The 70440-nt window shown below is 47.3% G+C and overlaps 3 protein-coding genes and 2 pseudogenes across 5 annotated transcripts; 3 read left to right on the top strand and 2 right to left on the bottom strand.

Moving 5' to 3' along the window:
• The first annotated feature begins 11355 nt into the window (after positions 1 to 11355).
• Positions 11356 to 39163, top strand: LOC136331816 (zinc finger protein 135-like). The gene is given in 8 exon segments (XM_066270857.1): positions 11356 to 11547; positions 13889 to 13973; positions 14115 to 14188; positions 14190 to 14230; positions 15204 to 15299; positions 17080 to 17271; positions 17274 to 18773; positions 36807 to 39163. Coding segments are annotated over 7 exon segments (2715 nt in total). The 5' UTR covers positions 11356 to 11547; positions 13889 to 13940; the 3' UTR covers positions 37586 to 39163.
• Positions 24400 to 32902, top strand: LOC136331814 (zinc finger protein 135-like). The gene is made up of 5 exons (XM_066270854.1): positions 24400 to 24519; positions 26659 to 26731; positions 31276 to 31402; positions 32530 to 32625; positions 32762 to 32902. The coding sequence occupies exons 2-5, from the start codon at positions 26699 to 26701 to the stop codon at positions 32782 to 32784; spliced, it is 279 nt and encodes a 92-aa protein (XP_066126951.1). The 5' UTR covers positions 24400 to 24519; positions 26659 to 26698; the 3' UTR covers positions 32785 to 32902.
• Positions 39164 to 45523: 6360 nt separating the features above from the next.
• On the top strand, positions 45524 to 46091 carry LOC136331809 (NADH dehydrogenase [ubiquinone] 1 alpha subcomplex subunit 11 pseudogene; annotated as a pseudogene).
• Positions 46092 to 47097: 1006 nt separating this feature from the next.
• On the bottom strand, positions 47098 to 61077 carry ZNF329 (zinc finger protein 329). 3 transcript variants are annotated; one of them, XM_066270808.1, is made up of 4 exons: positions 61028 to 61057; positions 59885 to 59990; positions 53784 to 53922; positions 47098 to 48722 (listed from the first exon to the last, which is right to left on the bottom strand). In XM_066270808.1, the coding sequence occupies exons 3-4, from the start codon at positions 53866 to 53868 to the stop codon at positions 47098 to 47100; spliced, it is 1710 nt and encodes a 569-aa protein (XP_066126905.1). In that variant the 5' UTR covers positions 53869 to 53922; positions 59885 to 59990; positions 61028 to 61057. The 3 variants fall into 3 exon arrangements, with proteins under 3 accessions (XP_066126905.1, XP_066126906.1, XP_066126907.1); XM_066270809.1 differs by lacking the exon at positions 53784 to 53922 and having other exon boundaries at positions 61028 to 61059; XM_066270810.1 differs by lacking the exons at positions 53784 to 53922; positions 59885 to 59990 and having other exon boundaries at positions 61028 to 61077.
• Positions 60786 to 68136, bottom strand: LOC136330097 (HAUS augmin-like complex subunit 2; annotated as a pseudogene).
• Between the last annotated feature and the right edge of the window lie 2304 nt (positions 68137 to 70440).

Genomic DNA, 70440 nt, shown 5'->3' with positions numbered 1-70440 from the left:
AATACACCTTTTTCATTTTTATCTGCAGCTCTTTGATTATTGACAAGATGCATATACACAGTTTCATATATTTACTGTCCATTTGTACTTTTTTCAGGAACTGCCTGTTCATACACATGGACAAGTGAGCAGCCTTGCCTTGGTCCTCCCTGAATGAAATAGAGCTGGCTCTAGCTCAGGGATTGATAAAGCTCTTCTGGTAAAAAAAAAAAGGGGGGGGGCAGGCTGTATAGGCCATTCAATCTCTAACAAGTACTATACTCTACCTTATTAAACAGCTATGGACAATATACAACTGAATAGGTATGTACTATGTCCTAGTAAATCTTTATTTACAGAAACACAGAGATTGAATTTGACCTGTAGGCCCTAGTCTGCCAACCTCAGCTCTAGGGTCACCATTCAGCCCAATATCTTCATGTTATAAAAATACTATTGCTGCCTGACGAGGCTGTAGCACAGTGAATAGAGTGCTGGCCTGGGACACAGAGGACCGAGGATTGAAACTCCTAGGTCATTGGCTTGAGAGTGGGCTCATCCAGTTTCAGAATAGAGTTGCTGGCTCGAGTGTGGGATCACGGACATGACACCATGGTTGCTGCCTTGAGCCCAAAGGTCATTGACTTGAGCAAGGGGTCACTGGCTTGGCTGGAGCACCCCACACCATTCAAGGCACATATTAAAAAGCAACCCATGACCACCTAAAGAGCCATAATGAGCCTGACCAGGCAGTGGCACAGTGGATAGAGCTGGGATGCGGAAGACCCAGGATCGAGACCACAAGGTCGCCAGCTTGAGCGCGGGCGCTGAGCAAAGCTCACCAGCTTGGACCCAAGGTCGCTGGCTCGAGCAAGGGGTCACTTGGTCTGCTGAAGGCCCATGGTCAAGGCACAGATAAGAAAGCAATCAATGAACAACTAAGGTGTCACAACAAAAAACTGATGATTGATGCTTCTCATCTCTCTCCATTCCTGTTTGTCTGTCCCTATCTGTCCCTCTCTCTGACTCTGTCTGTAAAACACACACACACACACACAAACGCCACAATGAAGAGCTGATGCTTCTCATCTCTGTTCCTATCTGTCCCTCTCTCTGTCTCTCTCACTTAAAAAAAAAAATACTATTGCCCTGGCCAGGTAGCTCAGTTGGTTAGAGAAGTGGTCCCCAACCCCCAGGCCGCAGACCAGTACCAGTTTGTGGGCCATTTGGTACCGGTCCACAGAGAAAGAATAAATAACTTACATTACTTCCGTTTTATTTATATTTAAGTCTGAACGATGTTTTATTTTTTTTTAAATGACTAGGCCCTGGCCGGTTGGCTCAGCGGTAGAGCGTCGGCCTAGCGTGCGGAGGACCCGGGTTCAATTCCCGGCCAGGGCATATAGGAGAGGCGCCCATTTGCTTCTCCACCCCTCCGCCGCGCCTTCCTCTCTGTCTCTCTCTTCCCCTCCCGCAGCCGGGGCTCCATTGGAGCAGAGATGGCCCAGGCGCTGGGGATGGCTCTGTGGCCTCTGCCCCAGGCGCTAGAGTGGCTCTGGTCGCAACATGGCGACACCCAGGAGGGTCGCAACATGGCGACGCCCAGGATGGGCAGAGCGTCGCCCCCTGGTGGGCATGCCGGGTGGATCCCGGTCGGGCGCGTGCAGGAGTCTGTCTGGCTGTCACTCCCTGTTTCCAGCTTCAGAAAAATGCAAAAAATAAAAAAAATAAATAAATGACTAGATTCCCTCTGTTACATCCATCTAACTCTCACTCTTGACGCTTGTCTAGGTCATGTGATATATTTATCCATCCCACCTTAAAGGCCGGTCTGTGAAAATATTTTCTGACATTGAACCGGTCCATGGCCCAAAAAAGGTTGGGGACCACTGGGTTAGAGCATCATCCCAATATGCCTGGTCAGAGCACATACAAAAATTAACAAATGAATGCATAAACAAGTGGAACAACAAATCAATGTTTCCCTTTATCTCTAAAATCAATAAATTAAAAAAATTTCTTTTAACACTTTTTAACCCTAGAGAGGTAGTTCAGTTGGTTAGAGCATTGTCCAAAATGCCAAAATTGCAGGCTGGATCCCCAGTCAGGGCACATACAGGAATCAACCAAAGGATGCATAAATAAGTGGAACAACAAATTGATGTTTCTCTTTCTTTTCCCCTTTCTAAAAAAAATTTTAAAACTTTTTTTTAATTAAAAAAATGCTTTTTAACATGGGCCCTGGCCGGTTGGCTCAGCATTAAGAGCGTCAGCCTGGCCTGTGGATGTCTCAGGTTCAATTCCTGCCCAGGGCACACAGGAGAAGTGACCATCTACTTCTCCACCCTTTCCTCTCTCCCTTTTATCTGTCTTCCTCTCCTGTAGCCATTGCTCAGTTGAAGCAAATCGGCCCTGGTCGCAGAGGATGGCTCCATGGCCTCACCTCAGGCGCTAAAATAGCTCAGTTTCCAAGCAGTGTAGCAAAGGCTCCAGATATGCAAAGCATCGCCCCCTAATGGGCTTGCCAGGTAGATCCTGGTCAGGGCACATGTGAGAGTTTGTCTTTGTGCCACCCCGTTTCTCACTTAAGACAAAAAATAAAATAAAAATAATATAAATTTTAAAAATGCTTTCTTCCTGTTACCAGGATTTTTTCCTAAAATAGTAAATATTAAATTTTATCACCTTCCTCATGAATCATTGAAATAACTGGTTTTTGTCCACTGGTTTCATATTCCCTAATAGGAAGAACCCCAATTTTTGGAGTGAATGTTCCTAAATCCAAGAGTACTAGCTTTTTTAAAAAAAAAATTATTAATTTTTAGAGAGAGGAAAGAGAGGGAGAGAGAGGAGAAGCAGGAAGCATCAACTCATAGTAGCTGCTTTTCATATGTGCCTTGACCAGGCAAGCCCCGGGTCTCGAACCAGCAACCTCAGTATTCTGGGTCGATGCTTTATCCGCTATGCACCATAGGCCAGGCCAAGAGTACTAGCTTTATAGTCTGTCCTGCCATTATCTGATCTGAAACTTTTACATTAATATACCTGAGATACTGGTTTTTCTTTCTTTGAAATTTGAAAGTCTGGTATCACAAAAGAAGTAAATCTTCAGCTTTCTGCATGTTCTGGAACAGTTGTACATCAAAGACTATTTCTTTTTTGTGTGTGACAGAGGGAGACAAAGAGAGTGACAGAGACAGGAAGGGAGAGAGATGAGAAACATCATTTCTTCATTGCGGCACCTTAGTTGTTCATTGATTGCTTTCTCATATATGCCTTGACTGGGGGGCTACAGCAGACTGAGTGACCCCTTGCTCAAGCCAGTGACCTTGGGCTCAAACTGGTGAGCCTTGCTCAAACCAGATGAGCCCGTGCTCAACCTGGCGACCTCGGGGTTTTGAGCCTGGGTCCACCGCATCCCAGTCCGATGCTCTATCCACAGCACCACCGCCTGGTAGGCGAGCTTCTAGTTCTTGAAGGTAGAAATAATTCATTGGTAAAATAGCTTGTGCTTAGAACTTTATTGTAGAGTAATTCTGAGAACTTTTTCAACCTAATCCAGAGTCTTTAGTCTACAGTATTTAGGTTTTCTGTGTCTTCCTCAGTCAGGATATACTTACATAGAAAACTGTTTTTAGCTAAGTTTCCAAGTGTACACAAAAATGTACACACCTTTTGATATTGTTTTGTTTATTTTTTTATTCCCAATGTAACAAATCTGTATGTCATTAGTTTTTCTCAGAGTTACCATTAACCACGTGTCTTCTGTTATTATATCCTTCCTTCTGCTTTGATTAGAAATAATTTTTTGCCCTGGCCAGTTGGCTCAGCGGTAGAGCATTGGCCCAAAATGTGGATGTCCCAGGTTCAATTCCTAATCAGGGCACACAGGAGAAGTGACCATCTGCTTGTCTTCCCTTCCTCACCCCCCTTCTCTCTCTTCCGCTCCTGCAGCCATGGCTCGACTGGTTCGAACATCAGCCCCAGGCACTGAGGATGGCTCACTGAAGCCTCTGTCTCAGGTGCTAAAAATAGCTCAGTTGTGAGCATGATCCCAGATGGGCAGAGTATCGGGCCCATAGGATGTTGCCGGGTGGATACTGCTCGGGGGCCCATGCAGGAGTCTGTTTATCTCCCCTCCTATTACTTGGAAAAAAAGAAAAAAATGATTTTTTTTCTAACTTATAATGTCAACCACTAAAATTAATTTCCATTTCTTGTTTTTGCTACCTTAGTGCACCCATTTATAAAGATTTAGACTGATAAGTATATATTTTGCCTCATCTTTTTTATTGTAAAATTATAGCAATTTTGAGAGAAATGTAAAAGAAAGTCACACAATATTCCAAGACTCTTATTACCTTCTTTCATGGAAGGGGCAGGAGAAAGAGAGAAAAGGAGGGAGAGAGAAGCATCAACTCATTGTTTCACTTAGTTGTTCCATTTATTGCTTCTCACACATTCTCTGACCAGAATCGAACCCATGAATGCTTTATTCACCAAGCCACTTGGCTAAGGTCTAGATATTTTCCATATTTTTCTCTTTTTTTTTTTTTGTATTTTTCTGAAGCTGGAAACGGGGAGAGACAGTCAGACAGACTCCCGCATGCGCTGGACCGAGATCCACCTGGCACGCCCACCAAGGGGCGATGCTCTGCCCACCAGGGGGCAATGCTCTGCCCCTCCGGGGTGTCACTCTGTTGCGACCAGAGCCACTTCAGCGCCTGGGGTAGAGGCCAAGGAGCCATCCCCAGCCCCGGGGCCATCTCTGCTCCAATGGAGCCTCGCTGAGGGAGGGGAAGAGAGAGACAGAGAGGAAGGAGGGGGAGGGGTGGAGAAGCAGATGGGCACTTCTCCTGTGTGCCCTGGCCAGGAATCGAACCCGGGACCTCTGCACGCCAGGCCGACGCTCTACCACTGAGCCAACCAGCCAGGGCCAGATATTTTCCATATTTTTCCATAGTGTTCATAGTTACAGTTGATAGTGATAATTTCCTGAAACAAATTTGGAGCAGCCTAACTTTCTAGCATTGGTAGAACAATGAAAAAAGTAGTGGCACATGGTTTTTTGAAATAGTACACTGTCCCCACCAGTTCCTTAATCAAATGTCATCAACCATGCCTGACCAGTGGTGGTGCAGTAGACAGACTGTCAACCTGAGCGTGGGTTCATCTGACCTGAGTGCAGGCTCAACAGCTTGAGCTCATGGTCGCCATCTTGAGTGTGGGATCATCAACATGATCCCAAGGTCACTGGCTTTAGGCCAAGGTCGTAGGCTTGAGCAAGGGGTCACTGGCTTGGCTTGAGCCCCCTAGTCAAGGCACATACAAGAAACAATCAATGAAAAACTAAAGTGAAGCAACTACAAGTTGATGTTTCTCTTTCTCTCCCTGCCTTCCTCTCTTTCCCCAAATCAATAAAAAAAAATTTTTTTTAATATCATCAACCTATTCTCATGTCTCAGCAACAGCATTTCTTACACTGGCTGATCATATTAACTGGTATTGAAGGAAGTTTTGATCTTACTATTTCTCATTGGCAATTTCCCTATGTATCAAATGCCACCCAGGCTCAGCCTTTCTCTCTGGGAATGGGTCAAAATGACAAAATCAAAACATAATTATAAAGCATTTATATATTAAAATAAAATATATAGTTTTTCCCCTTCTGATATGAGGGGGGGTTTTTTGGTGCCTAATAAAGTTAGAACCTGATCAAAAGCTTTCTCACACTAATGACATTTATATGGTTTCTCTCCAGTGTGTGTTAGGTTGAATGAAAGATATGAAAACTGAGTTTTTCCTATATTCACTACATTTACAGTTTTTTCACCAGTTGGATTCTCTTTTAAATTGTTAAGATGAGAGCTATGGCTGAAGGCTTTTCCGCATCGTCTCACATTGCGTATATGAATGGTCACAAAAGGCTTTTACCACATTTGTTACATTTGTAAGGTGTTTTTGTTTTTTATTTAAAATCTTTCTGTGTACTTTTGTGACTGGCTTATTTCCCTTAACATAGTGTCTTCAAGATTGATCCATGATATAACCTGTTTCACAATTTCATTCACCTTTATCTTTTTTTTTTTTTTTTTGTATTTTTTCTGAAGCTAGAAACCGGGAAGCAGTCAGACAGACTCCCACATGCGCCTGAAAGGGATCCACCTGGCATGCCCACCAGGGGGCGATGCTCTGCCCATCCCGGGTGTCGCTCTGTCGCCATCAGAGCCACTCTAGTGCCTGGGGCAGAGGCCAAGGAGCCATCCCCAGTGCCCGGGCCATCTTTTGCTCCAATGGAGCCTCGGCTGTGGAAGGGGAAGAGAGAAACAGAGAGGAAGGAGAGGGGGAGGGGTGGAGAAGCAGATGGGCGCCTCTCCTGTGTGCCCTGGCCGGGAATCGAACCCGGGATTTCCGCACGCCAGGCCGACGCTCTACCACTGAGCCAACCGACCAGGGCCTTTATCTTTATTTTTAAATTCATTTTTAGAGTGAGGAAGAGAGAGAAAGAGGAGGAAGGGGCAGGAAGCATCAACTCCCATATGTGCCTTGACCAGGCAAGCCCAGGGTTTCAAACTGGCAACCTCTGTTCCAGGTTGATGCTTTACCCACTGTGCCACCACAGGTCAGGCCATTTGTAAGGGTTTTCTGCAGTATGAGTTCTCTGACACACATTAAGATAAGACTTTTTGGCTAAATGACTTCTCACATCTACCCCATTCCTAAGGTTGCTCACTGGTGTGAATTCTCTGGTGCAAAATGAGGTGAAGTCTCTGCCAGAAAGACTTCCCACTTTCATTACATTCCCAGGCTTTCTCTCTAATGTAATTTCTCAGATGGTGAATAAGAGATGACAGCTTCTTAAATTCTCTTCACATTCATTACATTCATAGGGTTTCTGCTCACTGTGAGTTCTCATGACCTGAAAGAGGTTATGACCTATGGGTAAAAAAATCTCCACTTCCTTTACATCCACAAAACTTCTATATTCTCTCGGGTGTAGAAAGGTACATGCTCTGGTTGGTATATTTATCATGCTCATGGATTGCTTTTACATTTTCCTTTCTACCATGATTTCCTGATTTTTTTTAAAGGATATCATGCTGTAAACTTTAACTCCCGATTCAATCTGATGAAAATGTTCTTCGATAAGAAATCTCTGTGAAGCCTGGCCTATGGTGGTGCAGTGAAGAGAGCGCTGACCTGGAATGCTGGTATTGCAGGTTCAAAACCCTGGATTTGCGCAGTAAAGGCACATACTACAAGCAGCCAATGAACAGCTACAGTGAAGCAACTACTTCAATCCTCCCACCCTTCTCTTTCTGTGAATTCAATAAAGAAAATCTTAAGCCTGACCTGCAGTGGCACAGTGGATAAAGCATTGATATGGAATGCTGAGGTTGCCGGTTCAAATCCCTGGGCATGGCTGGTCAAAGCACATTGGGAGCTAATGCTTCCTGCTCCTTCATCCTTCTCTCTTCTCCTCTCTAAAATTAATAAATAAAATCTTAAAAAAAAAAAAAGCCTGGCCTGACCAGGCAGTGGCACAGTGGATAGAGCCTCAGACTGGGATGCGGAAGACCCAGGTTTGAGACCCCAAGGTTGCCCGCTTGAGTGCGGGTTCATCTGGTTTGAACAAAGCTCACCAGCTTGGACCTAAGGTCGCTGGCTTGAGTAAGGGTTTACTCAGTCTGCCGTAGCCCCATGGTCAAGGCACATATGAGAAAGCAATCAATGAACAACTAAAATGCCACAACCAAAAAATATTGAGGCTTCTCATCTCTCTCCGTTCCTTTCTGTCTGCCCCTATCTATCCCTCTCTCTGACTCTCTTGTCTATGTAAAAAAAAAAAAAAAAAAAGCCTGGTCTGACCAGGCAGTGGCGCAGTGGATAGAGCGTTGGACTGGGATGTGGAAGGACCCAGGTTCAAGACCTCGAGGTCGCCAGCTTGAGCGCGGGCTCATCTGGCTTGAGCAAAAGCTCACCAGCTTGGACCCAGGGTCGCTGCCTCCAGCAATGGGTTACTCGGTTTGCTGAAGGCCCGCGGTCAAGGCACATATGAGAAAGCAATCAATGAACAACTAAAAAGTTGCAATGCGCAATGAAAAACTAAAGATTGATGCTTCTCATCTCTTCGTTCCTGTCTGTCCTTGTCTATCCCTCTCTCTCTGTCTCTGTAAAAAATAAAAAATAAATAAAAAAAATTAAAAAGCCTGACTGGGCAGTGGCCCAGTGTAGAGTATCAACGTGGGATGCTGAAGACCAGGCTTGAAATCCCAAGGTTGCTGCCTTGATCATGGGCTCATCCAGCTTGAGCATGGGATCATAGACATGACTGCATGGTCACTGGCTTGAGCCCAAAAGGTCGCTGGCTTGAGGAAGGGGTCATTGGCTCAGCTGGAACCTCCAGTCAAGGCATATATGAGAAAGCAATCAATGAACACCTACAGGGACACAACTACAAGCTGATGCTCATCTCTTTCCCCTCCTGTCTATCTCAATCTTTTTTTTTTTTTGTGTCTTTCCAAAGTTGGAAAGTGGAGGCAGTCAGACAGATTCTCACATGTGCCAGACCGGGCCCGCATCCCTGCACACCAGGCCAACGCTCTACCACTGAGCCAACCGGCCAGGGCCTCAATCTTCTTTTTTTAAGATTTTATTTATAGACCTTGGCTGGTTTGCTCAGTGGTAGAGTGTTGGCGTGGTGTGTGGAAGTCCCAGGTTCGATTCCCAGCCATGGCACACAGGAGAAGCACCCATCTGCTTCTCCACCCTTCCCCCTCTTCTTTCTTTCTCTCTCTTCCCCTCCTGCAGCCAAGGCTCCATTGGGGCAAAGTTGGCCCGGGTGATGAGGACAGCTCCACGGCCTCCACCTCAGGTGCTAGAATGGCTCTGGTTGCAACAGAGCAACAACCCAGATGAGCAGAGCATCGCCCCCTGGTGGGCATGCTGGGTGGATCCCAGTCGGGCCCTTGTGGGAGTCTGTCTCTCTGACTCCCCGCTTCTAACTTCAGGAAAAAAAAAAGGATTTATTCATTTTAGAGAGGAAGAGAGAGAAAGAGAGAGATCAAAAGGGAAAGCAGAAAGCATCAACTCCCACATGTGCTTTGACCAGGCAAGCCCAGTGTTTCAAACCCACAACCTCAGCATTCCAGGTCTACGCTTTATCCACCACATCACCATGGGCCAGGCCTCTCTCAATTGTGACAGGAAAAAAAATGTACCATCTCAGAGAGAGGAATCAAACCCTCACTTCTAATTTCATGAAGTTGTTTCCGGTACATCTTCTCTGCTCTACTAAGGACACCTGCCCCTCAGAACTGAAACACAAGTGGGCACCTCATCCACCTCAGAATGACAGAACAAAGCCCAAAAGGAGCCAAAACTTTAAAATGATTAGACTTGCCCTGGTTGGTTGCTTAGCGGATAGAGCATCAGCCTGGTGTACGGAAGTCCTGAATTTGATACTTGGACAGGGCACACATGAAAAGTGACGATCTGCTTTTCTTACCCTCCCTTTCCCCCTTCTCTCTCTGTTCCCCTCTCGTAGCCAGTGGTTTGACTCTCAAGCATCGGCCCCAGATGCTGAGGATAGGTTGGTTAATTCAAGCATGGGCCCCAGACCAGGGTTGCCAGGTGAATCCCAGTTGGGACGCATGCGGTAGTTTGTCTCACTATTTCCCCTCCAAGAATAAAGTGTGTGCCCTGAACTATGGTGATAGAGCATGGACTAGGAATGCTGAGGTTGCCAGTTCAAAACCCTGGGCTTTCCCAGTCAAAGCACATATGAGAAGCAACTATGAGTTGATGGCTTCCTGGTCCTTCAACCCCCCCCTTTCTCTCTCCTCTCTCTAAAATCAAATATGTTTGTTTTTTTTATTTGAGAGCGGGAGGCAGAGAGACAGACTCCCGCATGCACCTTGACTGGGATCCACACAGTAAGCTCACTAGGGGGCAATGCTCTGTCTATCTGAAGTGTTGCTCCATTGCTCAGCAAGCAAGCTACTCATAGCACCTGAGGCAGAGGCAATGGAGCCATCCTTAGTTCCCGGGGCTAACTCCCTTCAATAGAGCCATAGCTGCAGGAGGGGAAGAGAAGAAGAAGACATGGGGGGGGGGAGAGAAGGGGGAGAGGGAGAGAGAGAGAAAGGGGGGGAGAGAGAGAGAGAGAAGGGGGAAGGGGGAGGGAGGAGAAGCAGATGGTCGCTTCTCCTGTGTGCCCTGTCCGGGAATCGAACCCGGGATTTCCACACGCCAGGCCGACGTTCTACCACTCAGCCAACCGGTTAGGGCCGACAAGCTTTTTTTCATATAATTCTGAGCAGCTACAGGTGTCCTGACCTCCGAAAATGCGCAGTCTGAGCCTCCACAAATTCCGAGAAACGTGGGGTTGAGACTTATGGGTTATAACAATTCACGGTTACACCAACCTTCACCACCACAGGCGTAGATCTAGGATACCTAAAGCCTCATATTACTACCGATGTCCCTCCTACAGTAGGCGGCTCTAAAAAAGAAAATAGAAGTCAGTCGGCGCAAAGCCTCCTTAAAAATTGGAGTCCATTGTGACAGGCACTTGAGAACGCCTCGGAATACAACTCCCCAAAGGCCATGCGGCAGCGCGGTGGGCCTCTGGGACCTGCTGTCTTCAGCGCTAAATTTGAAAGATGCCACCTTCAAAAATACACTTCCCGGCCCTGACCTGTGGTGGCGCAGTGGATCCATCGTGGTCCTGGAACGCTGAGGTCAACGGTTCAAAATCCTGGGCTTGCCTGGTCAAGGCACATATAGGAGTTGATGCTTCCTGTTTCGCCTCCCACCCTTCTTTCTCTCTTCTCTAAAATGAATAAATAAAAATAATTAAAAAATATATACTTTCCTGGGACGAATTCAATATAAATGTCACAATGTGCTTTCCATATTCAACAAAGACTCACATTTCAACGTCATGTGCCTGTCCGGGAGTTTCTATATATAGGGAATTAAATGAAGTGTGAGCCGGTCTTCCCAGTCCCATCCTATTTCTCAAGGGGTGAAAGCGAGTAAAAATCGAATATTTCCCTACATTCCAATCAGTTTCCCTCTCTTTTTCCTCACTCCTTCTGTTTCATGGTTCTATTTTTTGTTGAGAGTGGAGCGACGACCCGCAAAGACAGTCACGGTACAGGTGGAAGCGAATATTGATGAGGGAAACAAATGCAGAGGCCAGAAATCGAACCTCGGTCACAATCCGACCAGCGGGGAAAGCTCAGCACCGAACCCACATATGACCCTCCGGGAGTTGTAGTCCGATGCCAGCCAGCGCAAGCGCAGTGTCGGCCAAGAACGGACGCGACCGTCCTATGGCCATCTGAAGACGTAGGACTGTGGATAGGGGAGGGTTCGGTGAGATGGGAAGACTGAATGGCCTACTGAGCAGGTTAGCCAAGCTCGGGTCCCAACCAAGTGGCGTAGACCACAGCACAGGGTGGGATGAACGCTCAAACGACCGGAAGCGCGCGCAATACCCTTTGGGTGTTGTAGTTCATCCCCGACTGAAGGTGGCGGCGGCCTTTGTGCAGCTGTCTCACAGTAAGTGCTCACGGGTTTCCAGCGGAGCTGATGAGACGGGAGGGAGTCCCAGAAGCTGCTCTCAGATTCCAAAGTTTGGCTGAAGCCTTTCTAGAGTCTTAGGCGGGGACAACGGAAGCCTGGGGCTAACCGGAAGTGCGCGCGCGGACCTCTGGGAGCTGTAGTTTGGGAACTGTCAGCACAGGCGCAGTCCCGGCCGGTACTGGCCTTGGCCTTTGTGTTATCGACCAGCCGGTAAGCGAGAGTGGGTGGCCAGGACGGGGAAGTTCCAGCCTTTTGGGATTCTGGCATCCTCCCTGGAGATCTAGTCCCTCTTCCTCCTTTTGAACCGTGGACGGTTAGCTTTGGGGGTAGCGGGGGCGATGCCGAGTAGGCGGGGGCCCAGTAATGGCAGGAGGGAATCGGAGTTCGTAATTGGGGACACAAGCAGGGGAGACAGTGGCCCGACCTGGCAGACTGAAGCCAGCCTGACCTGCAACCCCTCGCCTGCGGCGGTGGGACCCTAAAGGTTTCTAGAGTGGAGAAGGCCGAGGCGCCGCCACAGAGTAAAATACATCTTCACCGTCCTGAGGGGCTTTGTTTCCCTAAAGGGTGAAGTTGTGGGAGAGGATAGAAATAAAATATTTTAACCCTAGTCCCCCAGGACCTAGAAAACAGACTCCTTATATGAAACTCTTATTCAGCACTGACTGCATGCCAGGAAACAACCAGGCTCCTTTATTAACTCATCAAACATGTATGTAGATGAGTTAGCTGGGTGGGTTAATAGCCTTGCCCCAAAATGACAAGAGCTACGGGTTCAGAACCCACCAAAGCACACACGGGAAGCAACCAAAGAACAAACGACTGAGTGGGATGACAACTGAATGGTTCTTTCCCCTCCCCTCTCTCTCCCTTTCTCTCTCTGTATCTTTAAAAGTGAATAAAACATAAACCCTGGCCGGATACCTTGGTTGATTAGAGTGTCCACTGGTAGCGTGGAAGTAGCCGGTTTGATTACCAGTCAGGGCACATACAGGAGTAGATCAATGTTCCTTTCTGTCTCTCTCCCTACCTCTCTCTCAAAACAAAACAAAACAAACAAAAAAACCAACAAAAACACCAAAACCAAAACACACATGTATTTAGATGTCCTGGGTTCCAAACCCGGTCCCGTGTCCAAAAGCATTTGTATATATACCCCAATATAGTCTCCACCTCTTGGAAAGCAGAGGAAGAAGAGGGTCAAGAAGATAATTTAAAAAGCCATTAACACATCACACTGAGGTAACTGTCACTCTGGATACTGTAGTAAGACAACATAACACAAACAGGAAGAGGCAGAACTGGGGTGAATAGGCAGGGGTCATCAAAGGAAAAAGAGATGAAGGAAACTCATCTTACCTGGGCCCAATTTTCATTTTGGTCAATCAAACAGAGACAAGCTTGTAAACCACTGTGAACATGTAATAGTATGCATTTTGCAAGCTAAATAAATGCTCACTAAAAAAATGAGAATCTCCTTCCATCAACAGTTTCTCTTGTGTGAATAATGCGGCTCCATTCCATCTTCAGACTTTTTTTTTTTTTTTTACAAAGAGAGAGAGTCAGAGAGAGGGATAGATAGGGACAGACAGACAGGAACGGAGAGAGATGAGAAGCATCAATCATCAGTTTTTTGTTGCGACACCTTAGTTGTTCATTGATTGCTTTCTCATATGTGCCCTGACCGCGGGCCTTCAGCAGACCAAGTAACCCCTTGCTCGAGCCAGCGACCTTGGGTCTAAGCTGGTGAGCTTTTTTGCTCAAGCCAGATGAGCCCGCGCTCAAGCTGGCAACCTCGGGGTCTCAAACTTGGGTCTTCTGCATCCCAGTCTGACGCTCTATCCACTGCGCCACCGCCTGGTCAGGCCCCTTCACACTTTTTTAAACTTTAATTCTGGCGATCTCCATGTCAGGTGACAGTTCTCTTTTAGGGAAGAGGAAAACTGAAGCACACCCAGCAGTGCCCAGGGAACCCAGAACTGTCTGGCTTCCTGTCATAACAGAAATAGTCATCACCCGGGAAATCATCGGTGTGGCCAGGTTTGTGCCCCTTGCCCACCCTGGTCCTCAGTTTTCCTGTCTTTGGAATGGCATGGGTAAATTTCATACCATTTTTCCAATGGCTGACACAGCACTGGCTCACGGTAGGTGCTCAGAAATGCCAAGCTGAGATTCACTGCTATTGGGTTTGGCCTGCGCACAGGGCTCCATGCTTTGGCAGATGTATCTCCTTGTATCTCAAAGTAGAGGCTCCAACACTGGGATATCTGGTCACCATAAACACCTGCTCATTGTCTCATATCCTCTTTTCACCCAGAACTGTGTAACAGAAGAGCTAGCTATCCCTGCAGAGAACAGAGGAGGAGGGAATGACTGCTGGGGTCTTCCATGGTTTGTCCTTGGTGAGTACAGTGAGTACAGACTCTCAGACATGAGACTTTCCCGCTGAACCTGCTAGGCCTTGTCCTGCTTCACCAGCTGCTCCCACCAGCAGCCCGTGCCAGGCTTGTCCCGCAGGAAGAAACTCATGTCTGATGTCCCAGGAACAAGTGACCTTTGAGGACATGGTCGTGGACTTCACCCAGGAGGATTGGAGGCAGCTGGAGCCCACGCAGAAGTGATGTGATGCTGGAAACTCTGGGGCTTCTGTTCTCCGTGGGTAAGTCCACACCCATCCCTTAGGGTCATCCCTCATATGAAGTCTAATTTTCTTGCGTTTATGGTGGGGGGTAGGCCAAGGCATTAAAAGGAGATAACGTGAGCCTGACCAGGCAGTGGTACAGTGGATAGAGCGTGGGACTGGAACGTGGAGGACCCAGGTTTGAAACTGCAAGGACATTAGCTTGAGCACAGGGTCACTGGCTTGAGCGTGGGTTCAATAGACATGACCCCATGGTCTCTAGCTAAAGCTCAAAGGTCGTCGGCTTGAGCAAGGGGTCACTTGTTCTGCCGTAGCCCCCCAGTCAATGCACCTATAAGAAAGCAATCACTGAACAACTAAAGTGCTGCAACAAAGAACTGATACTTCTCATCTCTCTCCCTTTCTGTCTTCTGTCCCTCTCTCTGACTCTCTCTCTCTGTCTCTTGTCCAAAAAAACAAAAAACAAAAAACGCCAGAAGTGGGACATCACAGAGTAAGAGACACATACCAGGTCCCCTGACTGCAGAATCCCAGACTAGACTTGGGTTTTCCTGAGGTGCTCTCAGGAGGGCCCTCCTTACCTCCTCACTCAGCACATCTTTCTGCCACCATGCACAAATGGACCCTCTGAAGGTAACATGACAGCTGCCAGGGTCCAAGATCAGCAGAAAAGATGGTCTGTGTCCTGAGTGCCCACTGAAGGCCCCTGGGGTGTCTTGTTTCAGCAACTAAGTGCCCTCCACACTGGTCGTTGTTGCCAGTGGGCAGCAGGAGAAGAAGGGTGCTCACTGTCTGGCCATCCTGGGTCACATGTCTACCCCAGACCCAGGGGTGTGGTGAGGGATAGAGTGAGTGGAGGAATGTTGGGGGCATGTTATTAACAGAATGACTGGGGACCACTTGAGTCCTGGAAGAGTGAAGGTGGAGGGCACAGAGGGTTGGAAGGGCACTGAGACACAAATGCTCACAGCCTGGGTCCCCCCATGAGCAGGACATTGGCTCCGGAAGCCACCCCTCATCTCTCTGCTGGAGTAGGAGGTGGAGCCGTGGCCGGTGGACACAGAGGTTGCACAAGGTGTGTGCCCAGGTGAGAGGAGAATGTACAGGGCTGGGAGGAGCCGTCTCACCACCCCAGGTCTCTCTCTCCATATCTGCTCTCAGGTTCTTCAGAACAAACTGTCCACACTTTCTTTTAGTGAACATTAATCAAGCACCATTCTGTTATGTGTAAGACCTAGTTCCTGTCTTCACTGAATTTACATTCTTGGTGAGGGATACGGGCACACAGTAAATAGATAAAATAATAACAACAGTTAATGCCCTGGCCTGTTCGCTCAGTGGTAGAACGTCAGCCAGAACGTTGAACTCCTAGGTTTGATTGCTGGTCAGGGCACACAGGAGAAGGGACCATCTGCTTCCCCTTCCCCTTTCTCTCACTCTTTCTCTTCCCCACCTATAAGAAAGCAATGGCTTTCTCTCAGCCATGGCTCAAGTGGTTTGAGCAAAGTTGGCCCAGGGCACTGAGGATGACTCCATGGCCTCATCTCAAGTGCTAAAAATAGCTTGGTTGTCTAGCAATGGTGCAGTGGCCCCAGATGGGCAGAGCATCACCCCCTAGTGGGCTTGCTGGGTGGTTCCCAGTCAGGGTGCATGCAGGAGTCTTGTCTCTCTGCCTCCCCTCCTCTCACTTAAAACAAACAAACAAACAAAAAAACACAGCAGTTGTGATGATTACAGTTCAGGTTGAATGCTGAGAAAGTGAAGGTGGGTGATGAGGTCGAGACTAGAATTGAGGGAAGGACTTGAGCAGAGAGATGAGAGCTCCCGTATCGAAGGAGGGGACATGGGACCTGAAGGCTGAACCATGTGAACACTGCCACCATGAAACAGTCTGAGAGAAGAGAATTCCAGGCAAAGGAAACATGAACTGCAAAGGCACTGCGGTGTTGCAGGTCTCTTACTGTATAATAGACACTCCAGCCTCCCGGCTTCAAACCAGAGACACACACAGGACTCTTGCCTCTGTGGGTCAGTGGCTCTAGGCCAGGTTCTTCCTGGTTCTTCCAGATGGTTCATTCTCACGTGATGGCTTTTCCTCCATTACCACCTGGCATAGTGGAGACTGTGTTAGACCAGACCTGGCCATCACCCTACTCCTTCTACCCCTGGGCATGTGTTGAATTTTCCCTAAAGTCTCACTGTGTGTGTGTGTGTGTGTGTGTGTGTGTGTGTGTGTGTGTGTGTGTGTGACAGAGACAGGGAGAAGGACAGATAGGGACAGACAGGAAAGGAGAGAGATGAGAAGCATCAATTCTCTGTTGCGGCTCCTTAGTTTTTCATTGATTGCTTTCTCATATGTGCCTTGACCGTGAGGCTACAGCAGACTGAGTGACCCCTTGCTCAAGTCAGTGACCTTGGGCTCAAGCCAATGGCCTTGGACTTCAAGCCAGCATCCTTTGGGTCCAAGCCAGTGACCATGGGATCATATCTATGATCCCATGGTCAAGCTGTCGACCTCAGGGTTTCAAACTTGGGTCCTCCACATCCAGTCCAGTGCTCCATCCACTGCACCACCACCTGGTCAGGCAAGTCTCACTCTTTCCTCAGTATCTTCTTTCTTCCAAATTCTCTGTGCCCTCCTCGCCAACTCTATATGTACCCCTTATACTGACCACCCCCCATTTTTCGTATTTTCTCTCCCACTTCAGTTCCTTCTCTGGTTTCCAAAACTATATGGTAATGATCAAAGCCACTGGTGTCTTGAACCCTTTGAAACTCTCAGTTTTCTTTTTCCATCCACCTACCCCTGGGAAAATTTTCTTGCCAGAACAGCAATTAAGGGAAAATTCATTTTTTGTTGCTTTCAGACTGGGAAACTAGGTCGAAACCCAAATTGTCAGCTCCAAAGCAAGACACCTCTGAAGAACTATTCAACAATGTCCTAATAGGAAGGTTCCTGTGGGATGGTCCCTGGGACTCTAAAGGGGAAGACAATGAGGGTCACTGGGAACAGAGTTGTGAGAGCCTTGATGGTGGTGTGGTGCAGGCAGGCTTCACCCCTGTGTTCAGGAGCAGCAGCTGGGTGTTGGGTTTGGAGAAAACTTAAACCCTAATCTCACAATTCAACCCATGACTCCTGAAAGACAAGGCTCCCAGACATGGGGAATGCACAGAAAAAGAGAGACTCAAAAAAATCCAGACTCAGATTTAAATGTGCAACTGAATACCCATGCCAAAGAGAAACCCTACAGTTGTCGAGAATGCGGAAAGTCCTTTAGTCACAGCTCTGCGCTCACTGAACACAACCGAACGCACACAGGAGAGAGACCTTACCAATGTCCTGAATGTGGAAAAGGCTTCCGAAACAGCTCTGCACTTACCAAACACCAGAGAATCCACACAGGGGAGAAACCCTATAAGTGCACCCAGTGTGGGAGGACCTTCAATCAAATTGCCCCACTGATCCAGCACCAGAGAACTCACACAGGCGAGAAGCCATACGAGTGCCGTGAATGTGGGAAATCCTTTAGTTTCAGGTCTTCTTTCAACCAACATGAGCGGACTCACACGGGTGAGAAGCCTTATGTGTGCAGCGAATGTGGGAAGGCCTTCCGGCAAAGTATCCACCTCACCCAGCACCTGCGAATACACACCGGGGAGAAGCCCTACCAGTGTGCAGAGTGTGGGAAGGCCTTTGGCCACGGCTCATCCTTGGCCAAGCACCAGCGAATCCACACTGGTGAGAAACCCTATGAGTGTCATGAATGTGGAAAAGTTTTCACCCAGATCACACCACTGATTCAGCATCAGAGGACACACACAGGAGAGAAGCCCTATGAGTGCAATGAGTGTGGGAAAGCCTTCAGCCAGAGCACACTCCTGACTGAGCATCGGAGGATTCACACCGGAGAGAAGCCCTACAGGTGCAACGAGTGTGGCAAAACCTTCAGCCACAGCTCATCGCTCAGCCAGCATGAGCGGACACATACAGGAGAGAAGCCCTATGAGTGTAGTCAGTGTGGGAAGACATTCCGGCAGAGCACACACCTCAGTCAACATCAGAGGATCCACACAGGCGAGAAACCCTACCAGTGCAGTGACTGCGGCAGGGCCTTTAGCCACAGCTCATCCCTAACTAAACACCAGCGGATTCACACGGGAGAGAAGCCCTACGAGTGTAATGAGTGTGGCAGGGCCTTTAGCCAGCTCGCTCCACTCATTCAGCATCAGAGGACCCACACTGGAGAGAAACCCTACGAGTGTAATGAGTGTGGCAGAGCCTTCAGCCAGAGCTCCCTTCTCATAGAACACCTGCGGATCCACACCAAGGAAAAGCCCTACGCATGCAACGAGTGTGGGAAATCCTTCAGTCACAGCTCATCGCTCAGCCAGCACGAGAGGACGCACACTGGGGAAAAGCCATACGAATGTCCGGATTGTGGGAAATGCTTCAGGCAGAGTACACACCTCACTCAGCACCGGAGGATCCACACGGGAGAGAAGCCGTATGAGTGTAGGGACTGTGGAAAGGCCTTCACACACAGCTCCTCCCTGACCAAACATCAGAGAACTCATACTGGGTAGAGGCATTCTACACACCCTGGGGCATAGAAATCCTTAAGCCATAGTTCATCCCTTCCTACACTTGACCCAGTTATCAAGATCACAGATATTTGTACACAAGCCTTCACAAAAAGTAAACTCCTCAGATCATCCTAACAGTAGGGAAATGTTGAGATGATGAATGTTGAAGACCTTAAGTTGTGATTGTCCACTGACACTATATTATAGTACCCACAGAGGAGAGAAGTGGAAAGAATGTAGTGGATTTAGGCATGACTTTTGTCTTAAGCATTCACCAGATTCCAAACTTGGGATTTTCATAGTGGTGAGACACCCAACAAATGCCTTTCATATGAAAGAACCAAGTACAGTGAGACTTTGTTCATTATTGCACATTGCATTCTTTGAGGTGGGGAGAGCTTATTAATGGCACAGACTGAAACCGATACTCTGTAAGAACAATATGGCAGAATGTTCTACATATGCTATTAGCATCTGTATATGGAATCTCCATGCATATTCAACTATGTCAGTAGGAAGTTTTCTGATGTGTGTAAATCATTTGATCAAGGTACACAGCAACCAGTCTCAAAGACTTGAATCCCACTTAACTAAGCATCAGTGTACTATAAACAGATTTTAAATCACTTATTGGCATTACTTTGCAATAGATTAATCCATATATGGAATGGAATTTAAAAGATTTATATAGGAAGTGTGGAAATGTAACATCCATGGAGTGTCACAGATTCTGCAATGTTGGCTTTTTCTGCTTTCCTCTGGCTATAAATTTCTTTACAGGATTCACAAGCAGTAGAAAGACAAACAGTGCCATTGCGTGCGCGCGCGCACACATACACACACACACACACACACACACACACAAAGGTAAGAGTGTCCCTCTTAAGCCCCATCCCATAAGCAATAGGATTTCCATATTTGAACCTTCTGTTTTGCAAGATATAGCCCTCTGAGAAATGTACAAGTTAATCCTTTTTTTATTAAGGTTTGATTTATTGAGGAGAGGAGTGGTGAATGAGAAGAATCAACCCATAGTTGCCTCACTTTAGCTGTTCATTAATCACCCATGGCATGTGCCTTGACCAGGCAAGCCCAGGGCCTTAAACTTGCAACCTTAATGTTCCTGGTCAAACTCTCCACTGCACCACTACAGGCCAGCCCAACTTCATCTTTTCTTGAGGCATTTTTTTTTTCATTGATTCTTCATCCTGGTATTGAATAAGATTTGGTCTTTATATAATTTAATTTGAAAGTCCACACTATTTCACTGAACACTGAATCCTCTAAAAACACTCTCCCTGGCAACCATGACCCTTAAGTGGTGACTTGCCACCCTTGACCATTGACACGTGGTAACATGAACTAACAACACTTTGGCAGAGAATTTTTTTTAATACAAATACAGTTGGGTCACTCTTGCCTCATGCCCTCCAGTGGTTCTTACCATTCTTCAGATAAAGACAAGACCCTGACTGAGACAGAGAAGGTGCTGCCAGATTGAGCATCTACCCCATTTTGAGTCTCAGTCTACCCCAAATATCTGTGTGCCAGCAACAAAGACCGTGTTTCCCTGGTCTAGTGTCTCTCACAGTGAGACCCATGACTTCTGTCATCAAAATCACCTGGGTGTTGGTTAGAAATGCAGACTCTTGAGCCCTACATCTCAATAAATGACCCCAAATGTTTGGACTGGGAATGATGAGGTTGACTCTTCTTTCCTGTAATTAAGAGTCCTGCTCTAGACACAGCATTCTGCCCTTCTCAGGGCCTGCAGAAAGGTCCTTTAAGCTTCTTTTTTTTTATTATTATTTTTCTGAAGCTGGAAACGGGGAGAGACAGACAGACTCCCGCATGCGCCCGACCAGGATCCACCCGGCATGCCCACCAGGGGGCGATGCTCTGCCCCTCCGGGGCATCGCTCTGTTGCGACCAGAGCCATTCTCGCGCCTGGGGCAGAGGCCAAGGAGCCATCCCCAGCGCTTGGGCCATCTCTGCTCCAATGGAGCCTCCCTGCGGGAGGGGAAGAGAGAGACAGAGAGGAAGGAGAGGGGGAGGGGTGGAGAAGCAGATGGGCGCCTCTTCTGTGTGCCCTGGCCCGGAATCGAACCCGGGACTTCTGCACGCCAGGCCGACGCTCTACCACTGAGCCAAACGGCCAGGGCCCCTTTAAGCTTCTTTAAGGGACCACTCCCTCCTCCTATCAAGTAGTTCATGCCTACGTGTCCATGCATCTCTGACCCATGAGTCTTTTAAGGAATATGAGCCTTGCTTGTACACATGATCATTATTTGTGTGCTTCTTTATTTAAAGTCTATCACTCTCCGCCAACAGAAGGTGGGGAGCACGCTCTCTAACCCTCGGTGAGATTAGAAGTCCCCATACTTATGTCCTCATCTAACCTTAATGACCTCTATAAAGACCCTGCCTCTAAATACAGTCACATGAGGCCTTTAACATATGGATTTGGGAACAAGGAAGATGCAGTTCAGTTTATAACACATTATGTAAGTACTTCTTCCCATTGAAAAGCCAGGTTTCCATGTGTATGGTTTACCTTTTCCTTCCCCATAATTCCACCTATTCTTTGGGCCAGCCCACCTGGGGCTGCCCCTTTCCCACCATATATCTTACATCCTTTTGACTCCTGGCTCAGGGCCCTGTGGTCTGTACTTCCCAGCATTCCCAACTCCAAATGGGGAGACCTGGGCCACCTTCTGGTGCCTTCCATTTGATGCATTTTTGTCAATGATCCATGTCCCTGCACCTCTGCATACCCATTGCCACTAATGCCTGAGCCAACCCAGCTTCCATTGAGAACAAGTGGGAACATCTGTCTATATTTTTGTCTGTCTGCTGAACAAACCACCCACTTAAGATCTTTACCATTCTTGAACTGGGTTCTTGCTGGTTAGAACAGCAACCATCCTGAAATCATTTCAGCAGGTTTGGTTTTGGTGTATTGATTTGAAAAAAATTATGAAACTATTTAAGAGTTATGTTAGGAATCAGAAAATTAATATGTTGACCCTGGCTGGTTGGCTCAGTGATAGAGCATTGGTCCAGTGTGTAAAAGTCCTGGGTTCGATTCCCAGCCAGGGCACACATGAGAAGTGCCCATCTGCTTCTCCACCCCTCCCCCTCTCCTTCCTCTCTGTCTCTTTCTCTCTTCCCCCTCCTGCAGCCAAGGCTCCATTGGAGCAAAGTTGGCCTGGGTGCTAAGGATGGCTCCATGGCCTTCACCTCAGGTGCAAGAATGGCTCCAATTGCAGTGGAGCAATGGCCCCAGATGGGCAGAGCATGGCCCCCTGCTGGGCATGCCAGGTGGATCCTGGTTGGGTGAATGCGGGAGTCTGACTGCCTCTCCGCTTCTCGCTTCAGAAAAATACAAAAAAATTAATATGTCGACTTTGGACATGCCGGAGTCCTTGCTATTAAGCTCGACTACATCCACTTCCCAGGAGACGCTGCAGTGTGGATGTTGACCCAGTGGGCGAGCATGACCGGGCATGTGCTGGTGACAGGGCCTTCAGGGACATGTAGTCCAGCCTCCCCGTCAGGACTAAGGCGCGCTGAGGCACCTTTCTCTCAATCTAATTCCCAGAGGCTACCTTTGAGTGGGCCTCCCAACCTTGAGGCCCACTGCAGGGGGCGGTGGTCTGCTATAGAGTCCAGAAGACCTGGGTTAGAGAAATCCAGGAGATAAAGGGAATCATGATTACACTGTCCACCAGGTGGCGACGTCAATCACCTAAGAGCTTTCTATCACTCCCAGAAGGCTCCGTCATTCAGGTGGCCATTCCAACAGAAGAAAGCTCTGGTAGCCACAGAATTAAATGCTTCTCCTGGTAGCAAAACCTACCGGGAGTTGTAGTCCAAGCTCCCTCGTCTGGGCTGCGCTTAAAAGTTTTCTCACTATATTTTGAGAAGCTACCGTTGGGCCGGTAGTCCTACACAGAATCCGGGAAACCTGCATTTGATAATTCTGGGAGTTATAGGGAATCATGGCTACACTAACTTTGTCCATCAGATGACGCAGTTGGACATCCAGAGCCTCGTACTACTTCTCAAAGATAGCTACGAGGCGCGGGTGCTTCTCCAGACGGTGGGAATAGCGGGCGGCCCCAGATTTCCACCACTTCTGGAAGTGGTGGTCTATGTTTCCCGGCCAGTACTAGACCCCACTTAGGTATTTTTCTCCCCTCACCAGGCGGTGGCGGCGCAGTAGATACAGAGCGTCGGACTGGGACTCAGAGAACCTAGGTTTGAAACACCGAAGTCACCGGCTTGAGCGCGGGCTCAAATGGTTTGAGCAAAGTTCAACAGTTGGAGCCCAAGGTCTCTGGGCTTGAGCAAGGAGTCACTTGCTCTGCTGTAGCGTCCCCCAAAGCAATCAATAAACAACTCAGGTGCCGCAACAAAGAATTGATACTTCTCATCTCTCTCCCTTTCTCTCTGTCCCTCTCTCTGTCTCTGTCACACACACACACTCACACACACACACACACACACACACACACACAAAATCCGGGAGTTAAAGGTAGTCATGTTTAAATTAACTGTGTCCAAGTGATGGTATTAAATATCTAAAACTTACTACTACTCCCTGAAGGAATCCGCGTTCTGGGAGCCCCTCCTGAAGAGAGGACTCAATGGGCGGGTCCAGTAATTCGACGTCATGGAGACGTGATGCCTCCTGGGCGTTGTAGTCCATTGTGACAGACACTGGCCCCATACTCAGAGCAACAGATTTTCCCTGTTCTTTTGTTTTTGTTTTTGTATTTTTCTGAAGTGAGAAGCAGAGAGTCCCTATCCAGCCGTTTCCGTATACTGAAAGGATAATAAAGTGTGCGCTGGCAGCCGCAGGCCGGTCCGTCTTCTATCTCCAGGTATGAAACCAGGTTAATCGAACTCTACCTTCACTTCTCTCAATATCCCCCTTTTTTGGCGCCTCACTTTTTTTAAGTGTTTCTCGTCGAGGCTATCATGACGACGGCGACAGTCACACTGCGAGCGGACATCGAATATTGATGACAGGGCCCAAAAATACAGACGCAAAGAATCAAACTTCAGTCACGAGTCCTCTTGACCTGCGAAGAGAAGCTGCGCGGGGAACCCACGCGTGGCCCTCTGGGTATTGGAGTTCGACAATCACGCAACCTCCTGACCTGCGAAGAGAAGCTTCGCACGGAACGCACTCGCGGTCCTCAGGGAATTGTAGTTTGACAATCATGAATCTTGACCCGCTGAGAAGCTGTTCACGGAATCCGCGCGTAGCCCTCTGGGAATAGTAGTTCCATAATCACGAATGTTCTGACCCGCGCAGAGAAGCTGCGCACAGAAACCACGCTTGGCCCTCTGGGAATTGTAGTTTGATAATCACAAATCCTCTGACCCGTGCAGAGAAGCTGCGCACAGAAACCACGCTTGGCCCTCTGGGAATTGTAGTTCGATCACAGCTGGCGCAGTCCTGGAAAAAAACGGACATGGCCTTTATCCTGCGTTCGAGGATGGAGCCCGGAGCGGGAGGTGGTAATGAAGTGATGAGGGTGAGGCCCGCGAGGTCTGTAAGCAGAGCTCGGATCCTAGCCTCAGAGTTTAGGCCACGGAAGGCCCTGAGAGAGGCGAACGCAGGGAAACGACGGGATGCGCACGCGCTGGTCTCTGGGGGATGTAGTTCGCGCCCCGACTGATGCTGGCTGCGGCCTTTGTGGCACCCTGTGACGGTGAGTGGTCCTTGGTGGGTCCGAGCGGATAAGACCCTCGTGGTGGGCACCCGACCTCATGTGGGTATGTCAAGTCTGTTTTGCTTTTTTGAGCCCGGGGCTGTTCAATTGGGGGCAGAGGGGTCGAGGCCGAGTGGTCCAGACCAAGTAAGGGGGGCTCCCAGGCAGAGGTGGAGGCTGATTTAATGCGGGCGCACCAGGTACGCGCCCTAGGCCCTGCAAAACCCCAACTTGACACTTTTTTCTAATGACACCAAGTTTGGTTTCATATATGCAGTTTTAACATTCATAGTACATAATGTTTTTTATTTAAAAGTATGGGTAACATGTATTTTTATTTTCCCTATCTCTTTCTCTCTCTCTCTCTCTGTTAAGGGGCCCAATGTTTTCTTCTGCACCCGCGGCCTCAACCGACCTTAATTCACCTCTGGTCCCAGGGTCAGAGAGGAGGGGTTGTGGCCATGGTGGGCCCCTGGATTTGGCAGAAGGATAGCAGTGGTTGATTAGTGAACACTAGCAAAGATAGTGGGCTGGACCCTTTAGACTGGAGCCAGGCTGACATGCATTCCTCCCTGCTGTGATGGGGTCATAAAGATTTATTTTTTTCATTTCCCTTTTCTTTTCTTATTTTTATTTTATTTCACTTTATTTTTCGAGAGAAACAGGAACATGAAGCTGCTCCTATATGTGCTCTGACGAGGGACTCCCACAGTCAACCTCTGCTCTGGACAACACTCCAACCAACTGAGCTATCCTGCCAGGGCTTACCCAAAATACAAGAGTTTAACCCTAGTCTCCTACGACCCAGGAAACAGACTCCTTATATGAAACTCTTACTAAGCACTGACTATGCCAGAAAGCATCCAGGCTCTTTTTTTTATTAATTCATCAAACATGTATATATTTAGATGTCCTGGGTGCCAAGCCAGGTCCTATGTCCAAGAGCCTTTGTTTAGACCCCAACATAGTCTCCACTCCTGGAGTGTGGGGGAAGGGGAGGGTCAAGAGGATAATAAAAAAAACAAAAAAAATCAACGCCCTGGCCTATGGCACAATGGATAGAGCATGGGCTCAGCTTTGGACATCTTGGGTTCTATTCTGGTCAGGGCACAAAGAAGAAGTGACCATCTGCTTCTCCTTCCCTTTCCCCCCATTCCCTCTTTCCTTCCCACATCCAGTGGTTCATTTGGTTCCAACATGGCCCTTGGAGGTGAGGATAGCTCCATTAGAGCATATCAGTCTCAGGCACTAAAAATAGCTTGGTACTGGAGCATTGGCCCCAGATGGGGTTTCTGGGTGGATCCTTGTCCCAGAGTGTGCTGGAGTCTGCCTCACTATCTCCCCTTCTCTCCCTAAAATTAAAAAAATAATAATAAAAAACAGCAACAACACCCATCAACATCTCCAAACGAGGTAACTCCCACTCTGTACTGAAGTGAGGGCAACATAGCACAAATGGAAAAAGGAAAAATTGAGGTATATAGGCAGGGTCAACAAAGGAAGAAGATACAGAGAAAAAGGAAACTCCTCTTACCTTGGGCTCAATTTTCATTTTGGACAGTCAGACCGGTGAACTTGTATGTGTTTTACATGCTAAATAGGTGCTCACTAAAACAAGGATCCCCTCCCATCAACAATTGCCTTCATGTGTATACCACTGCTCTGCTCCATGTTTGGACTTTATTAAACTTAATTCTGGTGACCTCCATGTTGGGTGACCGCTCTCATTTTAGGGAAGAAGAAAACTGAAGCACACCCAACAGTGCCCAGGGAACCCAGAACTGTCTGGCTTCCTGTCATAATAACAGAAATAGTCATCACCCCGGAAACCATCTTGTGCAGCCAGAGTTGGACCCCTTGCACACCCTGGTCCTCGGTCTTCCTGTCTTTGGAATAACGTGAATAAATTTCAGGTCATTTTTTCACAGTGGCTGGCACAGCACTGGCTCATGGTAGGTGCTTAGAAATGCCAGGCTGAAATTCACTGCTATTGGGTTTGGCCTGTGCACTGGGCTCCACGCTCTGGCAGCTGCAGCCTAGCTCCTTGTACCTCAAGATAGGGGTTCCAGTCCTTGAGGTCTCTGGTCACCATAGGTACCTGCTTAATGTCTTTTACTTCTCATTTATCTCTGCCTGCAGAGGAGGTGGCTGTTCCCACAAGAGACCAGAGGAGGAGGGAATGACTGCTGGACACCTGAATGCCGGGTTCTTGGTAAGGATACCTCCACCCTCTCACACTCAGGCCTCCCAGGCCCTGGCCTGGGGTCCCCAACCAAGCTCCCTGTGGCCTGAGAGCCTTTCCCCCCTGCCAGTAGTAATGTGCTTTTGCCAACTCCATGTACTCCTCTGGATCTTACTCTGAAGACATCTCAAATTCCCCCAGCAACCCCTGCTGACCTAGTTCACATGGATTATCCATCCCACGGATGTGTCTGGCACTTCTGCAATACTGGCTCTAGGTCTGTCCTCCCAGTCACTTTTTTTTTTTTTTTTTTTTTTTTTTTTTTTTTTTTTTTACAGAGGCAGAGATAGACAGGGACAGACAGACAGGAACGGAGAGAGATGAGAAGCATCAATCATCAGTTTCTCGTTGCGCATTGCGACTTCTTAGTTGTTCATTGATTGCTTTCTCACATGTGCCTTGACCACGGGCCTTCAGCAGACCGAGTAACCCCCTGCTGGAGCCAGCGACCCTGGGTCCAAGCTGGTGAGCTCTTTGCTCAAGCCAGATGAGCCCGCGCTCAAGCTGGCGACCTCGGGGTCTCGAACCTGGGTCCTTCCACATCCCAGTCCGACGCTCTATCCACTGCGCCACCACCTGGTCAGGCCCAGTCACTTTTTTATTTGTGTGTGTGTGACAGAGACAGAAAGAGGGACAGATTGGGACAGACAAACTGGAAGGGAGAGAGATGAGAAACATGAATTCTTCATGATGGCACCTTAGTTCATTGATTGCTTTCTCACATGTGCCTTGACTGGGGTGGCCACAGCAGAGCGAGTGGCCTCTTGCTCAAGCCAGCGACCTCGAGATTTCAAACCTGGGTCCTCTGCGTCCCAGTCTGACGCTCTATCCACTGCACCACCGCCTCGTCAGGCTCCCAGTCACTCTTTTTATCACTACACGGGTGTGTACTGAGCATCCACGGAGGACCTGCCTGAGCACACTGTTCCAGGTGCCATTTCAGGAATCGCAGGTGCAGAACCAGATTAGGAAGCAGAAATCTCTCTTCTTACGGGGCTCACGGCACCCAGGATGGATACAAAAGGTGTCAAAGCTACGCAGGAAAGGAGGCCCAGAAAAGGACAGACCAAGCATTCACAAGAGCAGCCTGGGAGGCCTCTCTGCGGAAGTGGCCCAGAGCAGACACCTGTGTGGGAAGGGAATAAGTGAGGTCAAGGCTAACACAAAGAATGTTCCAACGGAGGGAACACCGTGAGCAAAGGTCTGGAGTGGGACCATGCCGAGCAGTTTCTGTGAAAGACCGGAACACCACAGAGTGACTGAGAAGAAGGTCTCTGAGCCTGACCAGGTGGTGGCGCAGTGGATAGAGCGTCGGACTGGGATGTGGAGGACCCAGTTTCGAGACCCCAAGGTCGCCAGCTTGAGTGCGGGCTCATCTGGTTTGAACAAGGCTCACCAACTTGAGCCCAAGGTCGCTAGCTCGAGCAAGGGGTCACTCAGTCTGCTGTAGCCCCCCGGTCAAGGCACATATGAGAAAGCAATCAATGAACAACTAAGGAGCCGCAACAAAGAATTGATGTTTTTCATGTCTCTCCCTCTCTCTGACTCTCTCTATCTCTGCCACCAAAAACCCCCCCAAAACAAAAAAAACTCTGAGGTGAGCAGCATGGGGCATGGGGTCTTGGGAAGCAATGCTGTGGGAAGCAATGCTGGCCATTTTTGGCTTGCCCAGGCCCAAAAAATAGTAAGCACTCTGCAATGGATGGGGCAATGAATGTTCTGAACTCTGTGGCCAGTGCTGGACACACGTCCACCCTATTCAACCCCTACATTAGTCCCATGAGGTTGAAAGAGGAGGAAATAAAAGCCCAGAGGCCAGTCAACCCCAGGGGCCCTGTCACTGTGAAGAAAGTCCAGGTCTGACCACATGGCTTCTCTGGGGTTCGAAAACCTGGGCTTGCCCAGTCAAGGCACATCCAGAAAACAACTACTATGAGTTGATTCTTCCCACCCCCCTTTTCTCTCTTTCTCTCCTTGCTTTAAAATCAATAAATAAAACCTTTCAGCATATTTATATATTTAATGTGAGCACTCCCGTGACAGTGTTATGTTACATAGCACAGTTGGCCTAAAGAAAGGGAGCTGGCCTTGGTGGACATGACCTAATCACATGAGCCTTTCAAAAACACAGCATTTTGGCTCTGGCCAGTTGGCTCAGTGGTACAGCGTTAGCATGGCGTGTAGATGTCCTGGGTTTGATAACCGGTCAGGGCACAAAGGAGAAGCACCCATCTATTTCTCCATTCCTCCCCTTCTCGCTTCTCTTTTTCTCTCTTTCTTCCTATATCTTCTTCTTCTCTTCCCCTCCTGCAGCCATGGCTTGATTGGAGTGAGTTGGCCCCGGGTGCTGAGGATGACTCCATGGCCTCCACCTCAGGCGCTAAAAAATGGCTCCTGTTACAATGGAGCAACATCCCAAATGGGCAGAGTATCGGCCCCTAGTGGGCTCGCTGGGTGGATTGTGGTTGGGGCACATGCGGAAGTCTGTCTCTGCCTCCCCTCCTCTCACTAAATTAAAAAAAAAAATACTCCAGCATTTTCCCTAGCTAGTTGTAGGAGGAAGTTGAAGAGACACGTTCTGGCTGGCCTGGAAGAAAGCAAATATCCCTGTTGTGAGCTGTTAATTGAGGGGGTGGCTTCTAGGAGCTAAGAGCGACCTCTGGCCAACAGCCAGAAGGACCTAATCCTACCATCTCAAGAACTGTTTCTGTCAACAAAAATGGGTCTGAAAAAAAAAAGAAAGGGAAAGGAAAAAAAAAATGGGTCTGGGCATCCTGGGTTCAATTCCTAATCAGGGCACACAAGAGAAGCAACCATCTGCTTCTCTCCCCCTTCTATCCTTCTTCCCCTTGGCTCAACTGGATCAAGCATCAGCCCAGGTGCTAAAGATAGCTCAGTTGGTCAGAGCATCAGCCTCAGGCACTAAAATTAGCTCAGTTGATCCAAGAATTGGTCCCAGACAGGGATTGCCAGGTGGATCCCAGTCAGGGCACATTCAGGAGTTTGTCTATCTCCCCTCTTCTCACTTAAAAAAAAAAAAAAAAAAGGTCTGGGAACGGATTTTTCCCTAGAGCTTCTAGATAAAACTCAATATGGACACTGGCCAGTTGGCTCAGTGGTAGAGTGTTGACCTGGCATATAGATATCCCGGGTTCAATTCCCAGTCAGGACACACAGAAGCCACCATCTGCTTCTCCACCCCTCCCCCTCCTCTTTCTCTTTCTCTCTCTCTCTCTCTCTTCCTCTCTTCCCCTCCTGCAGCCATGGCTTGATTGGTTCGAGCACATTGGCCCAATGCGCTGAGGCTGGCTTTGTGGAGCCTCCACCTTAGGCACTAAAAATAGCTCGGTTGCAAGCATGGCCCCAGATGGGCAGAGCATCAGCCCCAGACAGAGGTTACTGGTGGATCACAGTCAGGGCACATGCCAGAGTCTGTCTCTCTAAACCTCCTCTCACTTTAAAAAAACAAAACTCAAATGTGACTGACACCTTGGGGATTTCAGCCCCATCATACCTGAGTCTATCCACCCAAGCGGAGCTACAGGATGACATAATCAATGGGTGCTGTTTCACCAGTGAATCCAAAAATAAGCAGAACAACAAATTGATCTCTGTCCCTTCCACTCTCTCTTTGGGTCATTAGTTTTATATTGATAGATAAAAAAGAGGGGCTTCCTTGTGTCATGATGAAAAGGATCTCCATCCCAAGATGGGTTTGTGTTTTTTTTCTCTCTCTTTTCAAGGGTGTTGTTTCATTCTTTATGCACATACTTGGATGCATTCAAATGTTATTTTGGCCACAAGGAGAAGACAGGAATCCAACCTGACACTTTTACAAATACTACCTTCCCCTACTGCCTAGACACAGGCTACCACCCTAAGGGCACCTCCACCCAGGCATGGTTCCTGTTCAAACCAACATGCCCCAGACTGCCTTCCCTCTCTTGTTGACGCCTTAGCAGCAGCAATTTTTTTGTGTGTGTGACAGAAACAGAGAGAAAGACAGAGAGGGACAGACAGGAAGAGAAAGAGATTAGAATCATCAATTCTTCATTGCAGCGCCTTGTTCATTGATTGCTTTCTCATATGTGCCTTGACCGTGGGGCTACAGCAGACCGAGTAACCTCTTGCTCGAGCCAGCGACCTTGAGCTCAAGCTGGTGAACCTTGTTCAAACCAGGTGAGCCCACAGTCAAGCTGGCAACCTTAGGGTTTTGAACCTGGGTCCTGCATGTCCCAGTCCGACACTCTGTCCACTGTGCCACTACCTGGTCAGGCGCAGCAATTCTTATTTCCAGAGAATTTTCTTCAAAGTGCTAGAAGACGGGTGGGTCCTTTTACGACCTAATGTCTCTTTTCCTCTAGTGAGGTCCAACTAAACACCTGACCTATATCCGTAGACTTGAGAGAATCCCTGCCTACCCAACATGGATATGTTCCTATTGACTAGCTGCTCCCTCTAGCACCAAAAGCCAGGCTTGCCTCAGATGAGGATACTCATGTATGATATTCTAGGAGCAACTGACCTTTGAGGACGTGGCTGTGGATTTCACTCAGGAGGAATGGGGGCAGCTGGAGCCCACACAGAGGACCCTGTACCGTGAGGTCATGCTGGAGAACTTCAGTCTTCTGGTCTCCATGGGTAAGGCCACACCCATGCCCTGGGATCTTCCCCAGTATGCATTCTAATATTCCTGAGCTAAAAGCAGCAGTCTGCCTAGACATTAAAAGAGGATAACTTGGATGTGTCTTGGGCCTTTGGGACCAGACTGCTTTGGTTTGGGCAATATCAATGAGGATGTTTTGCCTGCAAGTTATAGATCCCACCTGCAAATGCCAGAAGTGGGACATCACAGGTTAAGAGAAACATGCCGGGTCCTCTGACTATAGAATCCCAGGTTAGACCTGGGTCTTCCTGGGTGCTCTCAGGAGCCCTGTCCTTACCTCCTTATTCTGCATGTCTGTTTTTTGGTTTTGTATTTTTCTGAAGTGAGAAGCAAGGAGGCAGAGAGCCAGACTCCCATATGCGCCCTACCAGTATCCACCCAGCATGCCCAACTGGGGCATTGCTCCATTGCAACTGGAGCCATTCTAGAACCTGAGGCAAAGGCCATGGAGCCATCCTCAGCACCCGCGCCAACTTTGCTCCCATGGAGCCTTGGCTTCAGAAAGGGAAGAGAAAGAGAGAGAGATAAAGGAGGGGAAAGGTGGAGAAGCAGATGGGCGCTTCTCCTGTGTGCCCTGACTGGGTATTGAACCGGGACTTCCACACACCGGGCCAGTGCTCTACCGCTGAGCCAACTGGCCAGGGTTATTCTGCACATCTTTCTGCCACCATGCACAAATGGACCCTCTATAGCAGCGGTTCTCAACCTGTTGAGACCCACAGGTTGAGAACCGCTGCTCTAAAGGTAACATGACAGCTGCCAGGGTCCAAGATCAGCAGAAAAGATGGTCTATGTCCTGAGTGCCCATTGAAGGCCCCTGGGGTGTCTTGTTTCAGCAACCAAGTACCCTCCACACTGGTCATTGTTGCCAGTGGGCAGCAGGAGAAGAAGGGTGCTCACTGTCTGGCCATCCTGGGTCACATGTCTACCCCAGAGCCAGGGGTGTGGTCAGGGACAGAGTGAGTGGAGGAATGTTGGGGGCATGTTATTAACAGAATGACTGGGGACCACTTGAGTCCTGGAAGAGTGAAGGTGGAGGGCACAGAGGGTTGGAAGGGCACTGGGACACAAATGCTCACAGCCTGGGTCTCCCCCTGAGCAGGACATTGGCTCGAGAAGCCACCCCTCATCGCCTTGCTGGAGCAGGAGGCGGAGCCATGGCCGGTGGACACAGAGGTTGCACGAGGTGTGTGCCCAGGTGAGAAGAGAATGTACAGGGCTGGGAGGAGCCGTCTCACCACCCCAAGTCTCTCTCTCCATATCTTCACTCAGGTTCTTCAGAACAAACTGCCCACACTTTCTTTTTGTTTAAAGGTTTTATTTATTCATTTTAGAGGTGAGAGAGAGAGGAGGGTAGAAGCAGGGAGCATCAACTCCCATGTGTGCCTTGACCAGGCAAGCCCAGGGTTTCGAACTGGTGACCTCAGCGTTCCAGCTCGACGCTTTATCCACTGCGCCACCACGGGTCAGGCTGCCTACACTTTCTGTTGGGGAACACTGAACAAGCAACTTCTGTTAGGGAGTCAGACCAAGTTCCTCTCTTCTCTGAATTTGCATTCTTGGTGAGGGAGAGACGCATACAATAGATAAAATGATAAAAGCCGTTAATGAGATGATTACAGCTCGTGTGAATGCTGAGAAAGGAGGGTAATGAGGTCAAGACTAGAATTGGGGTGAGGGCTTGAGCAGAGATGAGAGCTCCTGTATTAAAGGAGGGGACGTGGGACCTGAAGGCTGAACCGTGTGAACACTGCCACCATGAAACAGTCTGAGAGAAGAGAATTCCAGGCAGAGGAAACAGGAACTGCAAAGGCACTGCAGTGGTGCAGGTCTCTTATGTATAATAGACACTCCAGCCTCCGGGCTTCAAACCAGACACACACACAGGACTCATGTCTCTGGGTCAGTGGCTCTACGCTGGGGTCTTCCATGTGCCTTTAGGTTGGTTGGGTGGTTTTGCTCTTCATACCTGTTCTCCAACTCCCAAGAGCAGTGAGCAACTCTGTAGGATGTCGGTGAGTCCTGATCAGTGCTGGGATTCAAGTAATTTCACAACCAGTTCTCTGCCCTCATGACCGTTTTCAGTATTAAAAAAAAAAAAAGATATACCAAAAGGTAGTTTATTATTTCATGCATTTAATACTTAGGTAAAACAATAAAAGAGGTACAGAAAACTAAACTAGATTATGTTATAAGAGTTTTAAAATACCAAAAAAATAATCATACCTGACAAGAAACAATAAGGCTGTTACTTCACATGACTATGGGCGCTTAAAATACACTGTTGCACAGATTAACATTCAAAAAGAGTAAGGAATGAGCCCTGGCCAGCTGGCTCAGTGGTAGAGCGTCAGCCCGGCTTGTGGAAGTCTTGGGTTTGATTCCCAGCCAGGGCACACAGGAGAAGCACCCATCTGCTTCTCCACCCTTCCCCTTCTCCTTTCTCTCTCTCTCTCTTCTCCTCCCACAGCCAAAGCTCCATTGGAGCAAAGTTGGCCCAGGCGCTGAGGAAGGCTCCATGGCCTCTGCCTCAGGTGCTAGAATGGCTCCTGCCGCAATGGAACGACACCCTGGATGGGCAGAGCATTGCCCGCTGGTGGGCATGCTGGGTGGATCCCGGTCAGGAGCATGCAGGAGTCTGTCTCTCTGCCTCCTTGCTTCTCACTTAAGAAAAATACACACACACAAAAAAAAGAGTACAGAATGTAAATTTCTGCTTTCCACTTTGGGCAGCTACCTAGGAGCCCACCTTGGAGAGATGAAGAGAACCCTGATGACAAGTACCATTTTAACAACTGGTACACCGAACTCTACAAAAAATTAGGTATCGGTTCTTCTCAACGGGTGTGAACTAGCTGAATCCCACCACTGGTCCTGACCATCTAGCAGGAAGTTCCCCACTGGACATCATGCTGGGACCCTGTGTGAACCACGGCCCATTGCAAATTCCCAAGGATAGACCTGTGTGGTAGGGTGGTCATAATAAGTCTTCACCCCATATATGAGCCTCCTCATGCTGCTGTACCAAGTTACTGCAAATGATCTAGCAGTTCTAGAGGTCATACCCAAAATATGTCCTACTGGGTCACGTGGGAGGTGTCAGCAGGATAGCTTTCCTTCCGAAGGATATGGTAAGAATCCATTTTCTTTCCTTTTCCAACCTGTCAAGGCTGCCACATTCCTGGACACATGGCGTTGTCCAAACTTAGTGTCTGCAGTGGCTGATCAGATCTTCACACCTCAGGTTACTCTAACCCTGACCCTCCAGGTCCTTCCACATTTATGAACCCTGTGGTTACATGGGGTCACCCCAAAAAATCTAGGTTAATCCTAAATGATGGGCTCTTTAAAATGATGAACAACTTAATTATTTTATTTTATTTTTGTATTTTTCTGACGTGAGAAGTGGGGAGGCAGAGAGACAGACTTCCAAATGCGCCTGACTGGGATCCACCAGGCATGCCCACCAGGGGGTGATGCTCTGCCCATTCGGGGTGTCGCTCCATTGCAGCGGGAGCCATTCTAGCGCCTAAGGTGAGGCCATGGAGCTATTCTTAGTGCCCAGGCCAACTTTGCTCCAATGGAGCCTTAGCTGCAGGAGGGAAAGAAAGAGATAGAAAGGAGAGGAGGCCTGACCAGGTGGTGGCACAGTGGATAGAGCATCGGACTGGGATGCAGAGGACCCGGGTTCGAGACCCCGAGGTCGCCAGCTTGAGTGCGGGCTCATCTGGTTTGAGGAAAAGCCCACCAGCTTGAACCCAAGGTCGCTGGCTCCAGCAAGGGGTTACTCAGTCTGCTGAAGGCCCGTGGTCAAGGCACATATGAGAAAGCAATCAATGAACAACTAAGGTGTTGCAACGTGCAATGAAAAACAAATGATTGATGCTTCTCATCTCTCTCCGTTCCTGTCTGTCTATCCCTGTCTATCCCTCTCTCTGACTCACTCTCTGTCTCTGTAAAAAATAAATAAATAAAAATTAAAAAAAAAGAAAGGAGAGGAGGAAGGGTGGAGCAGATGGGCACTTCTCATATGTGCCCTGACCAGGAATTGAACCTGGGACTTCTACACGCTGGGCTGACGCTGTACTGCTGAGCCAACTGGCCAGGGCCTGGGTTTTTCTTTTAATATCTGGGGTGAGGTGGTACAACCAATGAGGGAACTCCAAGAGGAGGCTGGCTCTAAGCAGCAGGAGGGCTGACTGGTTATTCCCATGTGGTGGTTTTTCCTCCATCACCACCTGGCATAGTGGAGCCTGTATTAGCCCAGACCTGACCCTCTACTCTTTCCACACGTGGGCATGTGTTGCATTTTTCCTGAAGTCTCACTCTTTCCTCAGGTATCTTCTTCCTTTCAGATTCTCTGTGCCCTCTGTTGCCAACTCCCATCCGTACCCCTTATACCAACTCCCCTCCCCTCTTCTCTGTATGTACTTTCCCTCCCTCTTCAGTTCCTTCTCTGGTTTCCAAAACCATACAGTAATGATCCAGCCCACTCGTACCTTGAGGCTTATTTTTTCCATCCACCTATTTATGGGAAAATTTTCCTCCCAGAACAGAGATTAAAGGACAATTCCATATTTTTGTTGCTTTCAGACTCAGAAACAAGGTCAAAACCCAAATTGTCAGCTCCAAAGCAAGACACCTCTGAAGAACTATCCAACAATGTCCTAATAGGAAGGTTCCTGTGGGATGGTCCCTGGGACTGTAAAGGGGAAGACACTGAGGGTCACTGGGAACAGAGTTGTGAGAATCTTGATGGTGGTGTGGTGCAGGCAGACTTCACCCCTGTGAAGACATCTGTTCAGGAGCAGCAGCTGGGTGTTGGATTTGAGGAAACCTTAAGTCTGAGCCCTGTTCTCCCAAGTCAACCCATGACTCCTGAAAGACAAGGCTTCCACATATGGAGAACGCACAGAAAAATGAAGGCTCCTGACTCAAAGTCAAATGCACCACACAAAACCGATGTAGAAGAGAAACCTGACAGGTGTCAGGAATGTGAAAAGGCTTTAGGTCACAGATCTACACTTATCGAACATCACCAAATGCATGCAGGAGAGAGATCTTACGGAAGTCCTGAATGGGGAAAAGACTTCCAAAACAGCTTGGGACCTTTGAAATACCAAAGAACTTACCATACGTTTTCTGGTGAGAAGCCCTGTAAGTGTACACAGTGTGGGAGGACCTTCAATGAAATTCCCCCACGGACCCAACATCAGAGAACTCACGTGGGCAAGAAGCCCTACAGCTGCAGCAAATCTAGGAAAGCCTTTAGTTTTCAGCCCTCCTTCAGACAACATGAGCAGATTCACATATATGAGAATGCCTACAAGGGCAGTCAGTGTAGGAAGGCCTTGTGGCAGAGCACATATCTCACTCCACATCAGAGGATGCACATGGGAGAGAAGCTCTATGAGTACAATAAATGTGGGAAAGCCTTCCGTCAGAGCACATTTATAACCAAGCATCAGTGGGTTCACACAGGAGAGAAGCCCTATAAATGTCATGAATGTGGGAAAACCTTCAGCCACAACTCATCACTCAGCCATCACAAACGGACACATACAGGAGAGAAGCCCTACGAATGTAGTCAGTGTGGAAAGGCCTTCCAACACAGCACACACCTCAGTCAACATCAGAGGATCCACACAGGGGAGAAACCCTACCAGTGCAGTGACTGTGGCAGGGCTTTCAGCCACAGCTCATCCCTAACAAATCACCAGCGAATCCACACGGGAGAGAAGCCCTACAAGTGTAATGAGTGCGGCAGGGCCTTCAGACAGCTCGCTTCAGTCATTCAGCATCAGAGGATCCACACGGGAGAGAAACCCTACGAGTGTAATGAGTGTGGCAGAGCCTTCAGCCAGAGCTCCCTTCTCATAGAACACCTGCGGATCCACACCAGGGAAAAGCCCTACGCATGCAACGAGTGTGGGAAATCCTTCAGTCACAGCTCATCGCTCAGCCAGCACGAGAGGACGCACACTGGGGAAAAGCCATATGAATGTCTGGATTGTGGGAAATGCTTCAAGCAGAGTACACACCTCACTCAGCACCGGAGGATCCACACGGGAGAGAAGCCGTATGAGTGCAGGGACTGTGGGAAGGCCTTCACACACAGCTCCTCCCTGACCAAACATCAGAGAGCTCATACTGTATAGAGGCTGTCTACACATCCTGGGACATGGGAGCCCTTAAACTGGTGATGGCGAACCTTTTAAAAAAAACCACCTACTTTTGCAGTTCTGGTCAACCTGGTCCCTCCCGCCCACTAGTAGGCGTTTCAGCTTTCATGGTAGGCTAACCATGGCGTCGTTTGGTTGCTCCGCTACTGCCCACCATGAAAGCTGGAACGCCCACTAGTGGGCGGGAGGGACCAGGTTGACCAGCAGTGCAAAAGTGGGCGGTTTTGTGTTTTTTATTTTATTTATTTTTTACAGAGACAAAGAGAGAGTCAGAGAGAGGGATAGACAGGGACAGACAGACAGGAACAGACAGAGATGAGAAGCATCAATCATTAGTTTTTCATTGCGCGTTGCAACACAGTTGTTCATTTATTGCTTTCTCAAATGTGCCTTGACTACGGGCCTTCAGCAGATTGAGTAACCCCTTGCTGGAGCCAGCGACCTTGGGTTCAAGCTGGTGGGCTTTTGCTCAAACCAGATGAGCCTGTGCTCAAGCTGGCGACCTCGGGGTCTTGAACCTGGGTCCTTGGCATCCCAGTCCAATGCTCTATCCACTGTGCCACCGCCTGGTAAGGCGAGTGGGCGGTTTTTATAAAAAGGTTCACCATCACCGCCTTAAGCCATAGTTCATCCCTTTCTACACTTGACCCAATTGTACTCATAAGCAAAAGCACAGACATATTTATACACCAGCCTTCATACACAGTACTCTCCTCAGATCATCCTAACAGTAGGGAAATGTGGAGATGATCAATGAGAAGGACTTTTGGCCAATCAGTACCCACTAACGCGTGGAACCCAGAAAAGAGAGAAATGGGAAAATGGATTTGAGCATGACTTTTGTCTTAAGGATTCACTAGATTCCAAACTTGAGATTTTCAAAGTGGTGAGACACCTAACAAATGCCTTTCATACAGAAGACCCAAGTGCAGTGAGACTTGATCACTAATACACATTACATTCTTTGGGGGTGAGGAGTGCGTGTGAATGATACAGACTGACAGTGATGCTCCCTAAAAATGATATAGGAGAGGGTTCCATACATGCAAGTGGTATTTGTACGGAATCACCATATATACTCAACTTTGTCAGTAGGAGGCTTTCTGGTTTGTAAATAGATTGATCAAGGTACATGACAACCAGTCTCACAGACTTGAATCCCATATAACCATGTGTTAGTGTAATTTTAAATTACTTATCTGCTTTATTTTGTAATAAATTGATCAACAGTAGGTTTGATTTTTTGTAGTAGCTTGAGAAAAGCAATCCTGAAACTGTTTTCGAGGTATTTGAGGATTCAGGAGCACATCTGACACTCAGATTGGGTCCCTAATACCATTCCCTCCTAAAGGTAATGAGTTCTTTGGAACTGGAGAAATGGCTGATTTCAGTGCTGAGGGAAGCAGAAAGGTGAGCTTGGAACATCTTAAAATGGTCAGTGCTCCATAAATGACAGAGGTATGCCACAGGCATGAAGACTGTAAGATTCTGCCTGACCAGGCGGTGGCGCAATAGATAGAGAATCGAACTGGGATGCGGAGAACCCAGGTTTGACACCCCAGCTCACCAGCTCAAGTGCTCACTCATCTGGTTTGAGCACGGCTCACCAGCTTGAGCCCAAGGTTGCTGGCTTGAGCAAGGGGTCACTCAGTCTGCTGTAGCCACCAGTCAAGGCACATATGAGAAAGCAATCAATGAACAACTAAGGTGGCACAATGAAGAATTGATGCTTCTCATCTCTCTCCCTTCCTTTCTGTTTCCCTATCTGTTTCTCTCTCTCTCTGTCACACACACACACATAAAAAGACTATAAGACTCTCACTGGCCTCATCTGAGACAACTGGAGCACTAACATAACAAAAGACAGCAGGAAGTTGTAACCCTTTGAGAAAACAGGAGTCAATCTGATCTTGACAAATAGATGGGGAGAAAGGAGGTTTCTGGTTTGTAGCAGAGTGTCCTGGGATTGAGAATAAATGTGGAGGAAGGGCTGGTGCTGGGTAATCACTTTGCACATCCATGGTAAAGACTGATTCAGGCAAGAATCACTCATAGAGGTGAATCTAGGGAAAGTATTTTTGTGAGAAGCTGGATATTTGCATTATGTTAAAATTTTCTTCATAGATTGGTTATTAATCAAAGGAGGGGGAGAATAGTAGCTATCTGGTTGAGAAATTGGGTGAGTCAAAGAATCACCAACAGGAGGAATGTGGAGCCCTAGGAGTGTGTGTGTGTGTGTGTGGTGTACACAAATCACAGGCAAAGGGAGCAAAATGTCAACAGGTGGGTCTGGATGAGGGTACTATTTTCATTATTTTTGTGCCTTTTCTATAAGTTTTAAGTCATTTCCAAATAAAAAATTTAAAATAAGGCATAGGCATCTAGCCATACAGAAAATGAGATATCAAGATGGGAAACGGACATGGTGCAGGGCATTACGAACACAAGGAAGTCATTCGTGAACCTCCAAGTTGACTGGAGTACATCTCCTGTGGCAGCAGGAGAACTGGACTCAGTTGTAAGGCTGGAAACAGAGTTGAAAGAGCAAAGTGTGTTTTTTTTCAGTTTCCAGAGCCACACCCAGCTTAGGATTTGGGGGTTGGACAGGCTAAGAGGCGAGTTTAGATTATGGTAGAGACAGGTGCCCAGGGAGACAGTTCAGCCTTTTGCAAGTGATGGCGGCCATGAGATCATTTATCTCTGAGAATATGTGAGTATAAGTGATGTGTCATCTCCCAGATGGACAAGTGTGGCCCACATGGTCCATAGGTGCAAAGGGTAACTGAAATGCAGCAGGGATAGAGCCTGGGTTCATGAAGCAGAGCTTCCCCCCACACAGACAGGTAAGTAATAGAAACAGCTACAAAACTGTACTGCAAATTAAGAAATAAATCCTGTTATGTTAAGCCTCTCTGCTCTGGGTGTCAGACCGGTGCTCAAACAGTGAGATAGAAAGAGGCACCTGCCTGTCCGGTGGTGGCACAATGGATAGAGCATTGGCCTGGGATGCTGAAGGATCTAGGTTCAAAACCCTGAGGCCACCAGTTTGAGTACGGGGTCATCGGCCTGAGTGTGGGATCATAGACATGACCTCATAGTCACTGGCCTGAGCCCAAAGGTTGCTAGCTTGAAGCCCAAGATTGCTGGCTTGACCAACGGGTCACTGGTTTGGCTGGAGCTCCCCAATCAAGGCACATATGGGAAAGCAATCAATGAACAACAAAGGTGCCACAACAAAGAAGTGATGCTTCTCATCTCTGTCCCTTCCTTTCTGTCCGTATTTGTCCCTCTTTCTGTCTCTCACAAAAAATGAAAAAAAAGAAAGAAAAAGAAATACAACAATTCTATATCTATAGCCACTTTCACACTACATCAGTTGGGTAGTTGTAGCAGAGACCATCTGGTATGCAAGGTCTAAAACGTATAATCTTGCCCTTTACAATAAACTTTGCTGAAACCTGATGAATAGTGTGAGGTAAAACCACTGGATTTCAACTATTTAAAAGTAGTTTACAGGCCCTGGACGGTTGGCTCAGTGGTGGAGCGTTGGCCTGGTGTGCAGGAGTCCCGGGTTCGATTCCTGGCCAGGGCACACAGGAGAAGCGCCCATCTGCTTCTCCACCCTCCCCCTCTCCTTCTTCTCTGTCTCTCTCTTCCCCTCCCGCAGCCAAGGCTCCATTGGAGCAAAGTTTGCCTGGGCGCTGAGGATGGCTCTGTGGCCTCTGCCTCAGGCGCTAGAATGGCTCTGATTGCAACAGAGCGATGCCCCAGATGGGCAGAGCAACGCCCCCTGGTGGGCATGCCGGGTAGATCCCGGTCGGGCGCATGTGGGAGTCTGTCTGACTGCCTCCCCGATTCCAACCTCAGAAAAATACAAAAAAAATAATAATAATAAAAATTAAAATAGTTTACAAAACCACAGATATTACTTCATACCCTCTAGGATGACTATGATAAAAAAAAACAAGAGTTGGTAAGAATGTGGAGAAATCAGAACTTAATACATTGCTGGTAAAAACATAAAATGGTATCCTTGTGGACAAGTTTGGCAGTCCCTCAAAAGGTGCACAGGTTACCAGATAACCTAGCAATTCCACTCCACAGGTAATGAAAGCATGTCCTCACAAAAACGTGTACATGAACATTCCCAGCAGCATTATTCATAATAGCCACAAAGAAAAATCACCCAAATGTCCATCAACGACGGATAAACAAAATGTGGTACAACCAAATGATGAAATAGTCACCCATTAAGAGAAATGAAGTACTAACCCATGCTATAATGTGGATGAACCTTGTCAAAATTATAGTAAGTGGCCTGACCTGGTGGTGGTGCAGTGGATAGGGCATCGAATTAAAATGCGGAGGACCCAGGTTCAAAACCCCGAGATCCCCAGCTTGAGAACAGGTTCATCTGGTTTGAGCACGGCTCAGCAACTTGAGCCCAAGATCACTGGCTTGAGCAAGGGGTCACTGGCTCTGCTGTAGCGCCCCGGTCAAGGCACATATGAGAAAGCAATCAAATGAGAAACTAAGGTGCCACAACAAAGAATTGATGTTTCTCCTCTCTCTCACTTCCGGTCTGTCCCTGTCCCTCTCTCTGACTCTGTCTCTGTCAAAAAAAAGAAAAGAAATAAGCTAGTCACAAACGACCACATATTGCATGACTTCATTTATTGCCAGGAACTGGGGAAACGAGGAATGAGTAGTTGCTAATTGGTATTTAGTTTCTTTTTAGGAATAAAAAAGTGTACTGGAATTAGAGAATGGTGACTGCCTAACCTGTGGTGGCACGTCGGCCCAGAATGCTGAGGTTACCTGTTCGAAACCCTGGGCTTGCCTGGTTAAGGCACATAAGACAAACAAGCAAGCAAGCAATGTACTAAAATGAAGCAATTATGAGTTGATACTCTCACTCATTCACCACAGAGAAACTAGTGACCAGAGTCCCAGAGAAAGGAAGATGCCTGGCATGTTTGAGGAAAAGCACAGAGGCAATTGAAATTAAAACAGAATGACCAAGGGGGAGCTGGAAGATGATGGAGCCATGGCAGGACAGGGACGACCAACGAAAACATTACAGCCAGGCTAAAATAACTACGCTGTCAGTGGTAGAGCGTCAGCCCAGCGTGTGGATGTCCCAGGTTTGATTCCCAGCCAGGGCACACAGGAGAAGCACCCATCTGCTTCTCCACACTTCCCCTTCTTTTTTTTTTCTCTCTCTCTTCCCCTCTCACAGCCAAGGCTCCATTGGAGCAAAGTTGACCCCGGGCACTGAGGATGGCTCCATGGCCTCCACCTCAGGCACTAAGAAGAGCTCAGTTGCTGAGCAACAGACTAGCATCCCGGATGGGTAGAGCACCACCCCCTGGTGGGAATGCTGAGTGGATCTTGGTTAGGGCCATGTGGGAATCTTGTCTCTCTGCCTCCCCGCTTCTCACTTCAGAAAAATACAAAAAACAAAAACAGCTGAGGTAACCTATATTATACAGCTAGTGCTCAACTTATGACCACAATTGGTTCCAAAAGACCAGTCGTAATACGATTTGGTCGTAAGTTAAGTAAGCTATATGTACAGTATTGTGAAATGATGTTATAAAAATCTTTAAGTCATATTTTATCATAATTTTCTTTCATTATTGTTATATATCATAATTTTGTTCATTTTATGCCATTTGTATCATCTCTACACCATTTTGTTTCTTATTTTTACATTCGTCAGGTTTAAGTAAAACACTGCACTACCAGTACAACCGGTTTAATATTTGCAAAGACAATTTCCTCTTGGTAGACATCTTGGGAGGGGTTTGATGAAAAATATCCAAGACACAAAACACAAATTGCTGTACCGAGTCTGGGATAACAGTTGAAATGGTGCACGTGGAGATGGTAGTGCTGCCGGAAGCTGGTCCGCACTGTCCTACACCCAGCTGGTCAACGCTTCCGCTGCCAGACACGGGGCAGTTGTGGATAGCAATTGTGCTCGTAAAGTCGAATGGTCGTTAAGTTGCATAGATCGTAAGTCGATCAATATTTGTAGTTGAAAATATTTGCTGCCTCTCCCCCAGGGAGGATGACACATCCTTGCCTGTGACGTATGGGTTGGTGGTGGACTTGCTGTGGCCACGAAAGGTAAGTGAATACGGGGTGCCACTTTTGAGCAGCTCTCAGAGCCTCTCCATGGAATCAGTCACCAGTCCTCCTTTCTTCTGCCATGAGGCCAGCAAGAGAGTCTGCTCCAACTGCTCCTAAGATTTTTACTGCCCTTCGTTACTATAGCCTAACTTACCTTAAATTGACTGATATGACCATCAGAATGAGTGCCTTCCTAGAAGTTAACCAGAGCCATCCTAGCGCCTGAGGTGGAGGCCATGGAGCTGTCCTCAGCGCCCGGGTGAACTTTGTTTCAATGGAGCCTTGGCTGCGGAAGGGGAAGAGAAAGATAAAGAGAAAGGAGAGAGGGAAGGGTGTGAGAAGCAGATGGGTGCTTCTCCTGTGTGCCCTTACTGGGAATCGAACCTGGGACTTTCACACGCTGGGCCAACACTCTACTGCTGAGCCAATCGACCAGGGCAAGGCTGCTTTCTATTGTTGCAGTAACAAACCACCACAAACTTAGCAGCTTGTAACACAAATCTATCCCAGCCTTAATTATCTCAGTGGCCTTCACTCTAACACTCCTCCATGGGAACAAGTTGAAATTTCCATGGGAGCCACCCCCAGCCTTTGATGGGATGTCAAACAGCTTAAGTGGCTCTCACTCAGCCAGCACCACCTGCCTCGAGGGATGTTCCTAGGTCATCCCTGACCTCTCTGTAGCATCCTACACCCTATTATCTAAGACCCACCCTCTCCTCTGCAGTGACACCCCTCATTATCAAAGTCCCAAAGAAATAAATTTTTGTGTCCTCAGCCCTGGATGCTTGGATTTCAGAGCAGCTTCCTCCTGGCTGCCCTCCATTGAGCCTTACTGCAGCCATGGGACCCTGACATAGCCCCTTCTGGTGAAGCCCAAAGAAATCCAGAATTCACCTTTTAGTTTCACCTTTTCTACTGCTTATCAAATGACAGAGAAGAAAACATCATATACAATGGCAGTTCCCTAAGAAAACCACGTTTATTTCTCCACAATCAACTTCCCCATGTGAACATATCTTCATATGGGTGTCGTAACAGTAAACGTTCTACTTACTTCATGCCATTTTTTTGTTGTAACCTGCCATATTATAACATCTCAATATGGCTACAAAACCTTTATAATTTATGTTTCAGCATGGAACAAATCAGAAGTGAACAACACTGGAGGAGGGAGGGAAGAAAAACAACTCACTAAAATCTTGTTTCGACAACTAAAGCAGTGCATCACATTTCTACAGCAGCCTGTTCCATTCCAGTCTTTTCTTAAGAGAAATGTTTTGCAAGCAACACCCTTGTTGTCCAAGTGCTTCTTCTGAAATGAGTCCTCAGCACCTGGCAGAAGTATAACATGGAAATATATCCAAACAGCAATCTATTGTACTTCTGCACTTGCTGTGGTGGGTGTGGAGCATTGTAGGGGCCTCACCAGGATCACTGCTGTTACAGAGAAAACAGGAGCCCTTGCTGAAAGCTGCTTTTACTGATAACGCTTGATTCAGCTCAGTAAGATAAGATGCTCAGTAAGACAAGATGTACAGTAAGACAAGACGCTCCCGATGAAAGGATTCCTGGTACCAATTAGTTACTGAACACATTCACAGGTTCTTTCCAGTTTATCCACCGACGCAGCAGCAGCTGAATGTCTCCAGAGAAGCATCTTCCTGACATCCACAGATTTTCTTCCAGTGTATGTGCTATCATGTTTCATACAGGGTGATCATCCCTGAAGCCTCTTCCACATTTATTACCATCCTGTAGTCCCTCCTGAGCTCCCTAATGCATTGGGAATGTCTCACATTCAATTCACAGGATAGGGCAAAGAAATATTTTAAAAATAAGTTTCTACACTTAAGATGCATGTGTGGCGTTGCCCTTGGCCCGTGGGTAGTTGGGTGTGTAGTGTGGGGGTCGGGGTGCATAGCCATGGCGCGGACACTTATTCAGAGGTACTGGGACATCCCCGACGGCACTGTCACCACAAGGCCTATGCCATCACCAGTATCAGTGGTGCCGTTGGCCTGATCACCTCCGCTTACAGTGTTGCACTCAAGCCCCTGACTCCTTCCCGGAGGGTGTGGCCAGGACAGGACGGTACACACTTACTGCAGCTGCCATCGGTGCCATATTTGGCATTGCCTCCTGTGTCAGTGCCCAGGTCCGTGAGAAGTCCGACGACCCCCTTAACTACTTCATTGGAGGCTGCACTGGAGGCCTAACCCTGGGAGCACGCACCCACAGCTACGGGATTGGAGCTGCAGCCTGCGCGTACATGGGCTTAACAGCAGCCCTGGTCAGGATGGGCCAGCAGGAGGGCTAGAGGTTATTCACAGAGCCCAAGGCGTGAGCCCCACCACCTCCCTCAACCCTGGACAAGTGGAAATGCCCCTAAAATTAAATTCTGTGTATAAAAAAAAAAAAATCTATGTGTGTAATGTGACCCCAACCATGCAAAGTTGGTCCTGGCCAGTGGCCCAGTGGATAAAGCGTTAGCCCGGAATATGGATGTCCTGGGTTCAATTCCTGGTCAGGGCACATAGAAGAAATATCCATCTGCTTTTCCCCCACACCCCCTACCCAGTCCTGCCCTCTTGAAGTCGGTGGTTCCATTGGTTTGAGCGTGGTCCCAGGCGCTGAGGATAGAGATGGGGAAGGAATGGTCACCAAAAAACTGATGATTTCACAGGGGGTGGCACTGCAGGTGATTTTTTTTTTTAATTTTAATTTTTAGGCAGGAAGAGGCAGACAAAAACATTGAGCCATTCCTGTATGTGCCCTGATTGGGGATCAGACCAGCAAGCTCTGCGCTTCGGGACAATGCTTCAACCAACCAAGCTATCCAGCCAGGGCATAATTTTGTTTTTACTAATTGATTGATTTTTAGAAAAACAGAGAGAAGAAGGGGGAGACAGGGAGAGGGAAGGGAAGCGTTCATTTGTTGTTCCCTTTAGCTGTGCATTCATTGATTGGTTGCTTTCCATGTGTGCCCTGACTGGGGATCGAAGCCATAACCTCGTCAAGATGATGCTCTAACAGACTGAATAGGCCAGGGCCTTACTTTTTTTCATTAAAAAAAAAAAAAAATCTTTCCCTGGCCAGGTAGCTGAGTTGGTTGGAGCATCATCCTAATATACCAAGGTTGTGGATTTGATTCCATGTCAAGGCACACACAGGAATCAACCAGTGAATGCATAAATAAGTGGTACAACAATTGATGGTTCTCTTTCTAAAATCAATAAATAAAAATTTTGAAACAGTTATTTTGTACTGACAGGGAGGAGTCACTCCTTGAAGACACCCCTCCTTCACACAGGTTTTTGAGAGCACTTGAGAAATGAGCGTGCCCATATTCCTTATGGTTCCACGGGTTGCTGTCCAGGGTGCGTTCTTTGATGTCGGACCAGAGCCGAGCTCCTTCTAAACATTTTCCCACACTGAGGACATTGACTGGGACCCTCCCTACTATGAAGCCTCTGATGGACTGCGAGGTGAGAATTCTGCTTGAAGGACTTTCCACACTCTGGACACTGGTACGGGGTCTCCTTGGTGTGAATTCTCTGGTGCTTGGTAAGACAGGAGCTGTCCCTGAAAGCTTTGCCACACTGATTACATTCGTAGGGCCTCTCACCAGTATGAGTCCTCTGGTGCCGGATGAGACCAGCAATGTTCCTGAAAAGTTTCTGACACTGGTCACAGCCATAGGGCTTCTCACCTGTGTGAATTCTCTGGTGCCTGATGAGGTACGCGCTCTCAATGAAAGTCTTCCCACACTCTTTACACTCGTAAGGCTTCTCCCCGGAATGGATTTTCTGGTGCACGATGAGATGTGAGTTACGATTGAAGGATTTCCCACACTCCACACATTCAAAGGGCTTCTCTCCAGTGTGAGCCCTCTCATGCTGGGTGAGGTACGAGCCATCCCGGAAAGCCTTTCCGCACTTGCTACATTCGTAGGGCTTCTCCCCGGTGTGAATTCGGAGATGCACGGTGAGGTGTGAGATGTCTGTAAAGGGCTTCCCACACTCGTTACATCTGTACGGTTTCTCCCCCGTGTGGGTTCTTTGATGCAAAATCAGGGATGAGTTTCTGTTGAAAGTTTTCCCACACTCGAGACATTCGTAGGGTTTCTCACCCGTGTGAATTCTCTGGTGTTGTGTCAGAGCTGACCCGTCGCTAAAGGCTTTCCCACACTTAGCACATGTGTAGGGCTTCTCTCCTGTGTGGATTCTTTGATGAACAGTCAGGTTGTAGTTCTTGGAGAAGGATTTTCCACACTCATTACAGGGGTAAGGTTTCTCTCCAGTGTGAGTTCGGTGATGTAAAAGGAGCGAACAGTTCCGTTTGAAACATTTGCCACATTCAGCACATTTGTACAGCTTCTCTCCGGGGTGATTCCTCCTGTTTTCAGTAAGAGATGAACTCAGGGTAAAAAGGTCCCCCAAGTCCTTCCTTTCATACAGTTTCTTCCCTATTTTCGTTATTTTTTGTTTGCCAAGAGGTGTAAAGTGGTTGAAAGGCTCAACACTTTCAGGGTATTTGTAGGGCTTCTCTCTCACTGGATTTCTTCCAACTTGTTGAATAACTTCCATGGAATGGTCGAAGGCGTCATTGTCACCAGTTTTCTTAGCTATACAGATTTTCTGAGCACTGTGTAAAGCTGAGTCACAATCCAAGCTTCTATCCTCTGGGTCACGCATATGGAAACCGTTTGTTGCAGGAATCCTCCGAGATGGTGGAGGGTCCACGCTTGCACACAAACGCCTCCCCAGCCCGGGATACTCACAAATTGCTTCCCCGCCTGGCTTTTCCTGAGCTAAAGCTGATTCCTTCAGGTGTCCTTCCCAGTTCTTATGATCCCAACTGTCGCCTAGAATAGAGAAATGGGGACCCTCTCTCGCAAAGTCTTCCATTTCCACATCACAGAGTAGTTCCTCCTTAGGAATGTTCTGAGCTGTCATTTTCGGTCTCGTGTCACAAGCTGGAAAGTGAAAAATGAAAAAGCAAGACTTCAATACATGAAGCTAAGTTTGGGAGAATGATGAAAAATAGTAACAGGGATGTAAGTGTGCATGTTTAATTTTTTTTTCTCAAGTTCACATCTGTACAACGAAGAGATAAACTGAGAAACAAGGCAGGGAGGCAAGCACAGGGTCAAAAGAGCCACACAGCCCTGGCCAGTAGGTTCAGCAATAGAGCATCAGCCCGGCGTGTAGAAGTCCCGGGTCTGATTCCCAGCCAAGGCACATAGGAGAAGCACCCATCTGCTTCTCCAACCCTCCCCCTCTCCTTTCTCTCTGTCTCTCTCTTCCTCTCCTGCAGCCAGGGCTCCATTGGAGCAAAGTTGTCCCGGGCGCTGAGGATGGCTCCACGGCCTCCGCCTCAGGCTCCAGAATGGCTCCAGCCATAACAGAGAAACGCCCCAGATGGGCAGAGCATTGCCCCCTAGTGGACATGCCAGGTGAATCCCAGTCAGGCATATGTGGGAGTCTGTCTGTCTGCCTCCCAGCTTCTCACTTGAGGAAAAAAAAAAAAAAAAAAAAGAGCCACACAGCATTTTCATCTGCCTAAAGGCAGGAGCAATGGTACTGGGGTAAGTATCACCACCAGGATGACCCTGTGATGTGGGAGACCAGAGGCCAGGTGTCTCTGCTCACAATGGAACACCCTCTCAGCCACTACGTGCTAGTCCCCATCACCCTGGGCCACACAATAACCCACACATGTTCTGAGAGCCTCCACTTCACAAGGTATGTACGATGGCGCTGAATGAGCAGGTCAGCGCCAGCTTGCTGGTCAGAGCTCTGCCTTCTTGGATGAGTCGCGACACAGGTTCAGAGACCACCCTGCAGGGTTATTAGGAGAGTCAGATCACATCGGAGGCTGACCCTGAACTATGGAAGAAACAGTGCTCTGTAGGTTGCTGCTGGGGTCATCACCATTTTCCATCTGATTCTAACCACCCTCCCACCCCTCCACTTCATGATATCAAGATAACTGGTTCTCATTCCTGGCCAGGTTGCTCAGTTGGTTGGAGTGTCATCTCAATGCACCAAGTTTAAGGGTTCAATCCCCAATCAAAGCACAGATTAGAATCAACCAATGAGTGCATAACTAAGTAAAACAACAAATTACTGTTTCCCTGTTCTCTCCTTCCAGTCTAAAATCAATCAATCAATCAATTAAAATGAAATAAGACAACTGGCTTTTGCCTGGTCGGATAGCTCAGTTGGTTAGAGCATTGTTCCGAAGCACAGAAGTTGCTGGTAAAATCCTTGGTCAGAAGGCTCCATTGGAGCAAAGATGGCCCGGGCGCTGGGGATGGCTCTGTGGCCTCTGCCTCAGGCGCTAGAGTGGCTCTGGTCACAACACGGCGACGCCCAGGATGGGCAGAGCATCGCCCCCTGATGGGCAGAGCGTCGCCCCATGGCAGGCGTGCCGGGTGGATCCCGGTCGGGCGCATGCGGGAGTCTGTGTGACTGTCTCTCCCCGTTTCCAGCTTCAGAAAAATGAAAAAAAAAAAAAAAATCCTTGGTCAGGACACATACAGGAACAGCTCAGTGTTCCTGTTTCTCTCCCTTTTCCTCCCTCTCTAAAATCAATAAAATAAACGTTAAAAAAAACCTGGTTCTCCCCATAATTATTAAATGGCAATTTTTTTTTGTTTTGTTTTCATTTTTCTGTGAAGCTGGAAACAGGGAGAGACAGTCAGACAGACTCCCACATGCGCCCGACTGGGATCCACCCGGCACGCCCACCAGGGGCGACGCTCTGCCCACCAGGGGGCGATGCTCTGCCCATCCTGAGCGTCACCATGTTGCGACCAGAGCCACTCTAGCGCCTGGGGCAGAGGCCACAGAGCCATCCCCAGCGCCCGGGCCATCTTTGCTCCAATGGAGCCTTGGCTGCGGGAGGGGAAGAGAGAGACAGAGAGGGAAAGCGCGGCGGAGGGGTGGAGAAGCAAATGGGCACTTCTCCTGTGTGCCCTGGCTGGGAATCGAACCCGGGTCCTCCGCATGCTAGGCCGACGCTCTACCGCTGAGCCAACCGGCCAGGGCTTCCCCATAATTATTAAGTGAAATTGGACCCTTACCTCATAAAAAATATTTTTTAAAAATTCCAAGTGGATAAAGCCATTAGCATAAAATCAAAGTTTAAATGATATAGAATACCTTCATGAACAGGATACTCCTGGATCAACAGGTTAATAAGCAAAAACCACACAGATAAGGAGGAACAATTTTTACAATTTTGATAGCAACATCAAAATTTTCCACTCAACAAAAGACACAATAAGAATCAAAATAGCCCTGGCCGGGTAGTTCACTTGGTTCAAGTTTCATCCCCAGTCAGGGCACATGCAAGAATCAACCAAACAATGCATAAGTAAGTGGAAAACAAATCTATATGTTTCTATCTCTTCAATTCCCTTCCTCTCTCTTACTCACAAATCAAAAACTTAAAAATAATCAAAAAAACAAATGGTAGGTGGAAAGACAGCATTATAAAATATAAAAGAGCCCTGGCCAGATAGCTCAGTTGGTCAGAACATTGTCCCAAATCACAGAAGTTGCCCTGGTTAGGGTACATACATGGACAGACTGATGTTCCTGTCTCTGTGTCTCTCACTTCCTTGCTCTCTAATATTTAGTAAATAAAAATTTAAAAGAAAAAAATATATATATGAGACAAAGGAATAGTGCTGAGATCTAAAAGAAATTTTTACAAAACAACACAAAAAAGAAGGAAAATATAGACACTGGCCTGGTGGCTCAGTGGATAAAGCACCTACCTGGCATGCCAGAGGTCACAAGTTTGACCCCTAGTCACAGCACATAAGGGAAGCTATCAATAAGTACACAACTGCCCTGGCCATTTGGCTCAGTGGTAGAGCGTCGGCCTGGCGTGCAGAAGTCCCGGGTTCGATTCCCGGCCAGGGCACACAGGAGAAGCGCCCATCTGCTTCTCCACCCCTCCCTCTCTCCTTCCTCTCTGTCTCTCTCTTCCCCTCCCGCAGCCGAGGCTCCATTGGAGCAAAGATGGCCCGGGCGCTGGGGATGGCTCCTTGGCCTCTGCCCCAGGCGCTAGAGTGACTCTGGTCGCAACAGAGCGATGCCCCGAAGGGGCAGAGCATCGCCCCCTGGTGGGCAGAGCATCGCCCCTGGTGGGCGTGCCGGGTGGATCCCGGTCGGGCGCATGTGGGAGTCTGTCTGACTGTCTCTCCCCATTTCCAGCTTCAGAAAAATACAAAAAAAAAAGTACACAACTAAATGAAATGAGTTGATGCTTCTCTCTCTCTCTCTCTCTCTCTTCCTCCCTATCTCTCTCTTCCCCTCCCGCAGCCAAGACTCCATTAGAGCAAAGCTGGCCCTCAGGCTGAGGACGGCTCCATGGCCTCTGCCTCAGGCACTAGAATGGCTCCAAGTGGCAACAGAGCAACACCCCAGATGGGCAGAGCATCGCCCCCTGGTGGGCATGCAGGGTGGATCCTGGTCGGGCACATGTGGGAGTCTGTCTCTCTGCCTCCTCGCTTCTCACTTTGGACAAAAAACAAACCAAAAAAAATAGAACAAAATTTCACACAAGGTATGAAAATATAAAGCTTGGGCAGATCATGTAGGAAGCAATGGTGAGCAACAAGAGTGGTCAGCCCACTCGGCGATAGGGTAGCAACCGTAGAAACATAAAGTGGGCACATTCTGCCACCAGGCGATTCCACGATGTGGCATCTCAATCTCAGAAAGCACAAGTACTGAACATAAGTGCACAACAGTTGATACCAAGGGGACAGCCTTAACAGCCCGCAGAAAGAAGACAGACAACTAGTGAAGGAACAGAAAGTACTGTCATGAACCTCTCAATAGCAAAACAGAAACCCAGAGGTATTGGGGTGGGGTGGGGACACCATCAGATATGTTACTGTTCAAGAGTGAAGACACGCCTGACCAGGCGGTGGCGCAGTGGATAGAGCGTCGGACTGCAATGCCGAAGGACCCAGGTTCGAGACCCCGAGGTTGCCAGCTTGAGCGCGAGCTCGTCTGGTTTGAGCAAAAGCTCACCAGCTTGGACCCAAGGTTGCTGGCTGGAGCAAGGGGTTACTCCATCTGCTGAAGGCCCACAATCAAGGCACATATGAGAAAGCAAACAGTGAACAACTAAGGTGTCGAAACAAATAACTGATGATTGATGCTTCTCATCTCTCCATTCCTGTCTGTCTGTCCCTATCTATCCCTCTCTCTGACTCTCTGTCTCTGTAAAAAATAATAATACATAAAAATAAAAAATAAAAAAAGAGTGAAGACAAGATAAAGAAAAACAGAAGCAGAGCCTGACCTGTGATAGTGCAGTGGATAAAGCGTCAACCTGGAATGCTGAGGTCGCCAGTTTGAAACCCTGGGCTTGCCTGGTCAAGGCACACATGAGAAATAACTACCACCAGTTGATGCTTCCCATGCCTCCCCACGCCTTTCTCTCTTCCTCTTCTATCTCTAAAATCAATAAATAAAATCTTAAAAAATAAAGAAAAACAAAAGTAGAGTTTATCTCCAAGGGCAATAGCCAAAAATAGAGAAATTGTTCTTCATGAACCTCCCTCCCAAAAAAATTAAAAGAAATGAATGAGTATTTAAATCTAATCCAGCACAGACCATATAAAATGCAGTATGGGGTTACCAGTGGGATGAAGTAAAACACTGGGTGACAGCGGCCTGTGAGAGGCTGTGGGGCAAACCAATGTGTTTCAAGTTTGTAAAAAGGGACCCACTGGCTTAAGCGTGGAATCATACACATGACCCCACGGTGGCTGGCTTGAACCCAAGGTCGCTGGCTTGAGCAAGGGGTCAATGGCTCAGCTGGAGCCCCCCAGTCAAGGCACATACGAGAAAGCAATCAATGAACAAGTAAGGTTCCACAACGAAGAATTAATGCTTCTCATCTCTCTCCCTTTCTGTCAGTCTGTCCCTGTCACAACAAATGTGGTCAAGTTAAAAACCAGTAAGTACAGAAAGAAAACCAATTATAAGAAAAATAATTGTGGCCTGACCTGTGGTGGCGCAGTGGATAAAGCGTCGACCTGGAATGCTGAGGCCGCCGGTTCGAAACCCTGGGCTTGCCTGCTCAAGGCACATATGGGAGTTGATGCTTCTAGCTCCTCCCCCCTTCTCTCTCTCTGTCTCTCCTCTCTAAAAATGAATAAAAAAATAAAATAAAATATTAAAAAAAAATAATTGTAAAAAAACGCCTTACTTATTTGGGAGAATACTTATTTCTCAGTAATTCACACATTAAAGAGAAATTTTGACATTAGAAAACACCTTGAATTGAACAATGATGAAATGGAACATCTCAAAACATGTGACAAATGAGAATGCAGCAAAAGTAGTTCCAAGTTGGTCTTTCATGTTTACATTAAAAAAAAGACTGAAGGTGCCTGAGTGGTGGTGGCACAATGCATAGAACATCAACCTGGGATGCTGAGGACCCAGGTTTCAAACCCGGAGGTCACCAGGTTGAGCACATGCTCACCAGCTAGAGCGCAGAGCTGCTGGCTTGAGTGTAGGATCCTATTAGATCCCATGGTCAGCAGCTTGAATAAGGGGTCACTGGCTCTGCTGGAGCCCCCCGGTCAAGCACGTATGAGAACGCAATCAATTAACAACTAAGGTGCCGCAACTACAAGTTGATGCTTCTCATCGCTCTCCTCTCTCTCTCTCTCAAAACCCCCCCCAAAAACTGGAGGTTAGTGAGTTCACTGTTCAACTTAAGACTTAAGGGAAATAACCATGGAGTAAACCAACAGGAAGTAGAAGGTGCTAATAAAGGTAAGAGCAGAAATTACAGAACCTAAAATCAAGGAGTCAGCCAAGATGAAGAAATCCAAAAGTCCATTTAAAAACACTAATGAAGCCTGACCGGGCAGTGGTGCAGTGCATAGAACGTCGGACTGGGATGCAGAGGACCCAGGTTCGAGACCCCGAGGTTGCCAGCTTGAGCATGAGCTCATCTGGTTTGAGCAAAAGCCCACCAGCTTGAACCCAAGGTCACTGGCTCCAGCAAGGGGTTACTGGGTCTGCTGAAGGCCCACGGTCAAGGCCCATATGAGAAAGCAATCAATGAACAACTAAGGTGTTGCAACGCACAATGAAAAACTAATGATTGATGCTTCTCATCTCTCTCCGTTCCTGTCTGTCTGTCCCTGTCTATCCCTCTCTCTGTCTCTATAAAAAAATTAATTAATTAATTAATTAATTAATTTAAAAAAAAACACTAATGAAGGTCCCATTGTGTAATGGATAGCACTCCAGCACTCAGGGTTCTGAAAAGATTAATGAAATAAACTTTTCTCTTTCATTAAAAGAGAGGAAGTAGCCAGACCAGTGGAGATACAGTAGAGAGAACCACGACCTGGGACACTGATATCCCAGATTCGAAACCCCAAGGTTGCAGGCTTGAGCAGAGTTCACTGGCTTAAGTGTGGAATCATCAGCATGACCCCATGGTCGCTGGCTTCAGCCCAACAGTCCCTGGCTTGAGCAAGGGATCACTAGCTTGACTGGAATCCTCCCCCCCTTAAAGGCACCTATGAGAAGCAATCAATAAATAACTAAGGAGCAGTAATTACAAGCTGATGCTTTTCATCTCTATCCCTTCCTCACTTTCTCTCAAAAAATTTAAAAAAAATTTAAAAAAAGGATTTAACTAAGGAACAGTAAAAATGCCAGCAAAATGGCAATGCTGGATTTATCCTAAGACTGCAAAGAGTGTAAAACTTCAGAACATCTATTGATATAATTCCCCATATTTTCAGGTAAAAGTAGAAGACAGTCCCTGAACTGTCTTTATGAACTCAATAAATTCATAAAGTACCCTGATGGGGCAGCTCGGTTGCTTGGACTGTCGTCCCAAGGCACCAGGGTTATGGGTTCATCCCCAGTTGGGATGCATGCAGGAGTCAATCAATGAATACATGGGTAGGTGGAGCAGGGGTGGATGAACCTCTCTTTCTCTCTTTCTCAAATCAATCAATAAAAATTAAGCCTGACCTGTGGTGGCGCAGTAGATAAAGCATCAACCTGAAATGCTGAGGTTGCTGGTTCGAAACCCTGGATTTGCCTGGTCAAGGCACATATGGGAGTTGATGCTTCCTGCTACTCCCCACCCTTTCTCTCTCTCTCTCTTTCTCCTTTCTAAAATTAATAAATAAAATCTTAAAAAAATAAATAAACAAAAGTCAAAGGAAGAAGCAACACATTCATTTGAGATCAAAGAATACCTATTCAGGACCCCGATTCAAGTAGAACCCTGAACAATATTCTGATTAGCAAACAAAGGCAGGAGTGTTTATAAGAAGGTGAAGATGCCTGCCCTGTGGTGGCACAGTGGATTAAGCATCAACCTGGAACGCCAGGTTGACAGTTTGAAACCACTGAATTGCCTGGTCAGTGAGAAGCAACTACTATGATGAGTTGATGCTTCCTGCTCCTCCACCAACCCCCCCATCCTCTCTCTAAAATCAATAAATAAAATCTTAAAAAAAAAAAATAACATATCCTGGCAAGACACCTACCAAAGCTGTGATCATAAGGGTCTCGGGAGCATGGAGGGGAACAAATATTCAGGAGCAAAGGAGAAGTCCATCTCATCTATAATACTGTCGTTTCTGAAATAAGACATGTATCACTAAGAAACATGAAAAGATGACCCACTAAATGGTAGAAAATACTTGCAAAGTACACAGCTGCTCAAGAATCTAGATACCGAAGATATAAATGCACATGAAAAGATCATCAACATCATGAGTCACTAGAGAAATAGTCACTAAAACCACAGTGAAAAAAACATAAAACACACACATAGTGAGACACCACTTCACACCTACTAGTAGAGCCAATATTAAAAAATAAATAAATAAAAAGGCCTGACCTATAGTGGCACAGTAAATAAAAGTGTTGATCTGGAATGCTGAGGTCGCCAGTTGGAAACCCAGGGCTTGCCTGGTCCAGGCACATAGGCAAAGCAACTATCGTATTTCCCCATGTATAAGACACACCTTACTTTTCAGGCCCGAAATTTGAAAAAAATTAATAATAATATTACATAAAGTTATTGAACTGAAGTTTTATTCATCATAAAATCCATATATCTCATCTGTGCAAAAAAGCAGGAAATGCAAGTAAAGAAAAAATCTACAACACTCCCAGTTTTCAGACTCCAAAGTTTTAAAGAAAGGTGCGTCTTATACATGGGGACATAAAGGTACAATGAGATGATGCTTCCCGCTCCTCCCCCACATCTTTCTCTCTCTCTCTCTCTCTCCTCTCTCTAAAATCAAATTAAAAAAAAAAGAGCAAAAGAGACTGAAAAAAATAAAAAAATAAATTTTGTGAGGAAGTGGGAAAACTGGAACCCTCATAAATGATAGTAAGAATGAAAATGAGCCTGACCAGGCGGTGGCGCAGTGGATAGAGCGTCGGACTGGGATGCAGAGGACCCAGGTTCAAGACCCCAAGATCGCCAGCTTGAGTGCGGGCTCATCTGGTTTGAGCAAAAGCCCACCAGCTTGAACCCAAGGTCGCTGGCTCCAGCAAGGGGTTGCTCAGTCTGCTGAAGGCCTGCGGTCAAGGCACATATGAGAAAGCAATCAATGAATAAATAAGGTGTTGCAATGTGCAATGAAAAACTAATGATTGATGCTTCTCATCTCTCTCCATTCCTGTCTGTCTGTCCCTGTCTATCCCTCTCTCTGACTCACTCTCTGTCTCTGTAAAAAATAAAAAAATTTAAAAAAAAATTAAAATGATACAACTGGCTTTCCACATTGTTTATTCATCAGGTGATTTCTGTTTATAATACTGCTGCTATTATAATTCATATACAGGTTTATTTGTAGACATGTTTGCATTTTTCTTGAAAACACAGCTAGGAGAGGAATTGCCAGGTCACATGATGACTCTATGTTTAACTTCTCAGGAAACAAACTGTTTTCTGAAATAGCATCTCTCTCCATCCTTCTCCCCCTTCTCTCCCTCTACCCCTCCCACAGCCAGTGGCTCAACTGGTTTGAGCATTGGCCCTGGGGGCTCTGAGGATAGCTCAGCAGGTCTAGTGTCAGCCTCAGGCACTAAAAATAGCTCGGTATTCAAGCATTGGCCCAGATGGGTGTTGCTGATGGATCCCAGTCGGGACACCTATCTACCTTCCTCTCACCTAAAAAAAAAAAAAAAAATCTTTTGGCCCTGGCCGGATGGCTCAGTGGTAGAGCATCAGCCTGGCGTGCAGGAGTCCCGGGTTCGATTCCCGGCCAGGGCACACAGGAGAGGCACCCATCTGCTTCTCCACCCCTCCCCCTCTCCTTCCTCTCTCTCTCTCTCTTCCCCTCCTGCAGCCGAGGCTCCACTGGAGCAAAGTTGGCCCAGGTGCTGAGGATGGCTCCATGGCCTCCGCCTCAGGCACTAGAATGGCTCCAGCCACAACAGAGCAACACTCCAGAAGGGCACAGCATCGCCCGCTGGTGGGCATGCCAGGTGGATCTCAGTCAGGCACATGCAGGAGTCTATCTCTCTGCGTTCCCACTTCTCGCTTCAAAATTAAAAAAAAAGAAAAGAAAGAAAGAAAAGGTATTTCAGGCAAATGAAATAAATAAAAGAGTAGGAATATATATATATCAGACACAATATACCTTAATACAAAGGCTATAACTAGAAACAAAGAAAGACATTTTGTATACAACAGCCAAGATACAGAAGCAACCTAAGTGCCCAAAAAATAGACGATTAGATAAAGATGTGGTACACATATACAATAGAATACTACTTGACCATAAAAAAGAATGAAATCCTACCATTTGCCACAACATGATGGACCTAGAGAATATTATGCTAAGTGAAATAAGTCAGTCAGAAAAAGACAAATACCGCCTGACCAGGTGGTGGTACAGTGTATAGCATTGGACTTGGGACACTGAGGACCCAGGTTCGAAACCCTGAGGTTGCCTGCTTGAGCGCAAAGGTCGCTGGCTTGAGCAAAGGATCACTTGCTCTGCTGGAGCGGCCCCCCCTCCCCCCATCAAGGCACATATGAGAAAACAATCAGTGAATAATTACGGTGTCACAACAAAGAACTGATGGTTCTCATCTCTCTCCCTTCCTGTCTGTCTGTCCCTATCTATCCCTCTCACTGTCATTGTCAAAAAAAAAAAAAAAAAGACAAACACTGTATCATTTCAATTATACCTGTAATCTAAAGAACGAAATAAATGAACAATCAAAATAGAAACTCATGGATATAGAGAACAAACTGATGGTTGCCAGCTGGGCAGGGGACTGAGAGGCTGGATGAAAGAGGTGAAGGGATTAAGAAGTACAAATGGGTAGTTACAGAATAGTCATGGGATGTAAATTGGAACATAAGGAATATAGTCAATTATACTGTAATAACTATGATACTCGGTGAGTACTAGACTTATCAGCGGGATCACTTCGTAAGTTATATAAATGGGTGACCACTATGCTGTACACCTGAAACTAATATAATATTAAATATCAATTCTAATTGAAAAATTTAAAAATTAAATTTTTAAAAAGTTGGGTGCGAAGGGAGAGAAAATGAGCAATAGAACGGAGGAAAGTCACTGGCTGTGGGGGAAATAAACCAACCAAACAAAGGTTTGGTACTGAAAACATTCTCACAGCCCAAGTGCCAAGTGTTTTAAACTGGCTAAAGGAAGAGATCTATCTGAAGTGATGGTAGCATTGAGAAAGGTTTGGTTTCCATTTGTCAATCTCATTCAGTAGTACAATGAAAATCTGTACCTCAATTTTGCCTCAAACTTTAAAAATGAGTATTGAACTCTAATCGAAGTTACACATGGTGAGATGTTTGAGGGGGAAGCACAGTGATATCTGCCACTTAATTTAATTTTTTTTTTTTTTTTAATTTGGCCTTGGCCTGTTAGCTCAGTCGGTTAAGAGCCTCATCCAGAAACAAGGTTGCGGGTTTGATCCCCAGCCAAGACACACATGGGAAGCAGCCAGTGAATGTCAGGACTGAGCAGAACGACAGATGAATGCTTCCCTTCCCCTAACCTCACTGTCGCGTCCTCTCTCTCTCTCTCTCAAAATAAAAACTTAAACCCTGGCTGGATACCTTGGTTGGAGCGTTACCCAGAGTGCGGAGGTTGCCAGTTCAATTCCCGGGTCAGGGCACATACAGGAACAATTTAATGTTCCTGTCCTTCTCTCTCCCTGCCTCCCTTAAAAAGAAAAAAAAAAAGTTTTTTAATTTATTGACTTACAAAAGAAACACCAATTTGCTGTTCCAGTTATTGATACAGTCATTGGCTGACTCTTGTTTATGCCCTTACCGGGGATCAAACCCACAACCTTGGCATACTGAGATGACGCTCTAACCCACTGAGGTACCCAGCTAAGACCTCTGCCACTTAATGTTAATGCATCACAAAAAAAGACTTAATGGTTGGGTAAAAGGAGGGAGAGGGGAAATAGAGGAGATACAGCAAGTATAGGTGATGTTAATGTGTTCCTATAAGGTCGCACAAGGATTTCAAGTTTTCTATATATACGAATTTATCATGAACTATTGGGGTAGAGGAACTAAAGAAACGAACCACTAAAACCAAGGAAGAAAAAAGCGAAACAGCCATAAAGCGGGTGTAAAAACACACCCTCTTTGGGAACTGCACCAAGACCAGACTTGGCAGATATTAGGTGGGGTGTGTGTGTGTGTGTGTGTGGAAAAACAGATGGTCACTTCTGTGTACCCTGAACGGGAATCGATCCTGGGACTTCCACAAGCCAGGCCCACGCTCTACCGATACACCAACCAGCCACGACCATATAATTTTTTTTTCTTTTTTAAGGGGCTATTCTGGCACCTGCGGGACTCAGTGGGAAACGAGTACAAGTCACCAGCGCCACGGACCTCACACCACCTGGTGGACATGGATCACCCCAGCGGCCCGGCCGGAAACAGTCCCCAAGAAAGGGCCGAGCTCCGCGAAGGAAGTGGGTCGGCCCCATGGGCGTCCTCACACCCAGAGGAGCACCTTCATCCGCGCGGGCGTCCTCAAAGACAAGACCAGCGCGCGCCCCAGGCCAAGCCCACCCTGAGAACCGACCGCGCACACTGTGCGTGCCAGTGCCCGCCTGAAAGCAGCCTGAAACAAGCCGCTCGCGCTCCACCGGGACCCGGCGGACACTTTCTGATTGGGAGGTGGGGAGTGGGGGGAAAACGGAGAAACCGAAATCCGAGGGGCGCGGCGGAACTCACCTGCGGCTGAAAAGCAGCGGCGGAGGCCATGTTGAAGCGAGTGCGCATGCGGACGCCAAGACCCGGATGTGCGCGTCTTCGGAGGCTCCGCCCCGCCCAGCGCTGGGTGCGGGGGATGGTTACGACCTCCCTCCAGGGACCGAGGGGAACCCAGTGTTCACTTCCAGCCTGTCCGACTGTGACCCCGGTCCCCTCCGCATCCCCGGGTTATCAGGACATCGCTGTCCCGAGGGCTTTGCCGTTTATCCTATTTACTTATTTACTTATTCGATTATTTATTGATACCGCATGGATGCGAAGATACCGTATATCCCCATATATAAGACGCTGCAATGTATAAGAAGCACATTAATTTAGGGGCCCGAAAAAAAAATGTATTACATAAAATTATGGAACTCTGGTTTTATTCATCATAAAATTCAGAACCCCTCATCACTGTCAAATGCACGTATTAAAAAAATCTACAACCGGCCCTGGCAGGTTGGCTCGGCGGTGGAGCGTCCGCCCGGCGTGAGGGAGTGTCTGGTTCGATTCCCGGCCAGGGCACACAGGAGAAGCGCCCATCTGCTTCTCTGCCCCTTCCCCTTTACTTCCTTTCTGTCTCTCTCTTTCCCTCCTGCAGCCGAGGCTCCATTGGAGCAAGGATGGCCCAGGCGCTGGGGATGGCTCTGTGGCCTCTGCCTCAGGCGCTAGAGTGGCTCTGGATGCAACAGAGCGACGCCCCGGAGGGGCAGAGCATCGCCCCCTGGTGGGCGTGCCGGGTGGATCCCGGTCAGGCGCATGCGGGAGTCTGTCTGACTGCCTCCCTGTTTCCAACTTCCCAAAAATGAAAAAAATGAAAAAAAAAACAAAAAACTACAACCACTGTACAAGACGCACCCAGTTTTTTTGTTTTTTGTTTTTTGTTTGTTTGTTTTTTGTATTTTTCTGAAGCTGGAAACGGGGAGGCAATCAGACAGCTCCCGCATGCGCCCGACTGGGATCCACCGGGCACGCCCACCAGGGGGCGATGCTCTGCCCATCGGGGCGTCGCTCTGTCGCGACCAGAGCCACTAGCGCCTGGGGCAGAGGCCAAGGAGCCATCCCCAGTGCCCAGGACATCTTTTGCTCCGATGGAGCCTCGGCTGCCGGAGGGGAAGAAAGAGATAGAGAGGAAGGAGAGGGGGAGGGATGGAGAAGCAGATGGGCGCTTCTCCTGTGTGCCCTGGCCGGGAATCGAATCCGGGACTTCCGCACGCCAGGCTGACGCTCTACCACTGAGCCAACCGGCCAGGGCCGACGCACCCAGTTTTTAAACTCCAATTTTTTCAGAAAGATGCGTCTTATACATAGGGAAACAAGGCATTTATTTTCCATGGTTTTTATCTGATACCAGCATTAAAGTAGGGCCTTATTTAATTTTTTTCTTTTTAGACCTTATTTTTATTTACTGTGTAGTTGGCCAAAATAATTCCTTACCATAATTTTTTATTTTGACAAAAATATGTTAGAATTCAGAAAAGTGCACCTTACTATTCATTGGCAATGTAACTGTATACCTAGAACTCAAACCAGAAGCTACATGTTTTTTTAATTAAGACAGTTAAGATTTTGTGTGTATGTGTGTGTGTGTGTGTATGTGTGTGTGTGACAGAGACAGAGAGAGAGAGGGACAGATAGGGACAGACAGACAGGAAGGGAGAGAGATGAGAAGCATCAATTCTTTGTTGCAGGGCCTTACTTGTTCATTGATTGCGTTCTCATATGTGTCTTGAGGGGAGGCGGGGGCTGGCTACAGTAGACCGAGTGACCCCTGGCTCAAGCCAGCAACCTTGGGCTCAAACTGGTGAGCCTTGCTTAAACCAGATGAGTCGGCCCTGGCCAGTTGGCTCAGCGGTAGAGCGTCGGCCTGGCATGCGGGGGACCCGGGTTCGATTCCCGGCCAGGGCACATAGGAGAAGCGCCCATTTGCTTCTCCACCCCCACCCCCTCCTTCCTCTCTGTCTCTCTCTTCCCCTCCCGCAGCCAAGGCTCCATTGGAGCAAAGATGGCCCGGGCGCTGGGGATGGCTCCTTGGCCTCTGCCCCAGGCGCTAGAGTGGCTCTGGTTGGGGCAGAGCGACCCCCCGGAGGAGCAAAGCATCGCCCCCTGGTGGGCAGAGCATCGCCCCTGGTGGGCGTGCCGGGTGGATCCCGGTCGGGCGCATGCGGGAGTCTGTCTGACTGCCTCTCCCAGTTTCCAGCTTCAGAAAAAAAAGAAAAGAAAAAATAAAATAAAAATAAATTTAAAAAAATTTTAAACCAGATGAGTCTGCGCTCAAACCAGCGACCTCGGGGTTTTGAACCTGGGTCGTCTGCGTTGTAGTCTGACACTTTATCCATTGTGCCACTTCCTGGTTAGACACGTTTTTTGTTTGTTTTTGTTTTAAGTAATGATTTTAGATAGAAGATTAACATACAAATCGATGTATGTGTTATTGAATTATCAGTAGAATTTCCCCCAATATATATATTTTAATTATAATATAAAGGGGGAAACACTTTTACAGTGAAAAACCTGGCAGACACCACCTTAAGCATTACTTTTGAGGAATTCTTGCCCAGAGCACACCACCTTAACATAATCGTGAAAAACTCAGACAAACCCAAATTGAGAGTCAATCTACAAAATAACTGAACAATATTCTCCAAAAAAATGTCAGGATCATGAAAGACAAAGAAAACAACAACAAAATCAAGACAAAAAAAAAAAGACAAGGAAAGACTGAAGAACTGTCACAGATTGGAGGAGACTTAGGAGACGTGACAAATATATGCAAGGTGGGATCCTGGAACAAAAATAGACATTTGGGGAAACATGAAATTCAGATTCAGCTGGTAGTTTAGTCATTAACATTGAACCAATATCCTAGTTTTGACAATTACATTATAGTTACATAAAATATTGTTTTTCCCAGGCTTGCGACCCCGAGGTAACCAGCTTGAGCGCGGGCTCATCTGGCTTGAGCAAAAAGCTCACCCGCTTGGATTCAAGGTCACTGGCTCCAGCAAGGGGTTACTCGATCTGCTGAAGGCCCGCAGCCAAGGCACTTATGAGAAAGCAATCAATGAACAACTAAGGTCTCACAATGAAAAACTAATAATTGATACTTCTCATTTCTCTCCATTCCTGTCTGTCTCTCCCTGTCTAACCCTCTCTCTGACTCTCTCTCTCTCTGTCCCTGTAAAAAATCAATATATATAGTTTTATTAAAATTTTTATTTATTTATTTATTCATTTTTTAGAGAGGAGAGAGAGAGAGAGAAGGGGAGAGGAGCAGGAAGCATCAATTCCCATATATGCCTTGATCAGACAAGTGCAGGGTTTTGTTTTTTTTTTAATTAATTTTTTTTAGTTTATTCATTTTTAGAGAGAGGAGAGAGAGAGACAGGGGGGAGGAGCTGGAAGCATCAACTCCCATATGTGCCTTGACCAGGCAAGCCCAGGGTTTCGAACCGGCGACCTCAGCATTTCCAGGTCGACGCTTTATCCACTGCGCCACCACAGGTCAGGCAGTGCAGGGTTTTTTGAACCGGCGACTTCAGTGTGCCAGGTCGACGCTTTTATCCACTGTGTCACCACAGGTCAGGCTCATAAAATATTAACTCTAGGAAAAACTATTGAAAGATATACAGGAATGTTCTATTTTTGTAACTTTTCTGTAAGGCTAAAATTATTTCTAAAATAAAAAATTCAGGAAGAGAACTGTAGTCCCATATTCAGATGAAAAGAAGTTCACCATAGAGTAAACAAAAGATTAAACAGTACTGTGGTTTAGTTTTACCAAAAAAAAAAAAAAAAAAAAGTATATGAAAAGAAATGAGAGGCCAGATGATACCAAATAGGGGAAGTTTATAACTTTTATTTCTTTTTCTTAATTTTTATTTATACATTTTAGGGGGAGGAGGAAAGAGAGAAAGAGACTTCAATTTGTTGTTCCACTTATTTCTGCATTCATTGGTTGATTTTTCTATGTGCTCTGAGCAGAGATGAAACTTACAACGATGGTGTGTCAGAGACACTTGAACCAACTGAGCAACTTGGACAGAGCTGTAGCCATCATTTCTTCAAGTACTTTCTTTTTTATGCACCTATCTCCTCATTTCCAGATGGTTTTTAAATTTTTTTATTTATTGATTTTAGCAAGAAAAGAAGAGAAAAAGAGAGAGAGAAAGAGAGAGAGAGAGGAACATAGATCTGTTCCTGCACGTGCCCTGACCGGAGATCAAACTACCTAGCTCTGTGCTTTGGGATGATGCTCCAACCAACTGACCCATCCAGCCAGTGCTACTAATGCTTTTTTTTTTTTATGTGCCTTGACCGTGGGCCTTCAGCAGACCAAGTAACCCCTTACTTGAGCCAGCGACATTGGGCTCAAGCTGGTGAGCTTTTTGTTCAAACCAGATGAGCCCGTGCTCAAGCTGGCGACCTCGGAGTCTCGAACCTGGGTCTTCCGCATCCTAGTCTGACACTCTATCCACTGCACCACCGCCTGGTCAGGCAATGCTTTTTAAAAAAAAAATAATTTTTTTTTTATTTACTAATTTTAAAAACAGGGGTGGGGGATGAGCGGGAAGCATCAACTCACAGTAGTTGCTACTCCTATGTGCCCCAACCAGGTAAGCCCGGCGTTTTGAACCAGACACCTAAGTATTACGTTTAGGTTCAGAGCCCCCCATCTTTTGGGGGGGGATTTTTCTGAAGTGAAAAGTGGGGAGATATAGAGACAAACTCCCGCAAGCACCCAACCGGAATCCACCCAGCAAGCCCACTAAGGGGCTATGCTCTGCCCATCTGGGGCGTTGCTTTGTTCCAACAAGAGCCATTCTAGTGCCTGACCAGAGGCCATGGAGCCATCCTCAGCGCCTGGGCAAACTTTGCTCCAATGGAGCCTTGGCTGTGGGAGGGGAAGAGAGAGAGACAGAGAGAAAGGAGAGGGAGAAGGGTGGAGAAACAGATGGGCACCTCTCCTGTGTGTCTTGACTGGCAATTGAACCCAGGACATCCACACGCCGGGCCGACACTCTACCATTGAGCAAACCGGCCAGGGCCTAAGTTCTTAAGTGAAAGGTTTATCTTCATCTACATGTTTGGAGGACACAACACTTGTATTCCTTGGGGAGGGAGGGGAGTGTTGTATGTGTGAGAAGACGGATATGGATGTCCAGGGGCCAGGGGTTTCTGTCCAAAGCGGTCCTACCCACCTCCTCAGAGGTTAGTGGTCCTGTGGGGGATGTGGGTCAGACCATGAGCAAGGAAGGCCCTTCCTGGGAAATCAGGACCTGGAGGACAACCTCCAGTTACTGCCAACTGGAGGCACCCCCTCCCACTCCATCTGCCTCAGCTGAGATCTCCCTGGGCAGCTCTACCATCAGCACCGCCCCTACGGAAGGCCTAGGGTGCAGAACCTATTCCCGCAGTTTGTGTTACCCTGGTCCGCAGTGCCCCCTAGAAACTGCAAGGGGAAATAACAGTGGGTTCTAAATGTCAAGATCCTTTTCTTTTTTAAGTTTTATTTATTCATTTTTTAGAGAGGAGAGAGAGAAAGAAGGGGGGAGGAGCAGGAAGCATCAATTCCCATATGTGCCTTGACCAAGCAAGCCTGGGGCCTCAAACCAGTGACCTCAGCACAACAAGTCGATACTCCATCTACTGTGACATCTCAAGTCAGGCACTAAATGTCAAGGTTCTAAAAGGGGGTTCAGGAAGGATCTCAGGGCCACTGGGCTTTAAAGTGACTCCATAGGTGGAAGGAAAAGTCATCTGCGAGATTCAAACTTGTGCAACAGGTCAACAACAGTCTGCGACCCGTGGCGGTGTGATTCACTCTTCATTTTTTTTTTAAATTTTTTTATTTATTCATTTTAGAAAGGAGATAGAGAAAGACAGAAGAGAGAATGGGGGGAGGAGCAAGAAGCATCAACTCCCATATGTGGCTTCACCAGGCAAGCCCGGGGTTTCGAACCACTGCGCAACCACAAGTCAGACTGAATTTATTTTAACACGAGTTTTATTAAAAGGTGGAATAAAAATATATGAACAATAAAGAGAAATTTAGTTTGTACTTAATGAATTTGGAATCTTAGTACTTCAATATAGAGATGGTTCTTTCAGTATTTTAACAGCAAAGCCTATAAATTCCCAAGTTACCATTGATGAGAAATGGACTTCACATGATTATACAAAATTAGCCAAACATAAACAGTTGAATGGCCTGATCTGTGGTGGCAGAGTGGATAATGCATCAACCTGGAACTCTGTGCTCGATGGTTCGAAACCCTGGGCTTGCTTGGTCAAGGCACAAATGGGAGTTGATGCTTCCTGCTCCTCCCCAACTCCTCTTTCTCCTCTCTAAACTGAATAAATAAAATCTTAAAAACAAAACAAAAACAAAAAACAGTTGAATCATTTGTCGATGAACTGTTTGGACATGAACTTTAGAAGAGCTAAAGGAGGCGATATAACATCCTGTTCATGAAGATAATTTTCTTCAACTAATATTTTGGGAATACAGAGGAAACTTCCTTTTTTGTTCTTGCCACTTGAGTATAGCCTTTGCCAATTCTTCGGTTTCAGTTACTAAAATATCCATCTTGGTTAAAGCCTTGCTTATTTTCTTTCTATTTGCATCTAAATGAGAAATACTTTTAATTGTTTCAAGATGGGTCTTTTAATCTCTCAGCGAAAGTCACTGCCAACTCCAGCAAATGTACAAAGTATCTGTGAGCACAGCTTCAATAGGCAGGTTTACCTGGCACGTGGGTTTCAACAGGCGTTGCCTGCGGGACCTCTTTTCTTTCAGCAATGCTCCCAAATAATTGTCTATACTTTGCTGACTATAACACTTTTGAGCCAAAAAAGGATGAACAACATCTGCTTTATCTTTTTCTAGTCTTTAGAAGTTCAATTTCCAGGTTGTTCTGGTAGATTGCAGCTTGAATATTTGTGACCCGATATAACCTGGAGAAGTTCACAAAGTAACAAACTGATTTCTCAGATATATTTAACATCTCCTCAGTGACTATCTCCGAAGTTACAAAATGTCCCAGCTTTGGTGCAACCACAGAGCTGCAAGGGTTTGCTGAAAACATAGCTCATGATTTATCCTTTGAAGCTATATGTGGAGCACCAGCTATGGCCTAAAGGGAGCAGTAGAGGACTATTTATCCAGTGACTGAAATTCGGACTACACTAGGTATTCCTATTAGAGTTTTGTTTTGTTTTGTTTAATTTGTGTGTGTGTGTGTGTGTGTGTGTGTGTGTGTGTGTGTGTGTGTGTGACAGACAGAGGGACAGATAGGAACAGACAGGAAGGGAGAAAGATGAGAAACATTAATTCTTCATTGCGGTTCCTTAATTGTTCATTGATTGCTTTCTCATATGTAGCTTGATCGCCACCACTACTTGGGCCATTGATTGAATCTGTATGTGCCCTGACCGAGGATTAAACCTGCACTCTTGCCTGACTGGTGGTAGTGCAGGGGGTGGAATGTCAGCCTGGGATACTGAGATCCCAGGGTCAAGATCGCAAGGTCACTGGTTTGAGAACAGGTTCGCAAGCTTGAGCATGAGATCATAGACATGATCCTAAGGTTGCTGGCTTGAGCCAGGGGTAACTGGGTTGGTTAAGCGGCCCCTGACTCCCACCCCAAATCCCGGGAAAGGTACATTCAATAAGCAACTACTGCTTGACACAGTGGCACAGTGGATAGAGTGTTGGACTGGGATGCGGATTACCCAGGTTCGAGACCCCGAGGTCACCAGCTTGAGTGCAGGCTCATCTGGTTTGAGCAAAAGCTCACCAGCTTGGACCCAAGGTCACTGGCTCAAGCAAGGGGTTACTCAATCTGCTGAAGGCCCGTGGTCAAGACACATATGAGAAAACAATCAATGAACAACTAAGGTGTCGCAATGTGCAATGAAAAACTAAAGATTGATGCTTCCCATCTCTCTGTTCCTGTCTGTCTGTTTCTGTCTATCCCTCTCTGACTCTCTCTCTGTCTCTGGAAAGAAAAGAAAAAGAAGCAACTACTACAAGTTGATGCTTCCCACTCCTCCCCCCCCCCTTCTTTCTAAAATCAATAAATAAAATATTTTTAAAAATAAAGAACAAAATTTTCTATATTTTCTAGACAATGCTCTAACCACCTTAGATAACTACCCAAGGTCTTTGCTCAAAAATTTCAAGGGTAGCCCTGGCCGGTTGGCTCATGGGTAGAGCGTTGGCCTGGCGTGCAGGAGTCCCAGGTTCAATTCCCGGCCAGGGCACACAGGAGAAGCGCCCATCTGCTTCTCCACCCTTCCCCCTCTCCTTCCTCTCTGTCTCTCTCTTCCCCTCCCGCAGCCTAGGCTTCATTGGAGCAAAGATGGCCCAGGCGCTGAGGATGGCTCTGTGGCCTCTGCCTCAGGCGCTGGAATGGCTCTGGATGCAACAGAGCGATGCCCCAGAGGGGCAGAGCATCGCCCCCTGGTGGGCATGCCGGGTGCATGCCGGACGGAGTCTGTCTGACTGCCTCCCCGTTTCCAGCTTCAGAAAAATGAAAAAAAAAATTTTTTTAATTTCAAGGGCTTGCCTGACCAGGTGGTGACGCAGTGGATAGAGCACTGGACTGGGATGCAGAGGACCCAGGTTCAAGACCCCAAGGTCGCCAACTTGAGCGCAGGCTCATCTAGTTTGAGCAAAGTCACTAGCTTGGACCCAAGGTCGCTAGCTTGAGCAAGGAGTTACTCGGCCTGCTGTAGCCCCACATTCAAGGCACATATGAGAAAAGCAATCAATGAACAACTAAGGTGTTTCAATGAAAAACTGATTGATGATTCTCATCTCTCTCCGTTCCTGTCTGTCTATCCCTATCTATCCCTCTCTCTGACTCTCTCTGTCTCTGTAAAAAATAAAAATAAAAAAAATTCAAGGGCTCTCAGCTTCCTGAGAGTAAAAGTCCACAGCCAAAGTGGTCCGAAAGTCTGCACCACATCCTGCAAGGCCTGGCCACGTCACTTCTACTGCCTTTCTGAGCTTACTGTCTACTCCTTTCCGACTCCCTCATAAAGCTCCAGTCACATTGGTCCTCCCCCTGGTGCTCTAACATGCACAATATGGTTCCACCTCAGGGCCTTTGCATGTGTTGCTTCCCCCATGCCAGGAACACTCTTTCACCAGATATAGTAAGTGTAGGTCATTCCCTTACCTCTTTAGGTTTTACTGACAACTGGTACTAGGTGCTTAGTGAGTAGTCATCAACTGAAAATAAGTAAATTAAATTGTTGATCCAAATTTATTGCTACCTCCCTGAAGGAGGATTACATGTCCCCACATGTTGCTAGTGACTTACAAGGCCTATATGAGTGAGAAGCTTATATATGGAATATACCATATTTTTTGCTCCATAAGACAC

Source organism: Saccopteryx bilineata, chromosome 3 (assembly GCF_036850765.1).
Source record: "Saccopteryx bilineata isolate mSacBil1 chromosome 3, mSacBil1_pri_phased_curated, whole genome shotgun sequence".
Taxonomy (NCBI): Eukaryota; Metazoa; Chordata; class Mammalia; order Chiroptera; family Emballonuridae; genus Saccopteryx; species Saccopteryx bilineata.
This window is presented reverse-complemented; position numbering and strand designations above follow the sequence as displayed.

What these genes read in the sequence shown, in the direction of transcription:
- LOC136331814 (XM_066270854.1), top strand. Translation starts at nt 26,699, where the DNA reads ATGACTGCTGGACACCTGAATGCCGGGTTCTTG. An exon ending in ACCTGAATGCCGGGTTCTTG is followed by an intron (nt 26,732 to 31,275) that starts GTAAGGATACCT and finishes ATGATATTCTAG; the next exon opens with GAGCAACTGACCTTTGAGGA. An exon ending in CAGTCTTCTGGTCTCCATGG is followed by an intron (nt 31,403 to 32,529) that starts GTAAGGCCACAC and finishes CCCCCTGAGCAG; the next exon opens with GACATTGGCTCGAGAAGCCA.
- ZNF329 (XM_066270808.1), bottom strand. Translation starts at nt 53,868, where the DNA reads ATGTGCCTTGAGCAGGCAAGCCCAGGGTTTCGAACCGGCGGCCTCAGC. An exon ending in TATCCACTGCGCCACCACAG is followed by an intron (nt 48,723 to 53,783) that starts GTCAGGCCACAA and finishes TTCACTTTCCAG; the next exon opens with CTTGTGACACGAGACCGAAA.